We start from the raw sequence: 60,948 nt of genomic DNA, 5'->3' as shown, positions 1-60,948 counted from the left end.
TGACAAGCTTTACAGGAATGTGTAAATTTCAGTGAAATTTTTCACTGGGAAAAAAGTCAAAACAATTTTAACTTTCTCATTTAGTTTCAATAATGTTAAAGTTTCATTTTGATAAAGTAAAAATGTTTTCTTTCAACTTTATATTTTTATGAATTTTGTTTCTACTTGTACATTAAAATATTAATTTGAACATATCTATATTATATATAATATATAGTTATTTAATATTTTTTATTCTAATCTTTTTACATTATTGAAACAGAATGTTTAGATTCCGAATAGAAATGTTTTGACTTTTCATTCTGATTTAGAAGGAAAACAAATTCTGAGATGTCAGAATTCCCTGAGGGATTCCCCCCTCCACCCCCCCCCCCCCGCTCCATTCCCTAGGGGATGTCATGAAGTCTCTGGCACTTCTCCCTTTTGTCGGGGGGGGGGGGCGTCAACAGTATCATCCAGGTGAATTCTCACTGTGGACCCTTTCTTATCCACTGTGATGTCAGAGGCAGAGAAAACCTGGCTTGGCTTTCAGAGACCAAGTGTTGTGAGAGGCATCAATGTTTCAGGAGAGACTGATAACAGAGCTGACAGGGAATAAACATGGAACCCCCATATGAGTTTATTTCTACAAGGCCTGTGAAGACAAAATGATCCCTCAAGCAAATGGGAGGTCTGCAAAGTGACAGAGCCCAAATGTCACTTCTCTGACCTGCACTGAGAGAAATTTAAATCCCACTTAGCAATACAAGAGTCAGGAAGGGGGAAAATGGCTCCAGCATGGAGCCATGAAATTGACACAAATGATAGCCCTAACTAGACCAACATAAGCCCTACTCCTCTCCTGGAGTAGTACACTGACATAATTAGGTCAACGTAAGCTGCTTTACTTTGACCTAACTCTGTAGTGTAGACTGGGGTCCTCAACTTTTTTCTTTCTGAGGCCCCCACAACATGATATAAAAACTCCATGCCCCCCCATGCCATAATAACTGGTTTTCTGCATATAAAAGCCAGGGTTGGCCACAGGGGCCCCTGCGAAGCTAAGTTGGTCAGGCTTTGGCTTCAGCCCCAGGAGACAGGGCTCAGGGCCCTGGGCTTCAGCCCCATGCCTTGGGGCTTCGGCTTTCTGCCCTGGGCCCCAGCAAGTCTAACGCTGTCCCTGCTTGGAGGACCCCCTGAAACCTGCTGGCAGCCCCCCAGGGGGCCCTGAACCCCTGGATGAGAACCACTGGTATAGACCAGGGCTCAGACTTGGAAGACCTGCATTCAGTTCCCTGCTTTGCTGCAGCCTTATGATAAATCCACTCTATAGATTAGAGAGTCTAGGCCCTTGGACAAGTAACTTGGTCTCTCTGGGCCCCAGCTCCCTCATCTGTAAAATGGGAATAATAGCACTACCCTACCTCACAGGATATGTATGTGGGGGAAGTAGGGTATTGAAGAAGGTGAGGTGATTGGATACTATGGCAACGTTACCCCATTAGACAGACAGCATTTTAAAAGACCTCCCAACAAATTCTACATGTATTTTTGTTGTTAAAAAAAAATACTTTCTTAACACCAGCGATTACTTTCAAACTTGACTTATTCCTTAGGTCTCACCAAGATCTACAAAGTAAGCCATGGTGGAACAAAATTTAGTCAGGCCTTTTGAACTTTTGCAAGGACATTTCTGATCAGAACACAAGAGAAAGAGGATTTTCCTGCCTTGTTCTCTTTTTCACATGCAGAAAGAACTCCAAATGGCTGAATAAATCTTGCTCAAACTTAAAAAAACCCAACAATCACAGCTGGGCTGAGCCCAAGCCTGGAAAAATTTATCCCCAAAGGAATCTGGTTCCGAAAGTTATAAAGTAACTGAGCAGGGAAGGGAATGATAATGGAAGTTTAATCTCAATTTGTATGTACTGACCCCACCTGCTGTAAGAGACTCCAGCTGTCAGCTTGTATTTTATCTGTGTGATATACCTCTCTCTAATCCATGGAGTATATTTATACCAAGCTGATGGCTCCCCTCCGGGGACTTACCAGCACTAATTGTCTCTTTTCCAGGCCTTGGCCCTTCTGGGCCCTGTTGATGAAAGAAGTACTTGCTCAGCCTTGACGTCCATGCAGCACAGATACAAGCTACTTAGCATTTGCTAAGTCATTTAACACCTCTTGCCTGGGGTTTTATCAACCGCTGGGCTGGCTTGCTTCAGTATCGAGGGTGGGTTTCCAAAACACAGGCAAAGCTGTCATAAACACCCAGGCAGCCTGGTTCCCTAGCAACATCAACACCAGGCTTTCAGGACCAGCTGTGGGGTTTACAACAGCAGGAGGTACTCCCTGCGGCTCTAATTGCAGCCCGGGTGTGTGTAAGAGGTATCTTAGCTCAGTTTACTCCTGCTGTAGAAAGCTGTAGGGTAGGGATCAGGTCCAGAGTGACCTAGACAAATTGGAGGATTGGGCCAAAAGAAATCTGATGAGGCTCAACAAGGATAAGCGCAGAGTCCTGCACTTAGGAAAGAAGAATCCCATGCACCATTACAAGCTGGGGACTGACTGGCTAAGCAGCAGTTCTGCAGAAAAGGATCTGGGGATTACAGTGGATGAGAAGCTGGATATGAGTCAGCAGTGTGCCCTTAGTGCCAAGAAGGCCAACAGTATATTGGGCTGTATTAGCAGGAGCATTGCCAGCAGATCAAGGGAAGTGATTATTCCCCTCTATTCAGCACTGGTGAGGTCACATCTGGAGTATGTGTCCAGTTATTGTCCCCCCCACTACAGAAGGGATGTAGGCAAATTGGAGAGAGTCCAGTGGAGGGCAACGAAAATGATCAGGGGGCTGGGGCACATGACTTACAAGGAGAGGTTGAGGGAACTGGGGTTATTTACTCTGCAGAAGAGAAGAGTGAGGGGGGATTTGATAGCAGCCTTCAACTACCTGAAGGGGGGTTCCAAAGAGGATAGAGCTCAACTGTTCTCAGTGGTGGCAGATGACAGAACAAGAAGCAATGGTCTCAAGTTGCAGTGGGGGAGGTCTAGGTTGGATATTAGGAAACACTCTTTCACTAGGAGGCTGGTGAAGCACTGGAATGGGTTACCTAGGGAGATGGTGGAATCTCCATCCATAGAGGTTTTTAAGGCCCAGCTTGACAAAGCCCTGGCTGGGATGATTGGTTGGTGTTGGTCCTGCTTTGAGCAGGGGATTAGACTAGATGACCTCCTGAGGTCTCTTCCAACCTTAATATCTATGATTCTGTGTTGAGGCAGGGATGAGTAGGGAGGATGGCCCAACAGAAAGGGTACTGCGCTAGGACTGAGGACACCTGGCTTCTGTTCCCTATGCCTGGTGTGATCTTGGGTAAATCACTTAATCTACCCTGTGCCTCAGTTCCCCATCTGTTTAATGGAGCTAATTCTTTACTACCTCACAGCATTGGTAGTGAGGAAAAACCCATTGATCAGATACCACAGCAGTGAGGGCTGTGTAAATACCTAGATAAAAATCAGGCAGGTAGATGTAAGACAAGTCAGTAGCAGGGAGGAGAAATGGGTTCAGAGTGCAGCAGGCATGATCAGTTCTAAAATCCTGCCTTACATATGCCCCACGGCCTTTGAGAGGAATCACATGTACTTGCCTGTGTGTCACAGGCCCTGCACTACTAACAGTGGTTCACAAGTGGTTCCTGGTCAAGGCCACCTTTGAGTTATTTGTATTACTATAGTGCCTTAGCACCCCCAATCCTGGACCACGACCCCTCTGTGCTAAGCAGTGTACAAACAGAATTGAAAGACAGACTGCCCCTTGCCTACACTAGCTGCGAAGTTTCCAGTGGCTGTTGCATGTACCATGATGAGCCATGCCAAGTCAAGGTGGCCACAGCTTTGTTGCAATGGCCATTTCCCTTTGAGCTGCGGGTGCTCCGAGCAGAGTGAGGTCAAAGTGCAGCCGTCCTTCCCCTCCAACATCAGCACTGACCAGGTGCAAATTAACACAATACTGACACCTAAATAGCATGCCCAGAGCGGCCTTCAAAGCATCAGCCACTGGCAAAGACAAGACAGAGGGGCGATGAAAGATGCCTGCTTAGCACAGCGGGGGCCTGGGTTCCCCATCCCCACTAGGTGCATCTGAGGCAGTAGGCGGCTTCTCAGCACCCAGCCAACGTGCCTCAAGCCTGTATTGGGGGTGCACTGGGGTGGGGGTCTATGTGAGGGGCAAACCGGCCCTGTGGTTCATTCAAGTCACACTGATCCCATCAGCGAGGAAGCCAGTGATTAGGGCAGCTTGTGTGACAGAGGCATTCATATACTGACTGAGACCACATCCTGCACAGACTCATAGAGGGCACCAGCCTGCTGCCAGGGGGAAGGTTGAGACACAGGCCCACAAGGCAGGAGAGCTGGCTTCTACTCCCTTGGAGACCTTAGGGCACGTCTCTTCCACTCTTTGCCTCACTTTCCCCACTACAGCGCAAGTGTAGCACATTATCTGCCACAGGGAGAGGGGGAGATGCTTCCCAGGCAGGGTTCTAAGTACAAGGTGTCATTAGCAGCTAGCACAGGATTGGCACTGCATAGCTAATTCACTAATTACTGACTCGGTTCTGGTTCTGGGGAGGTAGGCCCCTACCTTTGAGGGCTAGCAAATCCTCTTGCTTCTAACTTGTCTCCCTCCCACGCTGCTGGTTGAAGACTGACCAGCGCAGACTGCACAAGGCAGCCACGAAGGAATGTGCAGCTAGGCTGGTTCCAGCTGGAATTGTCTCAGCAGCTGCCAACCACCCTGGAAGTATTTGGACTGCTGAACTCAGAGCCTGGATTTGCCCAGCAAACACACCTTGGGAAGCTGCCCTTCCCATTTATAACCTAAACGAGCCTGGACAGGGGCTAAATGGGAGGCAAGACTCTCCCAGCTCCTCTGCTAGCTCCCCCAACTCATTTTCCTCCTACTAGCACAGCACTGGATTATCCCTGAGCAGATCCATAGCTCCAGCTGTATGATGGCAGGCAGCAGCCAGGCATAGCTCCCCACACAGGGCCCAGGAAAGGCTAGTCTCACTGTCTTCTTTTGCTGTCTGACGTCACCCCAGATACTCTCCTACCTACTTCACTGCAGCTCCCACAGTGGGAACAGCCTCCCATAGATACTCCTTCGCTGTGGATTTTGGACCGATCTTGTCCTGTTTGCTGCTTTGTGTCACATCAAGACAAGCTCTTCAGAGACAGAAAGCTTGCTTATGTGTGTGTGTTTGGAAAACATCAAGTTTGGGGCCAGGGTTCATCCCCAACTCTGCCTGATGCCCAGTCTTTGGCTATGACTGCACTACCCAGCTTTTAGCGACATGCCTGTGTCACCACCGCTGTGCTGCTAAAGGTCAAGCAGCGTAGCCCTGTTTGTCAGCTCACCTGCTGACAAAAAACTTCTACCCCCAACAAGCAGTGTTTGACAGCGCTCCCCTGCCAACAACGCTCTGTTCACATTGAAAGAACAAGGAGGACTTGTGGCACCTTAGAGACGAACAAATTTATTTGAGCATAAGCTTTCGTGAGCTACAGCTCACTTCATCGGATGAAGCTTTAGCCCACAAAAGCTTATGCTCAAATAAATTTGTTCATGTCTGAGGTGCCACAAGGACTCCTCGTTCTTTCTGCTGATACAGACTAACACGGCTACCACTCTGATCTCTCTTCACACTGGCACTTGTTGTGGCAAAACTTTTGTCTTTTGGAGGGTGGGTGGGGGGGAAAAGGGTTAACACCACTGAAAGACAAAAGTTTTGTCATTCAATTGCCAGTGTAGACATTAAGCATTCCAGTGCCCCAGGGTGGACTATCACAGCATAGCCAATGAGTTATGCCAGTGCCCTCTGGCTAGGCATTTTGAATACACCCTCTCTACAGCTAACTTGATTCAAGCTTTGAGTGTCCCCAAGGCTATAGCCCTGGGCTTATGCTGTCAGACAGTCCCTGTGGGCCATGCAGATGGATTCCATTTCAGTTCATAGCAGAGTGGCTGCTTCTTTGAAGCAGGTTAAGAGGCTGAGTTGCCTTTCCCCAACATTTAGGTGCTGCGAAGACCCCAGAGACAGAGGGAGCCTCATGACACAGAACATAGCCCAGGGAGTTCTGCACTGAACCCAGTAGCTTATGGTAGAACTGGAGCACCTGAGCTAGAGCACCTGCAATTCCTAGCATCCCTGCTTTGTATTCCATTCTTGCCAGGGGTGTTTTAGGCAAAGGCCTCTCTGCACCAGTTATGGAGACCCTTCCCTAGACCGAGGTATTTCACTAGGTTTCCACAGACTGGCACCTACTGGCATCAGGAGCATGCACAGATTCAGAGCAGCATCACCCTCGCCCCGCCATTCTCACTGTGGATCCTTTCTTATCCACTATGTCGTCAGAGGAAGAGAAAACCCAGCTTGGCTTTCAGAGCCCAAGTGTTGTGAGGGGCCAGAGTCTGGGAATGCCCTTCCTTCCCTAATGGGCACTTCTTAGCAAGAACGATGAACAACTTTAATCTTTGTTTATGCTGATTGTTCTGGACTGCGGGGTGGGGGGAGGTGCCTGGGACTGAAGGGATTGCTGTGTCCAAGTGCCATTACAAGGAGTCAGCCTGAAGAAAGACTAGAGCTGGAATTTGGCCAGGACACAAGGATTAGACACCCCGATTCTAGTGGGAAAGTAGCCTGGGAACTTGACCAGAGATGGTCAGAACCTCAGATGTTATTTCCTGAAGCTCACCAGCACCTCCCACCACTCTGAGAAGAGAGCACGCCCCCTATTGAGTCACCCATCCCAAGTCCTGCAGCACCTAAAAGCTCCCCCAGGGCCAAGGCCTCGCCCTCCTTATCTTACCAAGGTCTACCCAGAGCACAGCCCTAGGCAGCATGGCTGCAGGTACAAGTATCAGCTAGCAGGTGGGTGCACACTAGGGTGACCAGATATCCCGATTTTATAGGGACAGTCCCGATTTTTGGGTCTCTCTCTTATATAGGCTCCTATTACCCCCCACCCCCATCCCGATTTTTCACACTTGCTGTCTGGTCACCTTAGTGCACATACATAGAGGAAGCGGCCTAAGTGGCTCCCTGTATGCCAAGAACACACCAAGAAGCTACATTCTGTATTTCAATACAGTATTTATTCACCTTCCCTCAGTCAGGGCTGGGCCAGACAGATTTGGTTAGGAGGCAGGGATACCCCCACCTGCATTAGGACATTCACAACCGCTCACAATAGACTAGACACAGGAGGAACACACAGCAGGAAGCTGGCTCCATCACATGGCGAAGAGGATGAGGAAAGCCACCATCAGGCAGAAGAGCCCCATTGCCTCGGAGAGTGCAAAGCCCAGGATGGCGTAGGAGAACAGCTGCTGTTTCAGGGAAGGGTTTCTGTGAGGGGAGGAAGAAAGCACCAGTCAGTGAAGCATGTGGGAGCATAGTGAGCATCCCCCATGCTGCAGGGCTGGGCACAGCAGCCCAAGAGTCAGATACACCAATGTGCACGGAGGGAGAGCAGGATGTCTCTTGGCATCAGCCAGAGGGGGCTGCTCAACAGTAAGGTAAAGCATTGCCAGCTCCTAATGGCCCATGAGGTACTTTGCTCTTGATCAACCCCCTCTGGCTGATCCCCAGGGCAGTCTCTGAAGGGAGCCAAGCACAGCTCCTCCTGGCCAGAGGGAGAAATCACTACAATGCAGAGTCATGGGGAGAGAACAGTCTGGGAGCACTAAGGCTAGTGCAGTCCCAGCCTCTCCCACCAGGGGGCAGTGTAATGATGGCTGGCTACAGAGGAGCTCCCAGATGGTTGAATCCTAGATTCACTCCAGATGGGTCTTTACATTCAAGAGACCCAAATTCAAGTATTTGACAGACATGTGATGGTCTGAAAGAAGCCTGACTTGCTGCCTACACCTGTCCCCTGCTCTCTCAGTGCTGGGCAACAGCACTGGGATTAGCACATAGTGCTGACAAAAATCCCAGTGTTATGGGTTTAGGGTGATGAGCTAGACAGTGATGAGCTGCCAAAATCTTAACAACCGGTTCCCTCCTCACCCCACGAGAGGGTCATGGCCCGCCCCCTGGGACCCCTGCCCCATCCACTCCCCTCCCCTCCCCCCTGACTGCCCCGAGGACCGGACAGGAGAGTCTCGTGGGTCCCCGTAGTGGGTCCCACCCCGCCCCACCCCTAAGAGCCAGAGGGACCTGCCGGGGGGCAAAGTGGGGAGTCTCCATAGTGCTTACTTAGGGCGGCTCCCAGGAAGCATCCGGCAGGTCCCTCTGGCTCCTAGGGGCGGGGTAGCATAGCTGGGCGGGGTGGGGAGGGGGGAGAAGCGGCCGCTCCCCACACTGATCACATCAAAAGTGGCGCCTTAGCCACTGACTCTGTGGGTGCTCCAGGGCTGGGGCCCCACAGGGAGAATTTGGTGGGTGTCCCACCGGCAGGTCCCCCCGCCCCCCAGTTCACCTCACCTCCACTCCACCTCCTCCCTGCTCTGCTTCTCGTCCCCCCACCCCCTACTTCCTGCAAATCAGCTGTTCGTGTGGGAAGCGGGTGGGGGGGGCTGAGAAGCAAGCAGTGGCTTCGCGCTCAGGCTCAGGGAGTAAGAGGCAGAAGCGAGCTGGGGGTGCAAGAAGGGCCGCCTGCGCCGCAGCAGGTAACCCGGGGGTGGGGCGCGCACAGGGCAACTGCTCCCTGCCCCAGGTCACTCCGCCTCCCTGGGCCTGAGGGCGAAGCTGCTGCCTGCTTCTCAGCCCTCCCAGGCTTCCCACGTGAACAGCTGATTGCGGGAAGCTGGGGGATGCGGGGGTGGGAGGAGCGTGGTGGTGCCTTCAGGGGAGGAGGTGGAGGTGGAACAGAGGGGAGCTGGGGCCAGGCAGGGAGCTGCCACCAAATTTTCCCCGTGGGTGCTCCAGCCCCGAGCACCCATGGAGTCGGTGCCTAAGGCGCCACTTTTGGCCGGTTGTTAAATTTAGAAGCCCTTTTAGAACCGGTTGTCCTGCGCAACTGGTTCCAGCGAACCGGCTCCAGCTCACCACTGGTAATGGTAAGAAACCAAAACCCACCCTGACCACTAGAGAGAGCTCCACAGCAGGAGGAAGTGGGAAAATCCCACTTTGTTTCAGAGCCACCAACAGGCTCCTTGGGACAGCCCGTGTTGCGGAGGAGAGGATGTGAACTCGGCACCAGGCTGACTGCTCTGGAGACTCCACAGTAGAGGCATAGCAGGGGACAGTGCCAGGGCAAGCTTTCCCAGTGTCCCCTACAGCATGCCCCACCCTGCCCAACAATGACCCCTCTTAGTGGAAGTTTGGCCTCCACGGCCCATTCAAAAGCATCCACTAGAGCTGGCCGGGAGGGGGCATTCCCACCCATAAAGGATGAAACTGAAACCCACCAGATTCATTTGACCCACAGATTTCAGGATGGATCTGAATCTGTGCCCTAGACAGGAAGGGCTTGATACTCAGTAAGAGTACTCAGCAGTCCTGCTCCTACCCCAAATCTCCTGCTTATATAAAGGAGTGGTCAGACCAATTTAGAAATGCTCCTCATGGACAGTTGATGGTCCCTTCCACTGACAGTGCCAAGAGCATTGGCCAAGATTGAGAGCAAAGGCCCAGGGGATTGTAACAGACTAGGCACTGTATCCAGGTTCAGCGGAATCAATCACTATTCCTTTTAAAGAGGGCTATCACATAAGGAGCTGCCATCTTAACAGGCTGAGGCTGCACAGAAGAGCTTAAAGAATCCAAGTCCCACATGGATGCACAGGAAGAGCAGGAGACTGGGTTCACTCTTATCAGCCTTTCCCTTACAACCGCTCTGAAGGGTCTTGCTTTCACTTGCACACCCGCTCAGGGGCTCATACTGGGAAGTCCTAGCCAGATGTCAATTATTTTTTGTCACGGTCCAAATTTCTTGGTCAAGATATAACCAAGGACCAGACTCCAGAGAGAGAAAAAAAATAGATCAATAACTAATAAATAAATAAAAAGATTTCGGGAGTCCATTTCAAAAGGATCTGGTTGTCCAGATTTGGCCCGTGGTCTGCTTGATACCCCATCCCAGGCCCTGCCTGCGCCAGCTGTAAGCAAGCCAGGGGACATGGTTAAAGCAGGGGAAGAGCTAACTGATACAGACTAATTCCTTACCTGGCATAGCCAATAATGAGGCTGCCAAATACAGTTCCAATGCCAGCACCAGAGCCGGCTACCCCAACTGTGGCAGCACCGGCACCGATGAACTTCGCCGCAGTGTCAATGTCCCGGGAGATGGAGCTGGTGTGGAACTCCCGGCGCAAGGCTTGGAGGAGGGCATTCTGGGGCACTGGGGTGGAGCCGAGCTAGGATAAGTTGAAGAGATGAGAGTGAAATTCAGCTGGAGATGGAGCTCTAGAAGTGTTTTTTGCCAGCTCTCTACCAGGGCATTGCCATGGAAACATCTGCACTGAGCAGACTAAGGACCACAAGAACCCAAGTTTCTCACATGGTTTGGAGAGCTGACTTCATGGGCCTCTAGAGGGGTGAGGTTGTGAGTTAGGCTAAAGAGAGGGGCATACTTAGTGCACTGAGCCACAGAACTGGGAGCCACTTAAGCTCAGCTCTCCTTGTAACCTCAGGAAATTTCTTCACTTTGGTGCCTCAGTTTCCCCATATGGAGGGGCAATTCTGATCTCCCTGGGGTTTTAGTAAGAGAAGGTCCTGTGACTTGCTAGGCCTGGAAATGAATGCCTTAAAACTACTGGCGAGCTGGATTTCCAGCATTATAAAGCACTGGCCTAGAAGCATTCCTGAGATATTGGGTTTACAGCCATCTAGTGCTCCTGCTGCGTCTCCCCCCGGCCCCTTTCTATGGGATCCTTCAAGTGAAAGGCACTAAAGTGCTTTACACATTTTAATTCTAATACATGATCCTTCTATGAAGTTCCACCTACCACTGAACTGCAGCCATGGCTGGGGTAGAATTTGGCAGCTGTTTAGCAGTGTAGAACACTTCTGGTCAGGAAGTGACTTCTCAGTTGAGCCCAGGTGAGCAATTTGTGGGCGCAGACTAATTACAAGTTGAGAGCTGGCCGGGACTCCAGGGCTAACCTCCTTGCATGTGCCAGAGGACTTTTAAATGACCACAAGTGGTCCCGTTCTCAGTATTCTGCCTAATACAGCTTGTAGCAGCACAGCGCACTCTAGCCCCATGCTGGGGGATTGGTTCAGAGTTGACTTGCAAGGAAGAGCACCTCCTACTGAATCACCAATCCCTTTCCAGGGGGAGAGCTTGCAGCACGGTTAACATGCTTTCTTCCGTTGCCCAGATTTTCCTTTTGCTTTACGATTCTTCCCTGAGCGATTAAGCCCAGAAGCCCGACAGAGCAAGCCAGCCCAGCTGAGTCTCCTCACCCAGCAGGGATTTCCACCCCGCAGCTTTGCTCTAGTCAAAGAAGCTATGGAGTGGAATATTTGTTCTGCACGCCCCCTGCTGGACCCAATGGTTAAGTCAATTCAAGCTCCGACGATCCTCTCCATTTTCATGGTCCAAGCTCAGCGTTTTACCTCATCTGTCCTGGTCTCCGGCCTGCTCAGCAGGGAGGCAGAGACTGGTCTGCACAGCAGCCTCGAGCTGTTCCTCACCTGCAGACAGATAAAGTAATCATTCAGACGGAGCCGCTCTGCCCAGAGAGGCAATGCAATACAATCCCTACCAGATACCCAGCGCCAGCTTCCTGCAAACCTGTCAGCTGAGTTATGCGGAGACTGAGAGGTCACTGGAAAGGAACTGGAGCAATAACACAGAAGGGAGGAGAAGGGAGGAGAAGGGAACTGAACCAGGAGACACAGGGGACAGTCACTTACCTGGGGCAGACAAGCACCATCCAAGAACCAGCCCTCTCTCACTGAGGCCTTGTCTACACTACAGTTAAAAGTTGATCTAAGCTACACAACTTGAGTTACGTGAATAGCATAACTCAAGTTGACGTAGCTTAGATCTACTTACCGTGGGGACCACGGCACGCGATATCGAGGAGAGACGCCCTCCCGTTGACTCCCTTTACTCTTCTCGATCCGGTGGAGTACAGGAGTTGACGGGAGAACAATCTGCGGTTGATTTAGTGGGTCTTCACTAGATCTGCTAAACTGACCACCAATACATCGATCGTTGCGCAATCCCCCGGTAAGTGCAGACAAGCCACGAGACGCTACACAATTCGATGGAAAATGGAGAGTGCTTCCTGTTTACCAGGGGATCACCTTATTGCTGGCACTTGCCACCCCAGGCTAGCACAGAGTTAGCAGGAAGCACCTCCAGTTAATCAGTGATTCCCTCCTCACCTATGAGCTGATGAAACAGGAGGCTGGGGTGGCTGTATTTGTTGTAGCCATCTGGACCGAACTCAGATCAGAGGAGGGATTCACTTAGTGTCCGGCTACTGAAGCTGGCGTGAAGGATGTAGCCAAGCAGGGCCCATCTACAGTAGGACACTGTGGTAGGGGAGCAGATCTCCACAACATAGCTCTGCAGGTCAGTGTACACAAGCGTGTCTGAGATGTGCCCCAGCCTTGGGTGGAGCAGAGCTCGAGGCATGGTTAAGGATCCCTTGACACTGAAGCATGTTGTGGGAATAACCAAGTCCTGACATGCGGGCCCTGAGGGCAGGCAGACTGACACCAGGGCAGCATTACTGAGAGCCAGCAGCAAGTTACAAGTCTAATGGGTTGGCAGCCCCAACGTTGCAGCAGGCAGCTTAGCTCAGCTCAGAAGGAAGTTTTATTACACCTCCAGAGACAGGAAATGCCACCCAGCTAATTAGTAGCTAATAGGAAAAGGTTACAATTATCTGGCCTGTCGAGGGCAAGTTACCACTAAACTATGGTGCCGAGGGATTCATTGGTAACTGGCTAAGAGCCCCAACCATTTTGCATAAGATGTAGACAGCAGCTACGGTCATCTTTGATACTGAAGTGTGGTCTGTGGCAACTACAGTTCCCAGCATCAGTAATACCCGCAGTCCTCACCTCCATATTGATAATGAGGCTGGCCATGCAGCATATTGACCATGGTTTAGCTACCCTTACTTTAAGCAGATACAGACTGACGTGAAATCTACTTTTTTCCCCCCCCCAATGTACTCCCCTAGAGGCAGAATGTCCGAGAACAAGACTGGGAGTCAGGGCTCCTGGGTTCTATTCCTAGCTTTGCCGCTCACTTCATGGGACACTACAGTGTCGAGGACTGACTGCCTGGACCCGTGCTTCTTACTGCAAAAAGACCCCTCCACCTCAAGATGACTTCACTTCGACTACTGATCAGCCTGTCCCTCCTTCTGGGGTTTTGTCTTTCCTCCTTTTGGACAGCAGGGGAAAAAACAAGGTGAAGTGCTAGTAACCTCTCCCTTATCCACTGACAGAGCTAACCTGTATTGCACCGCTAGAGAACCTGACCTGGAAAAAGGTTCCCCAGAAGCAGACAGCTTCGGACTTTGAGGGAGCCACGCACATTCACCCCACCATGAACCGGGTGAATCAGAAGCAGACAACATCTGTGCTTAAGACAAATGGACTGCTACCCCTTTTGGCGACCTGAAGCTCCGGCTGCAGCTAAAAAACCCTTGATTTGGTGGTGTCCTCTCAGGGAAAGATGGCCCCATTCTTTAAGCTGGGTTCTTGTGTTTTTAATCTGTTTAGTATTTGTTATCTTTCTTTTCTGGTGGTACGGGGAGTTGAGACTATAGAATCACACCGTTCTAACACATTTATACGTCTTGCCCATGAAATGAAATATCGTATGCCAGCCCTACAAAACACTTCATGCTGGGTGTGCTCATTAATACCAGCAGATAGCCACAAAGGTCTTCCCATGGTTCCTATTCCCCTTAGTGCAATGAATATGACCTGGACCCCATCCTGGAAGGATTCTACAGGCAATTCAAATATTACCTGGGCTGATACCGGCATCTCTGAAAGCAGGTATCTAATAGTTTGGAAACGAGTTGGTCAATGGTGCCTCTTAAGAGAAGGGAAAATAGCTTTGGGTAATAGTGAATACACAGCCTACTTTAACGGCACTCATTTTGAGAGTAAAAGAGGTCCTAATCTCTCTTTCCCCCAGATGGGGCAACCTCTTGCACCTCCGCGTGGTATAGATTTGGGGGTAACAAGTGCAGTCTGCATGGGGAAGAACATTTTTTGTATAAAGTTGATTGACCATTACATTATAAATTGCACGCTTGGGTATAACCTGCCAACTCATACTATGTGTTTATGTTCCTCTAATGCCTCCGTGGCTAAATTCTCCCTCCCATCTTGGACCGGATGGTACCAACGTATTAATAATACCTGGTCCAAAGTCACTCCTACCCTTTTTGGAGTATACTGGGTGTGTGGTAACAAGGCATACCTAGCCCTCCCTCCTTCATGGAGTGGATCCTGCTACTTGGCTTGATTAGAACCACCTGTAGTATATCGCACACGTCTCCCTAAAGGGAAAAATCAAGAATGTAAGAGGGGCTGAGGAAGATGCAAATGACTTTTGCCCCCTTACTTGGCATGCCCTAAATGATTGGACGGGTGCTTGTGCAGGATTTGTCTTTGCCTGTGGAGGTGCCACCAGGTGTATTGGGGAAGGAGTCATGAGACTTCAGGGAGTGTTGGAGATAATGGCAAATACTACTGCTGATGCCTTGGTAGATTTGGCAACTGAACAAAAAAAAAACTAAGGCAGACGGTTCTCCAAAACCGCTTGGCATTAGATATTTTGCTGGCCTCTCAGGGAGGAACATGTGCGTTAATTGGGCAAGAATGCTGTGTATATGTTCTGGACGTTTATAACGCCACCTGGGAAAGAGCAAATCACCTTATGCAAGTTGCAAAAGACCATGGAGGAGAGCGAGTCAACTCATGGTGAAGCAATTTGTTCAATTGGGTTCCAGATATAGGTGGCTGGTTACATAATGTGCTTCGCAGTGCCATTGTAACTGTTTGTGGCCTAATAATTTTGTATGTTATGTTAAGATGTGGCTGTTGGATGGGTATCAAGCTGTCCCCTACCAACCAGTGAATATTTTTAAGTCACTGCACACAGAGACCAGTATGTCCCAAGAGTTCCCCTATGGCACTCTAGGGACAAAGGGGGGACTGTTAGGTGAGAAAAATTAAATATGAAGCAGTTATGCCAACCAAACCAAAGTCAGGCCAATAAAGGTTGCTGGGAAAGTCCCTGAACGAGATAAATAGAATAAAAGAATACTTGTTTAAGTTGTAGGGAGTAAGAAAAAAAGGGGAGTCCTGCATTCCTGCATTTTTGTACCAAATGTGCTGGGAACAGTCCTTGAGATACAGAGGCACTGTTTTCCACTCCCTGCTCTTGTGTTATGTCTGTTTTAACTCCTCGTCTCCTGGTTGACACCCATACCGATAAGAAAGTTAGTGAAGCACTACGATTTGCTAAAAGTTATCTACAATAAGAGGGGTAGATGTGCATGCATATAGAGAAAGAGGATTTTAACTAATATGGGGGGGATGGGCTGCTTTATGAATGAATCTGTGACGCGACAGAACTGTCTATAAAAACCCTATGAGTTTTACTTAGAGGCCGGCTGGTTCTCTTTGGAGACGGGCTGCTCTCTATTGTTGTGTGCACTCTTCAGTAAAGAGCTTTGTGTTCGGACGTTGCTGGTGTTGCCTGTATCTCTCCGGTCAGAGAACGAACCGTGCCATCTGGGGTTCGTGTCCTCGACAACAGGCACCTGGGTCTCAGTTTCCTTGTCTAGACAATGGAGATACCTATGTGGCAGGGGGTTAAGTGCTGTGATGATTAGCTAATATGTTGAAAACAAAGCGTTACAGAAATGCCTAGTATTAGAATGGATAAAAACAATGGGATTTTCCACTACTCACTAGGGCAGGAGCAGAGACGAATTTTGCACAGGCATACATGTTCGGGGACAGCAGGAGGGTCACAAAACTGGAAGAGAAACCAAACCACCACCACATTAGGAATCCACATCACCCTGCAATTTATATCATTCACTGCAATAGAAACATGCTGCAAAGGGGAGTGGGGGACTCCCAGTGAACGTGCCAAAAGTTCAAAATAATATTACCAAGGTGATAATATTGACCACGACAGGTAACTGGGATCATCATAAGAGGTGACAACAGGTGGGAGAAGGGGGTATGACCATTAACTGCACAATATCAAACGCACCAGAAAAGTGCAATGCTAATCCCATGGGAACCCACAAGGGGCTGAACAGTGCAGGCCAGTGACGAAGACCCTGGAATGGAAGCAGAGCACAAAATCTTTAAGTATTTAGAATGTAAGATCCTTTGGACAGGGATCAACTGTTTGTACAGTGCCTAGCACCACGGTGTCCTGGTCCATGACTGAGGCTGTTAAGAGCTACCACAAAATAAATAAGGTAGGCAGCTCAGCTACCAGAGACCAATACCCACAGCTTGGCTGAGCTTTAAAGCACTGGCACCATACTAGAATAGAAAGACTCACAGATACGATGGGAAAAACCCATCAGGATCCTGTATGATCTGGGACTCCGGACATCTGGGTTCTACTTCCCACTCCTGCTCACTCAATCATATGGAAATCACTCTCTCTCAGTTTTCCCATATGGGGATATAATTTACCTACTCTGTGTAGAGTGCAAAACTCAAGTCATTTGCTTTTGTAAAGAGCTTTGGAGTTTCTCAGGAGACAACAAAGCATCTTCATGTCTCATCCCCTAATCCAGAACCATCCTCGGGTTCTGGGACTCCTTCCAAGCCCCCAGTAGCAGAGCCCCCTTCATCCAGGACTTGTGTGGCTGAGTCAAACAATTCCCCAGGAGCACTTGCATTAAGTTTCCCTCAGGCTTCTAACACTCACGATCAAATAAGTTAGAGATGGGAATGGCCCATTAACTCCTGCACAAGTGGTCAGTGACTCTCAGATCCCCGAAGTCATTTTCAACGTACATGAATACTCTGCGTGTCCCAAGCACTTTTCATCCAAGGATCCTCAAGCTTGTGATAAGCATTAAGGAGAAACAGAGTGGTCTAGTGGGTAGTGCACTAGACTAGGAACCCAGAGACCTGAGTTCTACTCCCAGTTCTGCTACCGATCTGATAGGCAACTCTGGGCAAGGCACTGTCCCTCTCATACTGTGTGTTTAGACTGTAAGCTTTTCAGGACAGGGGCTGTCTCTTCAGCACCCAGGACAATTGGGGCCTCTATTGTAACAAAAATGGCTTTGTGGGCCCCCTGCAATAAAGATCAGTACCACCTCTAGTCTACAGATCGAGACCAGACCCCACCAACGGATAGGGGTGTGGGGGGCTGAATAATTAAAGCGAACTGGTAGGAGTTTGTCATTTACTTCTCAGCAGTGGCTTCCCCTCTTGGGCACATCCAGCAGGAGGCAGGGAAGAACAGGAGCCCTGGCGATCCCAAACCTAGCCCAACATACAGCCACCTAGTACCCCTCCTCCAGGCCAGGCAGCTACCTCCCTCCCCCACAGCCCAACCCCCCACCCCAGTCAAACAGGGATCCCAACTCCAGCTCCCCCCCACCCCAAGCCTTCTCCACTCTTCCCCCCAGCCCCTCCCCTTCCCCCCAGTCCCTTCCCCCACACCCCTACCTTCTCCCTCCCCGCCACTTTCAACCCCAGCCCCTCCCCTTCCCCCACACCTCCAGCCTTCCCCTACCACTTTCACCCCCAGCCCCTCCCCCCACACCCGCAGCCTTCTCCCCCCTTCGCCCCCGGCCCCTCCCCTCCAGCCTTCACCCCCAAGCCCCTCCCCCCACACCCGTAGCCTTCTCCCCCTACGCCGTCACCCCCAGCCCCTCCACTCTCCCAGCACCAGGGGCCTCGCCAGGCCAGGCCAGGCCAGGCCGCCCGGGCCGGGGCCGGGTCCTCCTTACCCGGTGCTCGAGGAGGAAGGGCAAAGAGAGAAGGGTCTCTGCGCATGCGCGGGACCACAACGCGGCCCAGAAAGTGACGTCCGCGGCAGGCGGGAACTCGGCGGCGAACGAGGGGTATTAGAGGGAGCGGGGAGCGCCCAGAGCGTCCGCCCGGCAGGAAGGTCCCAGGAACAGCTCGCGCTGTGTGCCACAGCGCCACCTGCTGACCGGGAGGCGGTACTACTGGAGGGCGCCGCGCCAGCAGCAGGCCATGGAGCGGTACTACAGAGGGGTCGGCGCAGCGTCACCTGTTGGCCGAGGCTCAGAAGTACGGGGTGCAGCGCCCCCTACTGACCTGGGGGGGATACTGCAGGTGAGTGCAGCATCCCCTACAGAGCTAGGGCAGTACTGCAGGTGCCTCCTGCTGATCCAGGGGCAATACAGCAGGTCACACTGTAGCACTGCCCTCTGGCCCAGGGACCGTATTGCATGGGGGAGTACAATGCCATCTGCTGGATCAGGCACCATCTGCATAATGCCATCTGCCCAACAGGAGCAGAGCTAAAGCTTGGTAAGCGGTGCCCAGGTAGGGGGTATTTTCTTCTGGGGATTATCTAGCTTTCCATACAATACCGGCCTCGGGATGAAACCTGGTGCACCCAAAGGGAAAAGAAAAATCAGAGTAAAAAGCGTAAAATCACCCTCCAGAATCTGAGTCCAGGATCAAGTCCTCCCAGCAGGGCAGGGTTATGCGTGTCCATGCAGAAAGGGCTGAGCACATCAGGGCAACAGAGATACCCCGGCTCCTTGTGCCCCCCTTCCAGGCCTGCTGCTTGGGTTGAGATGGCATCTTTATAGAGACAAGGTGGGTGAAGTAATACAAGCTTTCGAGCTACCCACCCTGCATATATGGAGTCTTTATGGCAGAAACCTCCATTATCTGTAACCGACCATCCCTGCATGTGCTCCAGTTCTCCCCCTAGTGCTCTGAACTGCATACTGCAAACTCCATTAACTGACATCAAAACTGGTGGGGTGGGGGGTGGGGTGTTAAAGTTAGACCCCTAAATTCCTATTTAGGCCCCTAAATGTCCTGGCAGGTGCAGGGTGGCCACAGCTTTCACTGATTCCTGCAAATCAAGCCACGCATTTGCAAGTATTAGTAAAAATTCAGGGCCCAGAGTCAGGGTCACTGCAGATAGAGGCTGGTGTTGCAGCTGAGAGGCCTGGTAATGACCCTGGCCCAGCTTGCATTCCTGAGTCCCATGGTGGCTCCATCCCTCTTGAAATCCAACCTTCTTTTTCCAGTTAGCCACTGTCCTTGCTAATCATATCTGCTGCTCTGGGATATAACTGCTAGTGGCAGTATGGTCTGGTGACTAGGGCACTGTGGTGGGAGTTGGGACACCTGGCTCTGCCCCTGAGTTGCTGGATCAGTCACTGCCCCATCCTGTGCCTCAGTTTCCTCTCCCACCCTTTGTCTGCCTTGTAAGGTCTTTGGTAGAGGGATTGTGTCTGTGCAGAACCTAACACAATGGGACTCAGTCTCAGCTGGGACCTCCAAGTTCTACCACAATACAGATAATAATAGCTGCTAATAAAAGTTCCTCAGGACCTTGTGGTTGTCCCTAGCATTTAAATACTGCACAGAGACACATTCATGAAACCAAAGGCCCACCAAAGTGGTTCCTGACTCTGGATAGTTGAAAATCCCAGTGGAAATCGGTGCTTTTACATGTTTTTCTGATGGAGGAAGGGGCCTGAGCGGGTTTTGCCCAAAGTGAGCAGGGAGGCAGCTTCTTGACTTCAACTGTAGCAATTCAGGTCTCAGCCTCTCTGGAAGACCCTGTGGCAACAGGACAGCCTGTGAGTTTATGACTTTGTGAGAGGCTGGAATTAGGGCCCTGGGGAAGGGAAGGCCCTGCCAAGAGTGTGGAACAGTCTTTAGCTTTATTAGCAGCCTGTTTAACTCAGATGCCTAAAGAGTACTCTGGGGAAAGAGGGTCTTTGCTAAAATTTCACACCACCCCCCACACACTCCCACCCCTTCAACTAAAGCTGGGGCTCACTAATCACCAGGGAGCCCCCTAAATCCATGGGGATTTCCCCTGGGATACTGCTGTTTTGAGGAAGTAGCTTCTGTTTCAGCAATCATGAAACAGACAAACCAAAACCAAGAAACGTTGTTACGGGCATTTTGTCCAGCTCCAGGGTTCAGGCGTTTAGATTCCTTCTGGGTCTTTGGTCAACAGAAGGAAGCATATTCTCTCTCTCTGTCTCTCTCTCTCTCTCTCTCACACACACACATGAACAATCCTTCCACACTCACTTCCTGGCATGAGAGCTGAATGATCTGCCTCCCCCTGCCCAGCCACACTGTGTTGGGGAGCAGTTGGCCCTGCTTGAGATACAGGACTGCAGTCTCCAGGCCCACCAAGCTGGCCCCCTTCTCCACCAGCAGGTGGGCTCCCTCCCACCCCCACCAGCTGTCTACAGGCCTCAAGGGCAGCCCTGCCTGGAACATCTCCTGCGGTGGCTATGGCAGGCTCTGCTTGGGGGCTGCCTGTCTGGACCACGGCTGCTGGTTCCTCAGCCCCAGCCAGCTTTGGCACCTTCCAGCACTGATCTCCGGGGCTCCCAGCTGAGTCCCTTGGTGGGTCAGCCGGGGTCACTCCAGCAGTAATGGAGCCCATTGCAAGTGCAGCTCCCACCAGCTCCACTAGGGGGCACCCTTTCATCTCCCCAGGCTGGGGCGCTGCACAGAGACCCCCAGTTGAATGGGGGGTGGGGGAATGAGTGTATCTGCGTCCCCTTGAGAACAATGGAGAATTCCCCCCCTGCACCTCTTTGGGAACCATGGGAGTGCTGGACACTGAGCACTTGGGAAGCTCTGTCCCTCGGTGACCGGCCACAGGACACATGGTAGGGTGACGAGAGAGCAAGTGTGAAAAATCGGGATGGGGTGGGGGTAATAGGTGCCTAATTAAGAAAATCCCCAAATATCAGGACCATCCCTATAAAATCAGGACATCTGGTCACCCTAACACATGGGGAGTTGGGGGCTGAGAGGGTGATGGAACCCAGGTGTCCTGCACCCCAGCCCAGTCTCTTTGCTACAAGCCTTCCCTCCCTCTCTTTATATTTGCGTTTTCCATTCCCCTCCTCCCAGCCAGGGTCAGGGTGGGGCAGCCAGCAGTCCAAGCCGCACCCACATGCCCACCAAGCTGATTCTCTGCCCCCACATCTCCCCATCAGCTGCCAGGGCACCTGCTCTAGCCATTAACCCAGCAGGGGTGGCCTGATGGGCACCTTGTGGGGCAGAGTGGGGTGGCATGAGGCCTAATCAGAAGCAGGTGAACCCCCCTCCCCCTCACTGCCCACTGGTGCCCCAGAGCACCAGCCCACCCCCATCAAACACTTGCCCCAGCCCCGTCTCCCGAAGCAGATGCTCCAGTGGGCTCTCCCTGCCCCCACCCTGATACTCATGAGCATGGGGTGCACGGGTGGGGAGATCAAACTCTCCCTATCCAGTCCCAACACAGGACAAACCCATGGCAGGTTGGTTGGCCTTGGCTGGTGAATTATGGGCCACCCCCAGCAGTGGCTGGCCTTGCCTATACCTAGACTCCTACAGGCGGGGAAGGTGGGAGCAGGAGGGGGACATGGCCCCCGGGACAACGAGAGGCAGGAATAGAAAAAAGCAAGAGCAAAAATGCAAAGCCCCCATAAAGCAGGGCTGGGCTGTAAATCAGGGGGACTGGCAGCCCTCGCTGGGGTTGTTTGTCCTGCCTGCTTCGGCCCCGGTGCTCTGCGGGAGCCGGCCCAGGGAGCGGGGCTGGGGATCCTGCAGAAATCCTATATTTAATCGGATTTGGGAGAAGGGGCTGATAAATCAAGGGGGCAGCTTTACGGTCTCAGAGGAAACAAACCTCTCCAGTAGGCACACCCAGGTGGGCGATAAAACCTCTCCTCCAGGCCCTGGGAGCAATTTCCCGGGACCCGAAGCAGCGGCATTGCAGGAATGTAATTTAGCACAGAGCCGATCCTGAGTTTAATTATCACTGCGGTGGAATTTCAATGCGGCCGATTCATCTTGCGACCCGCAGGAGAGGGATTTATATCGAATGTTATTTCATACCAATCCCGAATCTGCATTTTTATGTCGCTGCTTCCCTCCTGCACCGCGGCGAATCGGGAGGAAGGAGGCCGGGGGGGCAAGGCGGCTCCACTGCAGGGAGGGAGTGTGTGTGGGGGATCAGGCCCCTTTCCGTCTGCCATCAGGACACCCCAATTCCTGGGCAACCTCAGCTTTGCTGCTGGTTCCATTAGCTCAAGTTGAGGGGGGCTGGGATTGAGGGTGCAGTGGGGGTGGGGGCTTGGGTCTATAGGGCCAGCCTAGTGTGAAGGAAGCAATGCACAACCGTGGATGGGCCCCGGGTGTAATGGGTCTGATTGCCCCATAGCCCTTTCACGCTAGCTTGGGTCAGGCCAGGTGCCATCAGCAGGTGTCTGCTCCTTCCCTTCTTGGAGATGCCTCATAGTGCAGGGGCTGTCCCGGGGTGGGTCTCAGGCGGGTGGGGTGGGGTGAGACAGGACAGGAGGGGGCATGGCCAGGGCAGAGCTATGCTCTGGCTATTCTGTGGCCCAGAGGAGTCATTGCAACAAGGGTACAAGCTCGTGATACCCCTGTCTGCTGTACCCTGCATGGGGGGGCTGAATTGCTCCCAGCTGCCTGCCCTTGGCTCCTGCCCCAGGGCAGGGATGAATTGGGCTCAACATTGGGATCGGGACCCGAATTGTCTCCGAAGCCTGTGTGACTTCCCATGCACCATGCACCACGCATGCCAGCAGGAATGGGGCAGTGCACTCTTCCAAATGGTGACCTCTGTGTGGGGTCACGCAGGCAGGGGTGGGGTCAAGCAGGCAGGGGTGGGGTCATGCCGGTACTCCAAGGCTTGGTGTAAACTGGGGCTTGGCTCTGGGGAGAAGTTCAGCTGGGGCATTGGGGTCAGGGGGTGAGGGGCTGGCAATAGGACACAGAACCTTTGACCTCAAGGGTGCTGGCCCAGGTCATTGATAGGAGACTGCTTTGGGGGGCCAGACTCCTTTCCCACAAAGGAGCAGGAGAGGCATTGGGAAAATGGGATTCTCTGCCACAGACACACTGGGTGACCCTGTGCCAATCGCTGAGTCTACCCTGGGTTCTGGGCACAGGCTGGGAGGGAAGGAGCACTGCGGGCGGTGGTGGTTTCGAGGCCCGCCAGCGTGGGACTGACACACACAACATTTCAACACTCACACACACATAGCCTCCCAGTCCCGTGGCTCTCGAGAGGCTAGGGCTGAAAGCCAGATTCAATATCAAGTTGTCTTTGCTTAGCTGGAGGTTTTGGAGCGATGTAACTGACACACCTGCTCCTTGGGCCAGGAGGAAGCCATTAACTCATGTTTACTGTAGAGGGGGGAGACCCAAGATGCAGTTAAAACATGTCAGCCCTAGCGGGGTTGAGCTCCACGGGATAATTGGTTCCTAGCAGTGAAGGGAAGAGACGGGGCTGGGTTTTAGCAGGGGCTGGGAGCACTGGTGCTTAGAGGTAGGAATGGAGCCCCAAGGATCAAGCCAAGAAAAATAATCCTTTAATCTATTGATTGATCAATATATGCACCTCTATCTATTGACTGCTGATCCCCCACCCCTGCCATCTCGCAGTCTCCCACAAGCACAAATGAGAGTTCAGGAGCCTCCCGTGGGCTAGGCCCACTGCAATTAGCTCCAGTCCAGGTGCTGAGTGTAGCAGGTAGTTGGGATCCCGGGCTGGTACAGCCATCTCTGGCACCCGTCAGGGAGAAGCTCTGCTGCTAGTTACAGCATGTTCATTGCTTGTGAGTGATGGGGTTCACCCTAACGATCGTTCCTAATTAGCCTCAATAGATAAACAATCGCTGCTCCCCACCCTGGGTGGGATCTCTGTCAAAGGAGGAGAGGTGAACAGCAGAGGTCGAGGAGGGAGATGGAAGGGACTGAGAGGCGCTACCTGTATCCTAGAGGAGTGGGAGGGAGTGCTGTGGAGTCGCTGGAGCGGGGGGGAAGGCTGGGAATCAGGACTTCTGGGTTCTATCCCTGGCTCCCAGAGGGGAATGGGATCTAGTGGTGAGAGCAGGGGTCGTTGGGAGGGTCAGGTCTCCCAAGTCCTATTCCTAGCTCTGTGTGCAACTTTGGGTGAAGTCACTTCCCCCCTCTGTGCCTCAGTTTCCCCCTCTGCCCAGTGAGGATTGTAGCTCCTGGGCAAAGTGCATGTGTGGGGCTGGGAGCAGTTAGTTAAGGAGCATAAGGCAAATATCCCATCGTTGAATAGTGTACATGGCCCAGCAGCCACCTGCCAGTTGGATGAGGGTGTTGGCATGGGAGGAGCCAGCTCCAGGGGCCAAACAGGGCACTGCTCACGTGGGAAAGGAATGAGCCATGAGCATGGGCAGAACAGCTGGCCCAAACGTTCCAGGCCCACGCACATGTGCTCAGCTTCGTATCTGTAGGACCTACACTAAGAGATGTTTTTGTTTTCATTTCCCATTAACCAGAATCAGAGAGAGGTTTGGGGTCTGGGGGTGGGATGGGGGGGAGAGAAGGATATTGGGAGATGGGGTGGGGGAGATTGGTCAGGCCAGGCTGGGACTTGTGGAGGCAACAGACACTTGGTTAGGGCCCTATCCTGTGAGGTGTTGAGCACCTGCCGCTCCCGTTGGCTTGAGTGGGAGCTGAGGGCTCTTGGTGCCTGGCCGAATCAGGCTCCTGCTGCTGCTCAAAGTGGTGGGGCGAGCAGAGGGGAGATGATGGAGCTGCCTGGAGCTTCCCCATAGCTTTGCTGATACCCCACAATCCTGACCCCAACCCCCCTCTAATCCCAGCCCTGGGCTCCCCCCAACAGCTCTGCTGATACCCCGCAATCCCGACCCTCAGCAGGTCGGGGGACAATTGTCCCGGGGCCCTGTGATTGGAGGGGGGGAACATCTGTAACAGTTGTGTAAATAAAGTGAAATGGGGAGAGGGGCCAGTGATGTATGGGGGGGCAGATTTCTCTTGATGGGCTTGGCAGCAGAGGTGGAAATGGGGTGGAGCTTGGGGGCGGGTGTGGGGAGCGGTGCAGGGTGGGCCCTAGGCATACAGAAGCCTGTCACCACGGCGACCTGGTCCGTGTGTGATGCAGGGACCCCTGTCCCCATGCTGCATTAGTGTATCACCAGCCCCAGCCCCGGTCATGGCTGTTGCTTTGCCCCGTGGGCCCCAGCTATTGGCTTAGACCCCTGGGTTTGGGGGGCTCCCGTTGTCAGGCTGGATGTGGGGGGTGCGCTGGGATTCTGGCCTGGCCCGTGACCGGTGATCGCCATTCCCAGCCGGTGCTGTGCCACCAAGGACCCACTCCCTGAGGCATTGGCATTTCCCTGGGCCCGTATTCCTGGGCCTCCTCCAATGGCCATTGGCTGCGCCAGGGAGGCTCGGAATTGGGGGCTGGGGTGGGGGGGGGACAGAGCCATAAATCCAGCCAGGGCCTAATCGCTGCCATAAATAACCACCTGAAACAGCCATTAAGGGGGTCGGAGGTCGGGTTGGCATGACAACTGCTGGCTGGCGAGTCCGGGGCGGAGGAAAGTGGGGCGGAACCGCCAGGGCTTGTTAAAAGATAGGATGGGGGAGGCAGGGGGGTGGGGTGTGTCTGATGAATTTCCGGCTGCTGGCGCAGGGAGGATGCAGCCTGAGGGGTGTGCCCAGCACCCTCACCCGGCAGAAATACGAGCTGCCCAGGCTCCCAGCCTTTCTTCTCTGCCCCTGGACCAGCGCTGCCTAATGGAGCTGTCAGGCCCAGAGTGCTGGTGACACAGGGCTGGCTCCTGGATTAGTGTCTGCTCAGCGCTAAGCTCTGAAGTTAGGGCCCCCCCCGGCTGCCGGGCTTTGCCAGGCTCTGGGATGGAAGGGATGCGTGGGGGCAGCATACACATGTGTGTGTGGGCCTAGAGGGTTAGCCACGTAGCGCGTGCACAAGTGTGTGACCATAGTGTGTCTGCAAGGCTTGTGTACAATGCATGTGTGTGTGCATCGTGCGGGCATGCTCAGTGGGTGTGTGCGCGCGTGTGGAAGCGTGAGTGTGCACAGTGTGTGCAATGCACGTTTGCGAATGCGCAATGCATGTGCATGTGTGCACACGTGTGTATATTGCAAGCATGCACAGTGTGTGCCATGCACATGCGTGCAATATGTGTGTGCAGTAGCAGGATTTGTGCACTCAGGGCAAGCTACAGCAGCTCTCAGGGCTGCTCCAACTTCTACCTTGCTGCAGCGACCCCTGCAGGGGCTCAGAATAGCTAGAGCGCAGCCCCCACCCGCCCGCTGATCACTCTGATCAGAAAACGGGTGAGAGAGGGTCTCTTGGCTGAAGAAGCACCTAGCCTGATTTCTTCCACCGCTGACTTCAGCTGGGTGCAGCCACCCGTACTCAGCCAGGGCCCAACCCCACCCTGGGTGCCAGGGAACGCAGGCCGGGCAGGAGGAAATGCTCCAGCTGCATCCAGAAATATTTCCAGCTTGAAACCAGAGTGAAGGGAGATTTTAGTAAAGAAAAAACAGCGGGGCGGGGCGGGGGAGGCAGGGAATGGGATCTGCAGGGGGATGGGATCGGGGGAGGGGAACGGGATCTGGGTTGGGAATGGAATTTGGAATCGATTATTCTAAAGGTTCCCCCGCCTTGGATCCCAGCCTTTCCCCAGCACAGAGCCGCCCACCCCATCCGCCCGGGCTCCCGAATGGTGGCCACTCAGGAGTTGCTCAGACACGGGTAGCACAGTGGAGCGAGACTGAGCGCCTGCCGGGCATTCGGGGCAATGGGTTAGCATGTGCGGGTCAGGGCGGGGAGGGGCGGGGGGTGCGTGAGCTCCTTAGAAGGGCCCCGCTGATAAACAGAGCAGTGAGTGATACCTTGTAAAGTGGGGGGTGGGGTGGAAGAGGGGCTTGGAGCAGGACAGGCTGGGGGGTTGGGGTCCCTGGCGGAGCTGCGGGTTGTCTGGTGGGAGCCGGATTGTGCGAGCCAGAGTGGCCAGGAATGGCAATGCACCCTAACACAGCGAGGGCAGGGAAGGGCTGGGTCCGGCCACATGTTCTCTCCCCTGCCCCATAAGCAAAGGGGAAAGACTCCTCCCCCAGCAAAGCCAGTAGGTGGTTGTTTGGATACAACAGGCCCCGCCCAGGAGACCTCCTTTTGTGCTTTCCTGCAACTTCCCTTTACCCTATCTGGGGATTGGCTGCCCATCCCTCAGCCCTGAATGATCTCCCCGCATGTGATCCTGGAGCTAAGGACTCCACTGTGATCTATGGGCTAGGCTCAGCTGGCCTTCATTCAGGCCTCCCCAGCTCTTGAGTGCTTGTCTTTGCCACCTTGGTGTTCTTTTAAGCATCTCTCAGTGTAACTGTAATTTCCTAGACATTTGTGAAAGAGAACACTAAAATTATTGGCCTGCGTGGAGCCATACTGACCCCCTGGCTGGAGCCCCAAACCATCCGGTCTGCTTGAGCTGAAGGAGCGTAACAGATAGAGGTAGTAGGTTGTTAACCTCTTTGCACCTTGCTGCTAGACGGCAGAGGCATGCCGGAAATCAGGAAAGGTGGCTCTGAACTAGAGCAGGCTGTATGAACGGTGCGGCCAGGAACATAGCTTTGCCACAATCGCTCTGAAAATCAGTGTGGGTACGTAGATGAAGGTTAGGGCTGCTAGATCTATGACCTGGCTTCTGTTTCAAGCTCTGACCCTGGGCATCCTCTCCTTTACCCCATCTCTGTGATGTAGGGAATTAGGCTTGCTTGCCTCCTGGGAGGTGAGGGGGAAGGTTTGGTGCAATAATAAGTGCTGTTTGCCATGACCCAGTCTTGTGGGGAGCTCTGTAGGGGGCCTGTTCAGGGAATTTAGCAGCAGGCTTTTAATGCGCATGTACAAATGGTGACGTTCAAAGCCTCATAGCTTGGGCAAACCAGGGTGGATTTTCACAGGGACAAAAAAAGGCACTTGACCCCAGAGCTAGCCCCTGGCCAGATTTCCACTCTTTGCTCCAACGTTGGCCAAACTGCCTATTTTTCCATAATCTCGTTCTCAACAACAGCTGAACTGTTTTGGCCAAAACTTTCCCCAAACATTCAGCCTGAGGCTGAGAGCATGCGTGGGAAATTTCAGCTGGAATGGATAACATTCTGACAAGGTTATAATAAGCAGTGGAAGACAGGGGCTTAGAATGCAAAGTGTCAGGCGACCTTCTGTTGCTTATAACTTTGCCAGGCTTTAACCCAAGCACGTTCCCAGCTTCCGGTGCCACTTCCCACGCTGCTGACAATATAGGGAATGACTTATCATGGATCAGCAGCAGTAACATCTGATTTCTGGATCTGGGGCAAAGGAGCAGCTCAATCTGCGGCTCCCGGAGCCCAGGAATACAGTATATTTCCTCCTTTGGTTTAATTACAGCACTTCCCTGCACTGTGCAAAACCCAGGGCTCTGTTTTATGGATTGAATCCAAGTATGCATGAAAAGTGTAATTGAATGAAGCCGGTAGGGGGTCCGCCTAAGTGCCTAGTGTCTACACTTGCTACAATGGCCCTCTGTGCCCATGGATAGCGCTGGGTTTTGCACGCCGCTGGGCTGAGAAGCAGCCGCTGTTTAAAGGTCCCATCGAGACACGGCCCTGTCTATACTAGAGGCAAAGGGATTGTGATGCAATGGATGAATGCCAGAGCGTGCAGCCCTTGCTGTGAACACACTGCACTCCGGGGCCCTTGGCGAGCATTGGCTGGAGCGCCTGCCTCCAGGGATCTGGATGAATCGCTGCTGCTAGCAGGGGGTTTTGACACTTCCATGGTTCGCCTGACTCTGTCCCACAATGCACTGCTCTGCATTTGGAAACTACCCAAAAGCCCCTGCTTGTGGGGCACTGTGGGACAGGTGCTCCAGGAGTCCCAGAATGCTCTGCAGGGTGAGTGTGATGATGGCAAAGTGGGTCTGTTGGAACCAGCATGGTTGCATGGGACCCATAAGTCTCATGGCAGTAATGCCCAGGCCCTAGACTCCTCCGGTTGCCTTGCTTCCCCAACCCGGTATGCCAGTGTGCCAGCTCCACCCACTGTGTGCCCACCCCATGGAAGAAGGAGATGGCTTGGCAGATACTTTTGTGTCTGTTAAACCCCCAAGCCAATGGCTTTGTCAGGCACCTGGTGCACTGTGCTTGTGGGGCATTGACCCGGAAAGGGGCAGAACTGCTTTGCATGCCTGGGTGGATTCATCGCCTCCTGCTCCCATCCTCCAGTCTCGCCAGCTGGTAGAGATGGGACCAAATTGCAAAGTCCAGATCCAGGAAAAAAAACCTAAACCAAACCGAAGGGGTCTGGGTCTCGGTTTGGCAGGTCGGGAACAACCCCAAAGTTCTGACCTCGGTCCAAACTGCTCCAGAAGCTGGGAGCTGGGCCTATTTTTCCACCCAGCCACCCGCAGCCCAGGAATGACAGGACGCAGGTGTGATCAAAATTCAGCTGTCTGTTGGAGGCTGCTAGACAGGGCCAGACCCTGCGCTACCCTTGTCTAGCCCCCAGACTAATTCACACAGCCACCACTTGAGGCCTCCCTAAATCCCGGTTCGGATCCTGGAACCAGGGAAGGGACTGCCCTCCACCCCCATCCCCCTCTCTATCTATCTGTCTCCCATAATCTCTTGACATCTTTTCAAATCCAATTACTAGATTAATTGACTCGCAAAGAGAAGCGGGATGCAAAGGAGCCACCCAGATTTATTCCCTAGTAGCCTGTCGAGAGCCAGCTCCGAAACATGCCTTTTGCCAGAGAGATTTACTGTTTCCCTAATACAGCGACGGTTCAGATCTGTGATTCATAATGTTTTTCTCCAATGCTCATAATTTAATTCCTTCTTTTTCCCCCCCTTTATCAGTGGAAACAGAAACTAGCCCCTCATCATCTTCCGTTACAAATATTAAAGCCGGAGCCGAGGGGTGACTGATTGGTGCCTCCTTGGGAAATGTTTCCTTTAAATCATCAGGAAATTAACATAACAATAAGCAGCTCGCTTGCATTAAAATTTAAATGCCTGCATATTGTTTTGAAACGCTCCAGCGCTGCACGTGAACGGCGCCCGCAACCAACATACGCTCCAGCTCTCTCTGAGCCCATAACTCAGCCTTCGCAGGCTGTGCGGAGCCTGGAGGTCTGTCAGCCAGCTGTGGCGTGGTGCTCTTGGAAGGTTGGTTGGTCCTCTAGCTTGGAGCCTGCCACAGTGTTACTGGGGATAGGACGAGGGGAGACGGTTGCCGAGCTGGGGTTCAGCTGGTCTGTGTGGTGACTGTGTTGGCAGAGTGCTGTAGGGGGTAGGGGGTGGGACTCAGGAGATGTGGGTTCCACTCCTGGCTCTGCCCATGTCATCTTCCCCTTCTCTGTGCATCTCCCAGGCACTGGCTATTTGGACAGTGAGCTCTTTGGGGCAGGGTTTGCCTCTCGCCCTGTGTCCGTGCTGTGCCTGCCTGCAACGGGGCCCTGACGGCAGCTGGGGTCTCGGGGGTATCTTGGCTCTGCAAAGAAAACCTGTGGCACTCTGTCTCAGAGCCTGGGGCAACTGACTTGGGCTGGGGGGCTAGAAATAGCCAAGCGGCTGCCTGGGCTCAGGGTGGCGCCTGGCCTTTGAAACCCTCCTGCTTTTCTGTGTTTCCGAGCCTGAACGTCTACACTACTATTTACAGCTCCACGAGCCTGAGCCAACTGGCCTGGGCTCTGAGACTTGGGGCTGTGACAGGTCTTTTCTTCCGGTACCCTCGGTCATGCTAATACATAATGTCCAGTTGCACCTTTCTCCCAAGGCTCTGTGTGTGCACATTGAGCTCCCCTGTGCGGGAAGGGAAGGAGATAAACGTTACACTTTCCTGACCACTGAAAAGCAGCTCCCTCTGGGGTGGGACACAGCCGCTGTTTAACATCAGCATTACCCAGCGCTTTCAGAAAGGACGTGAATAACCATTCGAATAAGATTCATGGGCCGGCACCATGTACGTGCACATGAAAAAACCCACTACAGTGTCTGACTTGATTACGCAAGACACCCAGGGCTGGGGTAGCAGGAGGGGCTGTGGCTAGGGAATGAGAGGCGTTGGCAGAGCTGTGGTGGGAGGAGCCCTCAGCTAATAGGATGCAGCTGCCCAGGATCCGGGGGGGGGGGGTGAGGGGCAGGCACAGAGAAAGGAATTTGACCCCAGTTGACATATGTTCCTACAAGCCCCTTGGAGAAGCAGCCCAGATGCAGGGTGAGGACGTACCCCAGCATAGGGGCGCCAGACTGGGTCAGACCAGGAGTCCCTCTATCTAGCACAGGCATGTATCTGGGCCTCATTACCGTAGTATCCTCACCGCATTTACCCTCACAGCCCCCCTGAAAGGCTTATCTCCATTGCACAGATTGGACAGCTGAGGCCCAGCTAGACCACGTGACTTGCCCACGGTCACACAGGGAGCCTGTGGCATAGAAGCAAATTGAACTGGGGTGTCCTGAGACCTAGGCTAGAGTCTTGTCTAGGGGGCAACCCGTCCTCTGTTTCTGGCGAGTACCGGCAGCGTCACAGGATGATGGAAGGCTCGCCCCAGCGGACAATGATGGAACAAGCTTCCCTGGGGGAAGTTCCTCCCAACCCCCATCCATTAGAGGTTGGCTCCTGCCCTCCTGCTGGAGAGTTTTAATCCCTTCGAAGCTCACAGGTGTGACCCTGGATGCTCTTATTTCTCATAGACATCTCTGATACTCCTCTGACCCTGGCAGGCTCTTGGCCCGGTGAGATCTTGTGGCTGTGAGTTCCACAGGCTGACTTTGCAGTGTGTAAATATCAATGGTGCACGTGGCTTGACAGCAAGTTATTGCTGCCTTAATAGTGCTGCAAAGGTGGGCTGGGCAGATTTCAATTTTATTTTGTTCTAGTTTCACCATATACTATCAATGTTTATTTTTAAGCATTTTTTATTTCTTATCAATTTAAATTTTCACAGTTGCAGGAAATTATGAGGGGGGGTTAGACAATGGGGAGGGAGGTAGACAACAATTATTGAATGACAGTAGACGCTGAGATTCAAAAGGCTAAAGCTTTATAACCATTAAAACGCAAATTGTCAACATCACATGTCAAAATATACCGAGTAAATACCCTTAAATCAAACTCGACTGTGTTCTCAGGCAGCATTTGTCTTACTTTGCCTAGCTGTACGGTTTGATGATTACTGATGGAAATGGGTTTTGTCGGTTTGTGTGTGTCTGGCAAAATCGACGTTGACGGCCATTTACTGATAAGAATCTAAACTTTCCAAGTTTGTTCTTAGGGGACTGAAGACTCGAATTTCCACTGAGGGGGTGCCAGACCGGAGCTGTGCCACAGGGCAAGGTGGGTGTGTGGGTGGCGGTGTCAGAAACTGGAGGGGGGTGCCTGAAAGAGAAAGAGAACCTGTGCGCTAGGATTGCTTCCTGGGCTGCAGGCCGGACATCCCACACTAGACAAAGCCAAATCACTCCCAGGTATCCACCCAAAGGTGGGATCAGTGGGGCTAGAAACCCAGGAACTTCTGTGCCAGCGTCTCCCACTGGGGAGGAAGCAGGGGTTCTGTGAGCTGGTAGCACATACCCTTATATGTGGCTGCTAGAGGGAGCCAGGACACGCTTAGGGTGAATCAAGTCCATGTACCCCGGGCGGGGCTGGCAGGTTCCCCCTGGATGATTTCCTGGGACAGATTCACTGGCCTTTCAAGGTTGTCACCAAATCCAGTGTGGAAATGAAGAACTCCCTGGCATCTCAGTTTGTTAAATGCTGACCCCAGAGCTGGTGGCAAAGAGACCCCGGTGTCCCTGAAGCCTCACAGACTCAGCTGCCTCACCAATGCTGGGGGAAGCTGGGAAATTGGGCAGCTAGGGAGAGGTAGCTGGGATTAGCTGGGAGCTGTCTTCTTACTATGTGTTTACACAGGGCCTGTCAGAAGGCATGGTCCAGCAGATCGGGTGCTGTACTAATACCCACAAGATGCAGATTCAAGTCCTTGCTTAGCCACTGACCTTGGGGGAAGTCACTTAAGCTGTCCTTTGCCTCAGTTTCCTCATCTGTAAAATGGGATTGATCCTTTCCTACCTGCTGGTGGTGTCTGGAGGCTAAAATCCAGCATGACAGTAAGGTGGTGAGAGAGCAGGGCCACACCGATGGTTTTGTCACCCCTGAGTGTTAAAAAAAAATCACAAGATCCAGATAGAACATCATGGGATTGTTGGAAGGGGTCTGTTTTATTTGCCTTCTCCTTTTTTACCCGTTGGGATCACATCTGCAGGCTTTTCTCTGCAACCACCCAGGATAAAAATGTGCCTCTTCTTTAAAAATGAAAGCTGAGATTCTCACATGACTCCAGGAGCTAGGAATTTAAGAAAAACACCAAATACTGGGAGATTTTCAGTGAATTCATGTGAGTTGGCAACACTGTTTAAGTACCTAGGTCATAATGATACCTGGTTCCTATTAGTGCTTTTTAGCTGTAGATGTCAAAACACTTTAGAAAGGCGCTCAAGATCATTATCCTCATTTTACAGCTGGGGAAACCGAGGCACAGGGAAATGACTTGCCCAAGTGACTGAGCTGGGAACAGAATCCAGAGTCCCAGTTCTAGCCACTGGACCACGCTGCCTGCTGGTCAAGCTTTTGGGAAAATAAGAGGAGTTTTTTTAATGGAAAATTTCGGCTTCTCATTGGAAAACTGAAATTTTTGTTTCCTGACCAAAAGAACCCACCAAAAATATCTGAGGAGAAAGCAGATGCTTTCTGTGAAAATTTTTGTTTAATTTAAAAGCCCCAATTTTCCTTAGAAAAAGTGTTTTGACGGAATTTTTTTGACTAGCTTGTGTAGTAGACGGATCTTGGTATAACAGGATTGTCTCTGCTAAGGTGCGGGGGAAGGATAGCCCAGTGGTTACCGCGCTAGCCTGGGACTTGGGAGAGCTGGGTCTAATTTTCTTCTCTGCCACAGGCTACCTGGGTGAATTGCTTAGTCAGTCTGCACCCCAGCCCCCCGATCTTTACAACTGGGACTGTACCGGGGGTGCTCTGGGTCCAGCAGCCCCTTTAGAGTCACCCAGCCTGGGGCTGTGCGGGGGAGCCAGGCGCATTGTGGACTCCTAGGAGTTGTGGACCCCCATGGGGCTGGCTGTGCAGGGGGCGGCTGGCTGCATAGGGCAGACTTGGCACTGCTGTGACTTCACAGCCTCTCCGTTCTGCTCCAGCAGAACCCGCCATTCCCCTGAGAGCAGCAGTGGCCCCAGCCACACCCATTCAGCCACGCTTCTCCCCGGCAGCCTGCATGTGCCCTCTGGGAGAAGGATTCTCTGGGACCCTTTGTCGTTGCCCCTATCCTGGCCCTTGGCACCTCTGTAAAGTACTCGCTAAGGCCCCCCGTGATTCAGCAAGGTGGATGTCTCGCTTGCAGCAAGGCTCACGTCTCCTGTGCGGAACTGGGCTGGGCTTAGGGGAGCATGTGCTGCCCTCTGCTGGAGGAAACACCAGGTCTAAGTGGGTGAGTGTGTGTGTGGTCATGTCGCCCTCTAGTGGTGGCAGCCTGCAGGGCATTAAAAACCCTACTGATGGCAAATCAAAGGGCGTGGAGGCTGGTGCATCTGGAACAGAAGGTCCGTGGTGATGACTGGGGCCGAATATGGCAAGTGGATGCTTATGGGGTCCTGTGGACTCCCCTGTGGCTGCTTTGTTCCCTGCTGCAATGGGTGCATCCCAGCACCTGGCCTGTCCGAGGTGCCTTCTACCCGTCAGAACTGCCCCATTTAAGCAGGTGTTACCCAGCTCAGTGCTACAGCAGGACTCCGGCCTACAGACCTCTCTGCAGGTCCCCAGTTCCTGCAGGCTGTTCCTGCTGCACGGCTGCTTTCAACTGCAAGCCCAAGGTATGTGAATTGCTACCCCCACCCTGCAGCCCCTGGCGAGATCAGACAGTCAGAGAGCGCGTTGCCAGAGCAACCAGCCTCCTACATTTCCATCCTGCGGGTTGCAATTGTCGGGGCTAAGGAAAGGGTCAGGACTCCTGGGTTCTCTCCCCTGCCCTTCCACCGACTCGCTGTACGACCTTGGGCAGGCTGCTTAGGAGCTTTGTGTTTTGTGCCCCAGAATACGAGACTGTGGTGAAGAGGCGGTGGGTGGGTGTGTTTGTGTGCCGTGCTCTGCCTCAGTTTCCCTGCTCATAGGCTACATCACAGGCAAGCCAAATTCATTAATGCCCACAAAGCATCTGGCGCGCCAGCGACCAAGTTGGCCCAGTGGACTTCAAATCGAACCCTCCATCACCAGCCACCCCGCCGTCCTCCTCCAAAAGCTACCGACGCCGGGGGGTTGCAATCCTCCTGCCTCACCGCCCTCCCCCAGCCCCGCACTCATCCTCCCCACCCCCACCGGCCTTATTCCGCAGCCCCAACTCGACTGCGCAAACTATCCAGACTTAAAGCCAATCAATTTCCAACGAGTAGCAGAGTTTGACGGGAAATTCATTCCAACCGGGGGCCTTGATTTATCTTTCAAATATACGGACAAGCGAGAGCATGATGGAGCCCATTAAAATGTTGGAAGATTGTTTTTATGATTGAAGTCTGTATTCCACCCGCCATAAAGAAAGGGAGCGCGGAGTCATTAGCATTTCCATGATGTTATATTTCTGCCTGTCTCGGGCCCATAACTCATCTTTACGGCCTGTCCCATTGCTAGCTCTTTGATACAATGAGTATAGAGTTAAGCAAAACTACACCAGAAAGGAGATTCCAGAGAGTCACTGCCCTTCACGCAGGGTTCTCCTCCTCTCCTGGAGACATTTTTCAGGACGCTGAAGGAGCCCATATGTGAGAAGTCATTCTTTCTCCCTTCCTATTTTTCATTTCTTTCCCTGCGCCCCCCCCCTTCTCTGCCGTCCTCTCTGCTGCTCACCCACCCGGCTAAATGAAACTTAACTCGCCGGTTCGCCCCCCTCTCTCCAAATCGCCCGCCCTTTGCTGCTGCTTTTCAGGGTCTCTGGATTATTACTGCCACTGCACAGAGAAAAGTTTTTGTGTGTGTGTTTTTTTTAATGCAATGACCTTCTTTTCTCCCCTTCCTCCGAGCCAGGGGGAAAATACACAGCAGGGAAAGCAACATGCAGGCGGCTCCGGCTCGAAGTCCCTGTGGCGGGTGGAAGGAAAGTCCAACCCTTCCCATCCCCCCTGTGGGGCATGCCAGGGTTAATAGTTTCGGGTGGGTTTGTCACAGCGGGAGTGTCGCCTGCTGGCGAGGACAGGAGCCAGAGAGGCAGGACGCCTGGGTTCTGCTCCTGGTTCTACCCCTGATTCACTGTGTGACCTTGGGCCAGATACTTGCTGTGCCTCAGTTTCACCTCCTGCAAGATGGTCTTAATGGTGTCAATCTCACAAGGTGCTGGAGAGTCTCAGGCGTGAGGGCTCATTACTCGAGCCAGCAAATGGGTCCTGGCAGTGATTTACTTGACGCCATCCCACAAAACGCTCGCACTCTGTGTGGATGTGTCTAGGTGTGTGTAATGTCCTGTGCATGGGGGAGGTGTGTGCGTCTGGGGAGTGTGTGCACCTGTGGGGTGTGCGTGTGTGTTGGGGTGTGTATGGGGGGTGGGGAGAGTGTGTGTGTGTTTGTGTGTGTGTGTGTGTGGAGTTGTGCAGTGTGTGTGATATATGTGTATGTGGTTTATGTGATGTGTGTATATTGGTAGCCGTGTGGTGTGTATACCAATAAGAAAGGGGGATGTATACCAGTATGTGTGTGTGGCGTGTATACTGCTACATGTGTGTGTGTAGTGGTGGGAAAGTAGTGTGTATACCAGTATGTATGTATAGGTGTGTGTGTGTGTGTGTTGTGTGCGCCCTTGTACGTTGTGTCGTGTGCGGTGAGTGGATGTTGTGTGCAGTGTGTGTGTGTGTGTGGTATGCTGTGTGTGTGTATGTGCTGTGCAGTGGGTGGGTGTGTTGTGTGTTGTGCGGTGGGTGAGTGTGTTGTGTGCCGTGTGTTTGTGTTGTGCTGTGCGGTGTGTGTGTGTGTTTGTGTTGTGTGGTGGGTGAGTGTGTTGTATGCAGTGTGTGTGTATGTGTTGTGCTGTGCGGGGTGTGTGTGTGTGTTGTGTTGTGTGCTGTGCAGTGGGTGGGTGTGTTGTGTGTTGTGTGTGTTGTGCGGTGGGTGTGTTGTGTGCAGTGTCTTTGCTGTGTGAAGAGTGTGTGTGTTGTGAGCAATGTATGGCTGCTGTGTGCAGTGTGTGTGTGTGTTGTGTGCAATGTGTCTGTGTGTTGTGTGGAGGGTGGGTGTGTTGTGTGCAGTGTGTGCGTTCCATCCCTGCCTCGATCCAGCCTTTCCAGGGCCTTAAAACCAGCGAGCAGCTCAGGGACGCGAAGAGCAAGTCAAAAGCGCCCGGACTTTTCTGGCCGGCGCGCGCATGATGAATGTTAAACAGCTCCCCGGAGCCGGCTCTGCCGGCTGGCACCTTCGCCCGCGGCCATGGCCACTTCGGGGCTGGACAGGCGGTATTGGCAGCATGTTGTCTGGCTCTTTGGCACGTGACCATGCCCCTCTGTGTGTGTGTGTGTGGGAGTGCTATGCCCAGACCTCTGTGTGTGTTGTGTACGTGTGCGTCTGTGCTTTGCCCACGCCTCTGTGTGTGCATCCATGTACACACCTTCCCCCGCATCTTTCGCTCTCCCTGTCTCCTGCCTCTTTGAACGATCCCCGGCTTTATGGCGCCCCGTCTCCCCCGGCCCTCCCTGCGCTGCTTTCCCGCCGTGGTGACAAGGCAGCCGTCCTTTAGACGGACACAGCTGATAACGCCACCGGCCACGGGCACGCGGGGTCTGCCTTCTGGCAGCGGGGACGGAGCAATGGCAGGCTGCTGGGCCCCAGGTGGAGGGGAAAGCTGAGATGGGCCTGGGGCGGGGGGGGGAGGGAGGGGGAGGGTTACGATTCCTCCCCTGGGAGAGGTTTAATGCTAGGTGCTAAAATAGATAAGTTGCCGTTGGAAGGCATTTGTTTTACACATAAATTAGCCGCAGCATTAGATAAACCCACTGCAGCTGGGCTGGGGGGATGGGGGACCTCTGCCGAAGGGCGAAGCAAAGCGAAAACACAAAGGAATGTGCAGCCAGGGCTTGAAGAGAAGAGCAGGTAGCTGGTCCACAAAGGCCAGGTTGCTGAACTTAAGGGGCCGAACAGGTAGGGGAGGAGAGGGGGGCCACTCAGGGCAGCTAGCCCCTGCCACCCGCATGCACATGGGCCTCAGCCAGAAATGGGGCACGGTGTTAAGCAAGCCCTGTGCTAGGCTGGCCTTGCGGGCATCGCTGGAATAGGGTGGGTGGTGAGGGAACCAGCTTGGGACGCTGGAGACCTGGGTTGGAGGCCCGGCTGTGCTGCAGGCAGCATTGCCTAGTGGCTTGAGCCCTGGCCTGGGGACTCAGCCCACCTGGATTCTATTTCCAGTGCTGTTGCGTGACCTTGGGCCTCAGTTTCCCCATCTGTAAAATGGGGACAGTGGTGCTGAAGTGCTTTGAGATCCGCTGGTGATAAGAGCTAGGGGGCATATTACCGGCGTGTGACCTTGGGCAAGTCACTGAGGCCCACAACTTCAAAGCTATGGAGGCACCTAATTCCCCCTGGCTGGTGGGGGTCATGGTGTGTTAGGCACGGGGAAGTCCTGGCCACCTTGCCCCTGGCCTCATCTCAGTTCCCCAGTGGGGATAACAGCACTGTCCTCCCTCCCGGGGTGGCTGTGAGGGCAAATACATTTGAGATGCTCAGAAACAATGGTAGTGGGAGCTAGCTAAGTGCCTAAGAGAGAGGGAAACTGAGGCACAGGGAGAGGGGAATGACGACCAAGCAATGAGCCGGGCGGGCGATGGAACCCAGGAGTCCAGCCTTGCTGTAACTGAGCTGACTGGTTCCCCTGCTATAGCTGACCTAATGGATGTTGGTTGTTATCAGGGATGGATTTGGCACTTGAGGGCAGGGAATGGACGTATTGGGAGGGAGGGATGGGTGTGTATAACTTAACACACTTTTTATCATTTTCCTCCTACCACTGTCATGGAGATCACACACACACACACACACACTCACCAGTGTCCTTGGCTCGAATAATGAGTTTCATCATGAGTCTCGTGATATTTGGGGCTGTGCTCAAATCCCCAGCTTCTGGAGTCATGTGAGAAGCTCCCCATGTGCTTAACGCCCCAGCCCTACACCAAACATCCCGTAGGCTTTACTGTTGTGGGGAAAAGCTGGAAAATCCCATTCGAGGGTTTCACTTGATAGAGTCTGAAGTCAGAAGGGACATCAGAGTCTGACCTCCTGTACGGCACACCCAGTTACCCCTGTATTGAGCCCAGTAACGTTAGTTAGACCAAAGCATTTCAGTCTCCTGGAGACTACAGTGGTGTGTGCTGCAGATACGGATAAAGAGCAGGAGAGACCGAGGTGCCACCGGTGCCCGAGGGAGGCCTCCGCAATGGCAGGGAATTGATCTGCCTGGGTGATCCCAGATGCTGATCTGTGCCCCATACGGCAGGGGAAGGTGAAAACCCCCAAGGGCCCAGCCAATCTGGCCTGGGAGACAATTCCTTCCTGACCCCAATCTCCTGATCAGGTTGACCCTGAGCGTGACCCTCAAGGCTCAGGGAGCCAGAAGGGCAATGCAAAGAACCTGGCATTTATTATTGTTAAAAAGTGCCTGGTTTTTAAAGATCTCACGATTCCGGGGACCTGGCTCATGAGTCTGAGCATCTGGAGTTGGCGATAGGATGAAGATGGCTGGATTAGACGCCGGCCAGGGGTCCCCTGACACCACTCCATGATTGCTATGGGGGGAGGAGTTCATCTGCACCCCATTTCTGGAGTCCTCCAAGCATCTGTTACAAAAGACACTAGCACAAGGCAAAGGTCCCATGCTGGGGGGAATTCATCCTGGTGGTCTCATGGGTACCTGCGATGGAAACGTTCAGGCCCCTGGCACACAAAGGCACCCAGAAACAGGGGCCACTTTGGACAACTTAAGGCTGACATTTTTCTAGCCATTATGACTGAAAACCCTGCCTCATCCCCCTACCTGGACCTTCGGAGCATGTGGCAGCTAAGCCCTGCTGAGTCTAAAGATGGACAGGCCTGGACTGTCCCTTTCATCTCCGTGGGGTGTTGACTCTGGAGCCTAATGGTGACAGTTTAAATGTCACCGTTGCTGACTATTTCACAGGCAATAATTTTGGCAAAAATATCCAGCCACCCTAGGATGGTGGGTAGAGCCTGGGGACTGTGGGTGGAGCTTCAGGAAAGTCCCCAGGCCATGTGGAGCTGTGCAGAGAACCTTTCCGTTAGGCACCAGACCTGCTCCATTGTTGGGGGCGTTTCCAGTGTGAACGGGGACAGCCAGGGGATGGTGGGGGCAGGGAGTGTGTTTGGGGGCAGGGTAAGATAGGGGAGGGGGTGTATTGGAGGAAGAGGGGTAGGGGCGCTGTGGGAGTCGGGGGAGGACGGGGGTAAGGGCCCCTGCTGGGGGCAGGCATGTGTTAGGATGGGGGTAGTCCTGGCTGAGTCCCCTGGCTCCATGTGGGCAGGGCATGAACAGATTTTGCGACAGGCCCATGGAAAGCCAGACAGCTTTCTGTAGCAGCCCCCCCCTCCGCCACAGCTGGGAAACCCCAGTGCAACCGGGCGCCTTCCACTCCAGGGGGACATTCCAGCCCACCCACCTCTGAGCTGCAGACGTTCCCAGCACGGTTGCCACGGGCCGCCTGGCGCGTTACTGCAGGAATCCCTCTAATGACTTTCCCTTCTGCTCCCCCAGGAGCTCTGGCGGACACAGGGAACAGGGCGGGAGACTGTGGGGCACCGGCTGGGATGGGGGGCCAGGCCTGTCGGCCAGGGGGTGGGATCGGGGCCTGGACGGGTGGGACAGGAGCAGGAATGGGGCTTGGGGGTGGAGATGGAGACCTGGTTGGGAGGGCCAGGGTCGGGGGCTGGAGATGGGGGCATCTGGGGCAGGGGCAGGGTGGCTCCACTCTGTGTGGGAAGAACACAAAGGAATAGAAAAAAAGACACAATGCTGATTAATCTGCCCACCACTGGACGCTTTATTCGGTGGGGTGGGGGTGTCAAGGGACTGGCTTGGGAGAGGGACAACTTTGATCGAGTGATGCTGCTGAACTGAACCGCCCAGCAGACACTCCCCTCCCACCCCCGCAACTCTGCCCCCCCCCCACCCACCAATGCTCAAATGCCCCACTGGCAGCTGCTCCGTGGCCTGAGCCAAAGCCCACTGAAACCCCGGGGAGTCTTTCTGTTCACTGCCACGAGCCTTAGGCGAGGGAGCTCTGGGCTTTGGTTGCATGAGGCCCAGCCCCAGCCAGTGCATTGGTCCCCGGGTCACTTGTGCAGCTGGGGTTGGCCGAGCTGGTGCCTCCATCCTCCTGAGACACAGACTGATCCTCCCAGGCCCTGGGGAGACAAGGCAGGGGGCTCCCCTTTGGACAGATGGGGAGAGCGAATGGAGTCAGTGGCAGAGCCAGGGACAAAAGCATTAGCTGCAGAGCTGGAAACAGGAAACCCAGGAGTTTTGATTTCCAGTCCTGCCCCGCACCTTGAATCGCACTCCTTGTGAGAGCCAGGACTTGAACCCAGGAGCCCTGGCTTATAAGTCCCTGCTGTATCCACTAGACCCCACTCCCCTCCCAGAGCTGGAAATAGAACTCAGGAGTCCTGACTCGCAGTCCCTTGCTCTAACCACTAGGTCCCACTCCCGTCCCAGAGCTGGAAACAGAACCCAGGAGTCCTGGCTCTCTATTACCTGCTCTACCCACTAGACTCACGACAGGGACAGGAGGGGTTCTCCCATCGGCGTAAGGACCCCCCCTCCCCAAGAGGCAACGGAATAATTCTTCCGTCAGCCCAGCACCGTCGACACTGGCTAGCAGGTAGATTTCTCACACCCCTGAGAGACGTAGCGATGCCGAGCCCTACGTGCTACCGGAATCTCAGTCATCATGATGATGTTCTGCAGAGTTCCCGATACACTTTCCCCCACTGGGAGAGTCGAGGGATCTATCCCAGAACCCCGGCTCTCTGGGCTGGGGTCCTGTTCCTGTGCCTTATGGGCAGCAAACCACATAAATACACCAGAGTGGGTGCTGGGATTTTAAAGGGAATTTGCTGCAGCTGCGTTCGGGCCGCCATTTGCCTGGAGCCTAGCAGGTGGAGCGTCGGACTGGGACTCAGACTGCCCTGCTTGGTGCCTCAGTTTCCCCAGCTGATACCGACCTCCTTTGTAAAGAGCTTTGAGAGCTACTGATGAGAAACGCTGGGGGTCACTATCACGAGTGCAGAGGATATTGACCTTTCCCATACCACAAACTCCCTCCTTACGCAGACCCCTCCCGCATTTAGTGCACCCCACCCACCCTCCGGACCTGACACATCTCATGCTCCAGCCAGTGAATCTGCTGGCAGGGGCTTCAAGGATCACATCTGCTATTTCTGCGAGTGAGACTCCAGCATGTTTGTTTCACCCCAGCAGTGGGAAGGCGCCATAAAGGGGCATAGACGAGAAACTCCCCCTCAACGCAGAGGGCGTCCTGGCTGATGTTGAACTGGTGTATGTGGAGTGAGGAGGAGATGGCTGGAGTGCACTGCATTATGGGTATTCTCTGGCTCTCATGCAGAGCAGCGTGTAAGGTAGAGAGGCCCTCAGGCTGCTCTAATTTACACCCAGGGGGCTGGGCCCTGCAAGGCCCAGAATAAAGTGTGGGGGGAGCTAAAGCAGAACCACTCCAACCCTGCCCCCACAGTGAAGGAGTGGGATGACTGAGGGATGGCTAATCGTGAAACTGTTCAGTTAGGGGGTAGAAATAACATGTGATCCATACGGCAAATCCAATACCATGTGAAAGTTTCTCATTTGGGGGTGGGTAACTGGAGAGCAAAAGCAAATCAGAAATAAATCCGGGTTGCCCTGTGGGGAGCGGGGAAGGGAAAAGGAAGGAATTCTTGGAGCTAACAGTGTGCCCAGCTCTGGGGAGGGGCAGGGCCAGGATTCCAGGAGGGAACGAAGCGCCCAGCTCTGGGGAGCGGCAGGGCCAGGATTCCTGCACCGAACGATGTGCCCAGTTCTGGGGAGGGGCAGGGCCGGGATTCCAGGAGGGAACAAAGCGCCCAGCTCTGGGGAGCGGCAGGGCCAGGATTCCCAGAGGGAATGATGTGCCCAGTTCTGGGGAGGGGCAGGGCCGGGATTCCAGGAGGGAACAAAGCGCCCAGCTCTGGGGAGGGGCAGGGCCGGGATTCCCAGAAGGAATGATGTGCTCAGTTCTGGGGAGGGGCAGGGCCAGGATTCCCAGAGGGAACGATGTGCCCAGTTCTGGGGAGGGGCAGGGCCGGGATTCCAGGAGGGAACAAAGCGCCCAGTTCTGGGGAGGGGCAGGCCAGGATTCCCGGAGGGAACGAAGCGCCCAGTTCTGGGGAGGGGCAGGGCCGGGATTCCCAGAAGGAATGATGTGCTCAGTTCTGGGGAGGGGCAGGGCCGGGATTCCTGCAGCGAACCATGCGTCCAGCTCTGGGGTGTGGGCTCGGTCCTGTCCCCCCGTAACGGAGCTGTGCCAAGGCCAGCATTGCATCCTCCCCCTTTACCAGCATCAGGGGCTGCAGCTCCTCCAGCTCCAAGCGCAGCGGGAGGAGAGACAACCTGAAAGGATTCTTTATAGCCTAGTGAGCCGAGGAAAATGCACCCGAGGGGGCCGGGCCATTGGCCTCAAGGACGCCGCGAAGGGCGAGCCGGAGATGGGGGAGAGCCCCGCGCCTGCCTGGGAGCCCGTTACATGCCACAGAACTGAATAAACGGCAAGGAGGGCTCAGGGGTGGGCCCCAAGGAGGGGACATGAATCCGAGGGGGTGGGGGCCACGCTTCCATGGAGGGGGTGTGGGATGGGGGGCAGGGTCCAAGAAGGGGGGTCAGGTATCCGTGCCACACCCCATGCCACTGCCCAGGCTGGCAGAGATGTGCCAGGCTCCACATGCCCAGCTCCAGAGGGCAGGTGAGCCTCTGACATCCCCCCCCAGCTGCCCAGGGCCCACCCTAAAAGGCCCAGTGGCTCCCCTAAGGCCCAGAGCGGGATGGATGCAGCCCCTTGCTCCCAGATGCTGGTCAGAGTGTGTGTGTGTGGGGGGGGAAATGGGCAGGCTCATGGAAACAGAGGGAGATGCTGGAGGGACCCAGGAGTCCTGCATCTACAATGGGGAAGAATTGAGCCCCCCCGCCCCTCATATTCCTGACCCCGCAGGCTGTAGTTAGCCTGGCATCAGGTCCAGCTCCTGTGGCCTGAGTGAGATTTGGGGAGAAGTGATGTGTGCTTTGGGGGGTGGTGCGGGGAAGGCCTGCATGGACTGTGTAAGATTGTCACTGGATTCGCTGCACCCCAGCCTCCCTGGATCCACAGCACCCCCCCAAACACAGCTCCCCTGGATCCACAGCCCCCCTCCTCCATGGAATCACATCTCCTCCTGCCCTGGAATCCCCCGTGGCCCTGGAACTACAGCCTGTGCCCCCAAAACTCCCCCAGAATCCCTCCCATGCCCTGGGCATCACCCTCCCCCCGCCCTGGAACCCCAGCTGCCCCCTTTAGAAGTATAGCCCCCCTCCCTGGCTGCCCCAATAGCCCCTCTGTCCAACTGCCCTTGATTCCCCCCACCCACCCTACGTGCTGTTCCTTAATCCCCTGGTCAGGCCTTTCCTTATTGCACGGATTAGCGGAGGCCCAGGGCTGGGCCCCCCATGGAATGAGGGGCTCCGTCACCCTGGGAAGGGAATTTCCTCCCAGCTGTTCCAGGCCACTGTAATTAGCGCTTTGTTTCCTGCATCTCCACTGGGGCAGGGGTGGGTGCTGGGAGCCCTGCACTATATCACAGGAAACACTGAGTGTAAATACCACTGGGGTGGGCCTGGGCCTGGCGTGGGGCTGCCTGGGGGCTGGACCGGGAGTAGGGGAGTCTTCTGGGAGGAATGTGGAGGCTCGTGGGAGTCCTGGGGCCTGGCAGGGCTGGATTGTCTGTCTGTCCTGGAGCAGGCTGAGTGAGCGACCCTCTGCAATGCTGCCTGGCGGCGCGGGGGGGAAGGTATTGATCTGGGGCCTGTGTGCCCAGGAGGGAGCCCGATAGCACTGTCTGGGGTGGGGGTGGCGGTTTGTGGACCCCTCCGGGGTCACACAGGCTTGGGATGACTTTGGGGGTGGATTTGAATCCTGTCCCGTCACTCATTCGGCTGCCCCCGTGGTGGGGCGTGTAACCCCCTCTGGCCCCGGGTCCAGAGGCAGGGCCAGCCAGCGGCACGCCTGTGTCTGATCTTTCTGAGAATCAGCTTCTCCTGGGACAGGGATGTGCGTGTGTGTGTGTGCACAGACTGGAGCGTGGCAGCGAAGGGGTTAAAAGCAGCCTGTCTGTGGATGGGTGAGGGGGTGACATGGGTGGGTCCAGGATCCTGCCCCTTGCTGTATAGCTGCCCCTGCTATGCCATGTCCCCTACACATCTGTATCAAGCCCTCTCCTGGAGCTAGCGGGATCGAGTGGGTGGTGTGGGAGCTGGGTGAGGCTAGGATGGGGTGCAGGGGAGGTGGGGGGTGGGAGGAGGATTAGGGGGCATTGGCTGTGTTGGGGTGCAGCGTGACCTATCCCAGCTGACAGGAGCCAGGGAGGGAGGGGCAGCCTGTGCCCAGCCCTCAGGGTGCTGCTCCCTTCCTGCAGCGGGTGCGGTGTGGGGTGCCAGGCCTGGTGGCTGGGGTGCTACTGGCTGCATCTTGTTCTCTGGGAGAATCCAGAGCTGGGGCAAACCCGGGCGGGGGGATCTGGTGGCAGGTGGGCCTGTTTGGCGCTCCTTCCCCTCTGCCAGGAGACTGTCTGGGTTCTTCATGCCAGGGACCCTCGCTGCCCTCGCTCGGGCTGGGGGGGTGGGGGTGGGGCCAGAGACGGGTGCTGCTCTAGGCTCCTTTCCGGCAGGGAGCTGAACATTTCCTGCATCTCGCCCGGATTTACAGCGAACCCGGCCCTGGCGCAATAAAAGGAAATGATTCTTCTAGCCACTAATTTCTGTGTAATGAGATCTCTGCTGGCACTGAAACCAGGGAGGGCTGGGACGGATGAGGCCTGGCAGCCAGTGACACGGGACGCTCCTGACGGCTGGGTAAAGACGCTGTAACTCTCCACTGTACACAGAGAGAGAGAGAGAGAGCAAATCTAGGGACACATGTCTCAGGATCACATGGGTGGGATCTTCCCGGGGCCAGGCTGCTGCGTGAATGTCTGCGGGAGGCTGTGATGCTCAGCAGCCCCCTGGCTCTTGTCCCTGATGTTGGAAATTCTGTTGCATCCTACCCCCTCCCACCCATCCCCTGCCCTGTTATGGGACCCATATCAGGCAGGCATGTGCCTGGGTGCCCCTCGTAAACCCGGCACTTGCCAGGTCCAGCCCAGCCCGTAGAGCTGCCGTCACTGGCTAGCGGCGCTGCCAGCTGCCATCTGACGTCCAGGCCCCACGCTGCCCTCTGAGCTGGACTAACCAGCAGGACAATTAGCGGGAGCACGTCTCAGCCTCCTCCCCCTTGCCCCTGCAGAGCCACCGGAGTTTGCTGAGCAGAGAGAGGCCTCCTGCCTGTTGTTGGGGTTCCTGGCATAAGTGCCTGCCCGCCTGTCATACTTGTCTCCTGTCTTTAAAATGGATACAAATAAGAAGATAGCAGCCTGGTCCATGAGATTGCTGAGAGAGAGGGCTAGATAGATACAGATGGGTGTGCATGGGGATAGATGGGTGTGTGTGGGGATCTATAGGTGGGTGTGCAAGGTGATAGATAGATGGGAGCTAGATGGATGTGCATGGGGATAGATAGATGGGTGTGCAAGGGGATCAATAGATGGGTGTGCAAGGGGACAGATAGATGGGTGTGCACAGGGATAGCTAGATGGGTGTGCATGGGGATAGATAGATGGGTGTGCATGGGGATCGATAGATGGGTGTGCAAGGGGACAGATAGATGGGTGTGCACAGGGATAGCTAGATGGGTGTGCATGGGGAGGTGTGCATGGGGATAGATAGCTAGATGGGTGTGCATGGGGAAGTGTGCATGGGGATAGATGGGTGTGCATGGGGATAGCTAGCTAGATGGGTGTGCATGGGGAGGTGTGCATGGGGACAGATGGGTAGATGGGGGTACATGGGGACAGACTGACAGAGGTGTGTGTAGATAGAATATGGGCCTCTCGAGGTGCCCAGAATACCCATGAGCTGGAATCTCCCCTCCCATGGGGTGACAACACTGCCAGGCTGCCCTGATTGGCTTCCCCAGCAGCATCGTGGCGCTGACTCCAGGGTGGGAGTCTGGTCCCTTTATTGGATCAAAAACTTTCTGGTTCTGGGGGGGAGTTCATCCCAACTGCTCCGTTCTGATCTCCAGGAACATTGCAAGGAAGGCTCCGGCCCTGCGATTGGGCCCCAGCCATCCTTGTTTCCCTTTGGTCGAGGGAGTCAGTTGGCCTTGGGGTTTTTTTTTTTTGCTTAAAGCTATTTACAGATCCTTATGGCTGTTTGAATGGCAGCAGCACCTAGAGGCGTCAGCTGAGATCAGGAACCTTGTCCTGCCAGGTGCTTCACAGACACAGAGTGAGAAATTGCCTCTGCCCCAAGGAGCTCACAGGCTAAATAGACAAAGGGTGGGAGGGGAAACTGAGGCACGGAGCAGGGAAGGGACTTGCTCACTGTCAATGGCAGAGCTGGCAATAGAACCCAGGTGTCCTGAGTCCTTTAGCCATCATGCCACACTGCCACCCATATCTGTAGCCTTGGTGAAGGGCGCTGGCAGTGAAATGGGTCACCCAAGGAAGTTGGGGTGAAACTGAGACTAGAACCCCAGAGTCCTGGCTCCCTGTGCCGAATCCTAGCCTTTGCACCACACTTCCTCTCCGCTGGGACCTGGACACACCATCCAGTTTGGGGTGTGGGTGTCAGAGACTGTATTGTCCCCCGTGCAGGGACTCCAAAAATCATCCTGATTCAAGAGGGGACCCCAGGAATCCCATTCAATCCACAGCCCCTTTTCTCCTCCCGCTCCGGTGGATGTACGGAGGGCAGAGAGTGCGCAGGAGGCTGGCAGAATGGCCTCTCGCTTTTTTTATGGTCTCCTTCATAAAAAAGGCCATCAACTCAAACCAAGAAAATATACATACTGTAACGTAGGCATAAAAACAGGGAGAAAAATTACACAGCTGCCAGGGGTTTTATGTTGCTGGGGAGAGAGCTTCTTCAGGCAGGGGGAATTGGCTGGCACAGGAGTAATGACGGGAATTCGTCTCTGTAAGATCCTCTCCTGAGCTGACTGGACGCTCTTGGTCCCCAAAGCACTACGACCACTGGGATGACCCCACCCCAGGGGGTCTCAGATACTCTAGTCCAGGCCTAGGGTGGGTTTGTCTTCTGCTGCCCAGTACTTTGGCCTCACTCCCACCGTTCTTACAGCCCAGGGAAGCTCAAAGCACTTCACGACAGAGGTCAGAATCATTCTCTCCATTTTGCATATGGGGAAACCGAGGCACAGAGCAGGGAAGTGACTTGTTCAAGGTCACCCAGCAGGTCAGTGGCAGGATTTGAACCCAGGTCTCCCGAGATTCCATTCCTAAAAGGGCCCTTGAGCCCTCTACTGGGGATGGACGACTCCAGTTGCTGATAGCAGCATGCGAATGTGGGACACCAATGCAGGACAGGTCTCTATAGTGGTAGGTGACCTCCCACCAGGCAGCAGGGAATAGGTAGATGGCAAGGCAAGACCATGGGGTGCGGGAGCCCTAAGGGAATTGTGGGAAGGCATCAAAGGAGTAGCAGCCCTCAGCTGTTATGTCGCGGCGGTAGCTCATCTCCACACTACAGTGAGGTTGTGTTAGTAACACTGATCATTCCCAGCTCTTTCATCAGTTGACCTCAAAGCGCTTTACAAAGCAGGTCGGTATCATTATCCCTGTTTTACAAATGGGGAAACTGAGGCACAGGGTGGGGGAGTGACTTGCCCAAGGTCACCCAGCAGGCCCGTGGCAGATCGCAGGTCTCCAGACTCCCACTCCTGTGCACGACCCACTAGGCTACACCATAATCACAGCTGATGAGGGACTATCCCTTGTGTTCTGCCCTATACCCCCAGTCATGCCAGATGATTTGTGTCTCCAGCACACACGATCTGAGCATGCGGCCGGGGGGCAAGTTAACGGGTAATAATGCATGTTCACTCGTTAGTGCAGACCAGCCCTTAGGAAATGCTGCTCAGTATCTCGCCCAGGCTTCCCCACTTCTCAATTTTGCCCCACTGCCCCTTGCAGATCCCCTCCCTCTGCGGTGTTTACACCATTCCCACCCTCACCAACAGGTATCTGGCCCCTCTACTTATCATCTGGTGTGGGGCGGGGAACAGCAGAACAGCACGTGGGATTCTTGCCTGCCCACTGCCAAGCGTTGTGTCGTTTGCCCTTGGCACAACAAATGTAATATGAAGGAAGTGCCTTGGCATGATGGAGTCCAAATAACCAGGTTGACTTACTATACAGGACAGGCCTATGTTGCTCTAGAGGCTTCTAAAAACACAGTGAGGGCCCCAAGAGGGCTCACAAAGTGTTTAAAGGAGACCTGCCCTATTCCTTGCTCAGATCTCCCACAGCAAGCAAGCAGGGCTGGGGGAGTAGGTGTGACCCTGTGTCTTAGGTGTCCCCCACTATGCCCCATCTGCAGGCGATAGGGGCCTATTACACTTACTGCTCTGGAGGGCTGGCTTTTTAGCTTGCGCTATACCCGCTTGTGCTGTTAGCTCTGGGGGGGGGGCTGGTTCGATCCCTGCTGCTGGCTGGAATGGCGGCTGTGGCATAAGCCAGCTCTTAAAGGGAAGGTAGCTGGGTCAGAACCGAGCCCTTCTGGGGGTTTGGATCAGAACTGGAGCTGGGCTGAGCCTGGGCTGACAGAGCTGGGTGGGATGGCTCGGAGGTCAGCTGGGCTTCCCAGCTGTTGGTGAACCAGGTTATGGGTGGGTGCTAAAGGCTCTCCCAGGGATTTAGTGCAGAGAGCAGAGGACTAGACTGGGCCTCAGGAGACTGGGTTCAACTCCTAGCTGGCCATGAGCTTTCTGTGTGACCTTGGGCCAGGCACCTAGTCTCTCTGAGCCTCAGTTTCCCCTGCTGTACACTGGGGATAATAGTGCAGCCTGGGGTTAAATCCCGTGGGAGGGGCTCCCATTCCCTGGCAAGGGGCAGGGCATGGGAGCACCTTGGCTCAGCAGCTAGGGGCTGCTGAATTGGAGCTCAGCAGCGGGTGCGGTGCAAGCGGCAAAGCAGCATGTGTTGTTACAGAGTCCAAAGTGCTTGAAAGATCAGCCCTGGACGGGAGCAGTCACTGCTGGACATCACCCTGCCCGAGCAAGGAGGGGTAGGCAACCCTCCAGAGGAGAAGGAGGAAGGGCTCAGGCAGAGATCTGGGGAAGCTGCCCTGGGTGCCAGGTGCTGCAGAGGGGAAGGCTCTTACGCCTGCTGTGGGAGATGGTGCGACAGGATGGTGGGGGTTGAGCGGGGCAAGATAATTTCCATGTGCTGGCTTGAGGGAGGTGTAATTTTTAGCTGCTCCCTCATAGGTGGCAATATGGCCTAGTGGATCAGTCACTGGCGTGGGACTCAGGACACCCAGCTCTGCCACCAACCTGCTGGTTGACCTGGGGCAAGTTACGTCTCCTCCCTGGGCCTCCCTTTCCCCCGACACCCTTTGTCCATTCAGCCCATGAGCTCTTTGGGGCGGGGGCCAGTTCTCCAGGCGTGTGTGTGCAGCTCCTGGCACAGTGGGGGCTCAGCCTCATTTGGAGCTGCCAGGGTTGTCAGGGTGGCGGGATCTGAGGCTGGTGTGTTCCTGAGGGGGTCCTGCCCGAGTCGGGGGCCGAAGGAGCTGGCTCCTAGCCCTGACCTCCACCTGACATTGGCCGCGCTGGGCGGCCGGAGTGGTCGGCGTGGCGAGGTCCAGCCGGCAGTGGCAGAGCCGGCGCCGTGCTTTGCTCAGCAAGTTGCGGGAAGCAGAACTTAGCCGGCAGGTTTGGACTGAGCCGGCTCCGGGGCAGAGCACGAGGGGCCCCAAGTGGCTGGCTTCCTCCGAGCTGAAAAGGAGCCCCGGGGACGAGGGAAAAGAATGTTGTGAGCGCCAGGGCCTTTGGGCTCAGGTGCCCCTGGGTCACATATGGGCCATTTTAGCTCCAGGACCCCGGGCTGCACCTCTCCTTGGCATCTGCCCTTACCAAGGGGCACTGCCTTGCCCAGAAACCCTCTCCTGCGGATAGAGCCTGGGAGGGCTGTTCTGCTGCCCTGGGGCCTCCTTGCACGGCTGCCACTGCCCTACTGGCTTTTATTTGGCTGGTACCCATGTCCAGGGGTGTGTGTGTGTGTGGGGGGTGTCTCAGGACCCCCCCACCCCTCCCAAGTGCCCAGTCCCCTCCCCATGCCTCCCGCAGGAGCACAGCAATTCCTCCCCCGTGCACCCCACCTGGATCGCCCCCCCCCAAAAAACCTTCCCTCCACTCTGGCACACTGTAGCCCCGTTGTCTGGGGGTGGGGTTCCCAGCCCGCCCCCCACCTTCCCGAACTTTCCAGGCCCGGATTAGCTTTCGCGCTCCCGGCCTGCGGGACATTCTTTACATTCATTCCCAGTCTTTAAACAATTAGGCGAGGGGCTGAGGGTCCTTTATAATTTATGGGCCTGGTGATAGTGGAAGGAGCTGCTGAGGGGGCAGTTAAGAGTGCGGGGAGGTGCTCCCAGGCCTGCCTAATGCAGCCCAGGTTGCAAATGCCTCTTAGAAAGGAAAAGGCTTAAGGAGTTTGCTGGGCTTGGGGAGGGGGCTGGACCCTCCCGGCTGATGGTCCCTCCATCCCCCCGCCTCCGTGAGGGGTTGGGGTTCTCATGCTGCAGGAAGAGACTGGGTGGGAGGCTTTCTCTGTGTGCGTCTGGTGAGATGCGGTGTGGGTGGCGGGTGGGTACAGGGTGTGTGTGTGTGGCAGGTGGGTGGTCTCTGGGGCCAGCCATCAGAGGCGAGGTGTAAATGAGTGCACCGGGAGGGTGTGTTAGCCTGTGGGGAGGAGGTGTGTGTTCTGCCTGGGTGAGCATGTGTGTTCTGACTGGGTGAGGGTGTGTGTGTTGTGTGTTAGTGTGGGGGGAAAGAGGGTGTGTGTTCTGACTGGGTGAGGGTGTGTGTGTTGTGTGTTAGTGTGGGGGGTAAGAGGGTGTGTGTGTATGTTCTGACTGGTGAGGGTGTGTGTGTTGTGTGTTAGCGTGGGGGGTAAGAGGGTGTGTGTGTGTGTTCTAACTGGGTGTGTGTGTTGTGTGTTAGTGTGGGGGGGAAAGAGGGTGTGTGTTCTGACTGCGTGAGGGTGTGTGTGTTGTGTGTTAGCGTGGGGGGTAAGAGGGGGTGTGTGTGTGTGTTCTAACTGGGTGTGTGTGTTGTGTGTTAGTGTGGGGGGAAAGAGGGTGTGTGTGTTGTGTGTTAGTGTGGGGGGTAAGAGGGGGGGTGTGTGTGTTCTAACTGGGTGTGTGTGTTGTGTGTTAGTGTGGGGGGAAAGAGGGTGTGTGTTCTGACTGGGTGAAGGTGTGTGCGTTGTGTGTTGGTGTGCGGGGTAAGAGGGGTTGTGTGTGTTCTGACTGGGTGAGGGTGTGTTCGTTGTGTGTTAATATGTGGGGTAAGAGGGTGTGTGTGTGTGTTCTGACTGGGTGAGTGTGTGCCTTGTGTGTTGGTGTGGTGAGTAAGAGGTTGTGTGTGGGTTCTGACTGGGTGAGTGGGGGGTTAGTGTGTGGTGTGTGTATGTTCTGACTTGCCATGTATGGTGTGTTAGTGTGTGGTGTATGAGCGTCTCTGTGTGTTTTCTCTTTGTGTGAGCATGTGGGCATTGTATCAGTGTGTGGTGGATGACTGTGTGTGTATTGTGGCTGTGTGAATTTGTGTTGTGAATGTGTGTTACTGTGTGGTGCAGGAGTGTGTGTGTGTTGCGAGTGTGTGTTAGTGTGTGATGGATGCATGGGTGTGTGTTGTGGCTGTCTGGATTTGTGTGGCAAGTGTGTGCTAGTGTGTGGTGGATGAGTGGGTGTGGGTTGGTGTGGGGGCATTTCTGTGTTAATTTTAATTCCTTGGGACATTCAGTGAAGCCCCCACCCCTCGCAATAGCTGGGAAGTGGCACATTCGCCCCCTCTGCTGCGGCCCAGCTCATCCCGGCAGCAGCTCCTTAGCAATTTGCTTCTTCTCTGTCTGCTGAGGGAGCCCAGCGGGCAGCTGACCCCAGGGGCTGGGGCAGGCATGTACCCTGCTGCCTCGCTCGGGGCCTGGAGCCCAGTGAAACCCGGACTCGCCCCGGCTGGGGGGCTGAAAAGACAACCCGCCCTCCAGACCCTCCAGAGACAGGGGTCACGGGTCATGGACCCCCGGGACTGGGTGTACGGAGAGGCAGGATGCCAGGGCAGTGACAGGGATATGTGGGTGGTGTGTGTTGGGGTCCCAGACAAGCAGTGAGGGGGCACAATGCCTGGTTAGCCAGACCCCACTGCCAGCTAACAGCAGGGCACTACCCCCGGCAGTTACTGTGTCCGACCCCATCACCTGCGCTCGGACTCCCACCCCGGTGCCAACCTGTGTCTGGCAAGGTGAGCCGAGCCTCCATGGGCCGTGCTGCCCAGAGCAGGACACCACGCGCGGACTGGTTCTGCCACCAGCGGGGGTCTCTTGTATCAGCGTTGGGGGAACAAGGCCTTGGGGGATCCCTGGGTTGTTTCAGTCTCTGGTTCCCACAGGCAGGCACCGCCCCGAAGGCCCTGCCACACAAGTGGGGGGTCTTTCCAGCGTCCTTGCCCCACCTGGACAGTTCTCCAGGGATTAGGATGGGGCGGGGTTGGGATGGGCAGGCCCAGACAGCTGCAGCCTGCATGGGGCACGTTTCCCAGGGCCTGGCAGAGACAGCTGGTGGGAGCAGGCCGGGGGTGTGGCGGGGGGAGTGGTGGGGGGAGGGAGGAAGCTCATGCAGATGTGCCCTCGGCTCCTGTCACTGTGGGAATCTGGAGCAGGTGCACTGGATGCAAAGGGCAGCGTGATCACCCCCTACCCGGGAGCCAGTGCATGGGGCAGGGGCTGGGAATGCACCTGCATTGTAGGCGCTGTGCTGGGGAGAACACAACTGCTCCCCAGTGCCTGCTGAGCCACACACCACACAGACCCTCCTCCCTCTTCCTCCACACCACACAGACACCCCAACCCCCACACCATGCAGACACACCAAACTCCTCCCCCCACAGACACACACCCCACAGACACACACACCCCACGCACTCACTGCCTACAGATGCACACACACACCACACATTGTGCAGAGGCACACAATGCACACACGCCCCTCCCACAAGCACCCACTCACCACTCAGAGAGACACACCATGCAGACACATACACCACGTACACACAAACCACACTCTCTCCCCCCCCCCCCCGCATGCAGATAGACTCCCCACACACCCCAGAGACACACACCCGGTCCTCAACATGTGCAAACACAGAAACACAATGCATACACCACCCACAGATAGAAACACTCACCCCATGCAGGTACACCAGGACAGACAGACAGACATCCCCCCTCCTCCTTATAAACCAGTTCCCCATTGGTGCTCCCCCAGTGCCCTGGCAAGGCCTGGCCCACCCTTCCTGGGGTATAGCTCCCCGGGGACCTGATCCTGCTCCCACGAAGCTCGATGGCAAAGCTCCCAGCAATTTCGATGACAGCAGGACGGGGCTTCCTGGACCCTGGTCCCCAAGAGCTGCCTGGTCTTGCTGGGATCTTTCTCCCCCAGGGCTTGATCTTCACGCCCCTGGGGACAGGCGGGGTGTTAAGCTGGGCAAGGCATTAGCTCCCTTCTCCGGGAATCGCTCCCTGCTGTTTGTTTGATTCATTTCACATTTTCCGAGGGTTTTTATTAGGAAGGTTTATTGCTTTGTCGTTAGACTTTGGAGGATGTTATACAGCGAACCCCGGTGTCCTGGTGGGGGTTGGGAAAGAGGCTGGCTAAAAACACAATAATAATGCAATCAACTGGGTAGTGTGTGTAGACAGAGTGAGCAGGAGAGAGCACCACTGCTCTCAGCAGAGTGGAACTGGAACCATTCACCCAGGAGCCATAGCCCCTATACTGCTACTAGCTAAGGGAGATCCTCCATTAGTCCCAGGAGGAAGGGGAGCTGGGTTCTATCCCCACAGCTTCTGTGGAGGTCCCAGCTGTTATGGACTTGATCTGAAAGCCCCTGAACTGGGTCATTGGTTGGGCCCCACAGCGGGTTTTAGCTGGCTTGGGCTCCCACCAACAAGGCAGCCAACCAGGTGGGTTTTCTGTGCATTCTGGACGCCATCTAGGCCAGAAGCTCCTGATGCCCCTCCTGGAGCTTGGGGCTCCCTGAGCCCCCCAGTCCTCATTGCTAGCTGCCAGTTAACCTGCAGCCTCCTGTCTTTGGATGTCCCCCTGCATCCCTTCCCCATCCACTGTGGTCTATTTACAACCCTGTGGTCCTCACCCCCTGGAGGCAGCCAAACCCAGCCCTGCGCAAAGCCCCCTGCACGCCCAGCTTCCTCTGCAGGGAGATGGGCAGAGAGGGACTTGGAGAAGCTGGCAGGTTGGAGGCGGGGGGCTGCTCTGGGTGTCTGATCAGCAGCCAGCAGGGGTCTCTAGCACATCAGGAATTGTGGAGGAGAGCGGCCAAGCAAGACCACAGCAAAATTCCTCTTATTTCGCTGCTCCAGGCATGGGGGGACCCGTCCCCCCTCTCCACTCCACCTCACGCAGCTGGGTGGCTTTCCCAGGCACCAGCATCCGAGCAAGAAGCACAGCATCCCCCCTTCTATGTCCAACAGGCCCCACAAACCCCCTGTCGCCCTGAGTTAGCGCAGCCCCCCCGCCCCCTGGCCTCTGCCATGGAGTCACTAGGTCCCACGGCCTCCCCCGTGCAAATGTGCCAGGAGCCCCCCTTTCCCCCTGGGGGTCCCACCGGGGAGGGGAGGCAGTGCCAGAGGGGCCGTGGAGCCATCAGCGCCTGCATCCCTGTGGCAGCTCCGGAAGATCACGAGGGCCCATTCTCCATTGCCTAGCATGGCCGTTGACACTAGTGCAAAGCGAGCGTGAAACACGGGGCTCTGCTGGTAGAAGTGGCTGCACGAGGGACCAGACCCTGGGAAATCAGGCTTCTGTTTTCCTCCTAGCCATTGTTTCAAATGCCTGCCATGCCCCCGTCCCCCACCCAGGGATACAGCAAACTCCATGCCCACGCCCCCAGCTCCGAGATCTTAACTCTTCAGGTCCTGTCTGCTCCATTATAGGGCCTCAGGGACGCTGCCTTCAGAGAAGAACCGTGTGCCCTGCCCAAGGTGGCAGCATTTCAGTGATGGGCACAGGGAGCTTTGTCTGGGGCTAGCTTGTGAAGCACTTAGAGATAAAAGGCAAGGCTCGCGGAGGAGTTCTTCTCCAAGCCGCTCCTGTTGTTCTCCAAGAGGAAAGGCAGGTTGCCATTGTTCTTACTGTGGGGGGAAAGAGATTATCTACTGTTCTCAGTGTGGGGTTTTGCTATTCTTCTGTGGGGGGGGGGATAATCCATTGTTCTCGGGGGTCTCTATTGTTCTCAGGTGAAGGGGATCCTCCATGTTCTCAGCTGGGAGGGGGGAGATCATCTGTTGTTCTCGGGGTGGGGGTTCTCTGTCGTTATCATGGTGGAGGGGATACTCCATTGTTCTCAGCTGGGGGGAGGAGATCATCTATTGTTCTCAGTGGCAGGTTCTCTATTGTTCTTGGGGGAGGGATACTCCATTGTTCTCAGCTGGTGGGGAGAAGATCAGCTATTGTTCTCAGTGGCAGGTTTCCTATTGTTCTCGGGGGGGGGGGGAGGGGATTCTCCATTCTCAGCTGGTGGGGAGGAGATAATCTATTGTTCTTAGTCAGGGGTGGGGGTTCTCTGTTGTTCTTGGGGAGGGGGGATACTCCGTTGTTCTCAGTGGGGGTGGTGGGACCGGTTTCCTTCTGACATCTGGCCCCGCCAGCCCCGGGGAGGAACATCAGCTGCTCCAACATTCCTGGGCTTCACAGAGCCGGGACCCTGGGACATCCAGCCCAGAAGCCCCCGAGCCTGCCAAGGGGGCACTGGGGAGAACACTGCATTGGCCCTCTGACCCAGCCCAGTTGGGACGCTGGCACTCATGATCTCGATGCTGCTGGACCCGCTATGGGCTCTGGGCCCTGAGTCTGTCCCATGGGTGCACTGCAGTGTGTGTCTGGGGGGGGTGGAGGGTGTCAGTCTCATAAGGGGTCTCTAATGCAGCCCTGGGGGCACAGCCCCTGACAAATAAGGGAGCTTGGAGACCGTGGCTGCAGGGCACAGAGGGAATAGCCCTGGGTGGGCATCCCCAGGTACCTAGGGAGATAGAGGCTCAGCTCTCAAGCAAGGCTAAATGAACAGATGCAGGCCTGAGCCTGGCAGGGGGTGGGCGGAGAGCTCCCAGGGCTTCATGGCAAAACTATCAGCCCTTCCCTGTCCCCTGAGAATCATCCCCTCTTCCTAGAAGTGCTCAGCCGAGATGGTGCAGCTGCTTTTTGATGGGCACTCTGGGCGGTGGCTTGCTCCCCTCCCTCCCACAGCTCTGTGGGACAGATCTCCATGTTGGCAAGGGAGCGGGCAAAGCACTTCCCCAGGCTCTGTGCCTCAGTTTCCCCTCCCTTCCTGTATCTATTCAGACGGTGCACCCTTTGGGGCAGGGACTGTGCAGCGCCTGGCATGACGGGAGCCTCTGGGTGCTGCTGGAACATGGCAAAAGACTGGAGGGAAGAGTCATGAGCCACTTGTCTCTCGTACAGGCCTCCACAGCAGGTGCTCACATTGCAAGGCAAGCGTCCTGCGCTAGGCCTGGGTGCTCCCAATCTGGGACATGTCTAGAGAGTGAGCAGCCCATGCAGATGAGCCCTATCGTCCCCCGTGCAGGTTACTTCGGCTCCAGAGTCTATGCTTTGAGCTGGGGGGGAGCGGTGATTCCCAGTGCGAGGAGATGTCCTTGCACCAGCTCGACAAGTGCGGCAAGTGTGCTAAACATGGAGTGTAGCCCCGGCAGCAGGAGGCTAGCTGCCCCGAGTGCGGGAACATAAGGGAACTAGGTAGGAGAATGTCTCCTTGCACTCCTCCCCAGCTCCAAGTCCAAGTGCAGGCATACCCAGGGCTTGCCGTGCGAATATCACCATTATGCACGGGGAGCTGTTAGATCACAAGCCTTGGGAGCAAAGGGGTGGTGTTAACACATGGTGACTCCCTAGTCTACACAAGCTTTAACACAAGCGTTGTCGCTTTAACACCAACACACCTCTGTCCTAGGAGACATCGACATTTGAGCTCGGAGGTGTGATTCCCAGCTTGCATAGACTTCCCCACGCTAGCTCTGTGGGAGCTAGCACCTAAAAACAGCAGCGTGTCTGTGACCGTACAGACAGCTGCTCGGGCTAACCCCAGACCGGGGGATCGGTGTTTTACCCCAGGGTGGCTAGCCACGCTCAAATGTAGACACACCCCTAGTGTAGACAGAGGGAGCCTGGCCAGTTCCAATCTACAGATCTAGCTACTTTAAGCATGTCTAATGTTCCTGTCACCGCAGCGTGTGGGCACAGCCGTATCTCCAAACTGGGCTAAAGACTTGGGCCACGATTTACAGGTGCTGCCATGTGCACAAAACACACTGTCCGGGGGGGTCTGGCTTTGTGGAACATGACGAAAATCAGGGGGCTCAAACTGGGACCCCCAAAATTCCTAGCTAGTTTGGGAATCTTGGCCTTCAGATGATGCAGTTGGCTCTGCCTAGTCGACTCGGCTCCTGTCTCTGCTCTGGAGCTGAAATTTAAGCAGCCTGGGTGGTCCATGTTACCCCTATTCAGTGACTCACTTCATCATGCCATTGATCATTCCTGGAGTGTGAAGGGACACAAATCTCCCTGTAGAACCAACCGGGATGTTAGGGTAATTGCATGGAATGGCTCGTCTTTCAGCTCTTCCCTGAACAGCCAGCAAACTGTTGTCCCCCAACAGCTGCATTTTCCACACAGCAGGATGGGCTGCAGTAGCAACACAGAGAGCAGGATGTAGGGAGACAGATTATATTACAATGAGGTTTGCATGGTGGCGAATCCTGCAGGAACTGTGGTGTGGGTTGCATTGCCTTTGCAGCACAGTGCTGAACCCTGCAGGAACACACTGCATTGGCATTGCCATTGCAGCACAGTGCGGAACCCTGCAGGAACACACTGCATTGCAGTGAAGGTTGCATTGCCATTGCAGCACAGTGCAGAACCCTGCAGGAACACACTGCATTGCAGTGAAGGTTGCATTGCCATTGCAGCACAGTGCTGAGCCCTGCAGGAACACACTGCATTGCAGTGAAGGTTGCATTGCCATTGCAGCACAGTGCTGAGCCCTGCAGGAACACACTGCATTGCAGTGAAGGTTGCATTGCCATTGCAGCACAGTGCAGAACCCTGCAGGAACACACTGCATTGCAGTGAAGGTTGCATTGCCATTGCAGCACAGTGCAGAGCCCTGCAGGAACACACTGCATTGCAGTGAAGGTTGCATTGCCATTGCAGCACAGTGCTGAGCCCTGCAGGAACACACTGCATTGCAGTGAAGGTTGCATTGCCATTGCAGCACAGTGCTGAACCCTGCAGGAACACACTGCATTACTTTGCAAGTTGCATTGATTGGGAACACGGTGCAGGACACTGCAGGAACAGACTGCATTGTGGTGCAGATTGCAGTGCTACTGCAGCACACTGCAGAACCCTGCAGAAACACACTGCATTGGGGCACAGCTTCGCCATAGTGATTTTCTGCCAGGGGGGTTCCAAGTATTGAGTATTTGCAGAGGCAGCATGGCCAAACCCAAAAGTTCATCAACCGTGAGCCAGGGGCCTTGCCACAAATAATGAGATTGGCTTAAAAATCATGACATTTTAAAAAAAAAAAGCCAGGTGGAGCTGTCATCATTTGCCTTCTGCTTTTTGAGCCTTGAGGGGTCACATTTTCTCCACCAACACAAGGGCTAGAAATGTCATTTCTTTTTGGCTGGGACTCAAGCTGATCCTATGACTCCGGGAGCTGGGGATTTGTGAAAATCAACAAATGCCACGAGGACATCATGAAAGTTGCAAACACTACCACTGGAAGGTGCCCTGTGCTCAGAGTCATTGATTCCTTCGCTTGTCAAATACGAACCCTACACTCCTCTCAAACCTGTCCCCACTGGGAGGTGAGGCGGGATGATTGCTCCTGTTTGACAGAGGGGAAACTGAGGCACAAAGGGGGATGGGAGTGATCCAAAGCCCCACACAGGAAGTCACCGTGCTGTCTCCCTGTCTTAATGCTAAAATTATGGCTCGTAGTGTCTGGAGCAGTGCAAGCCTGGTACAGTCACAGACGCAGCCGCATCCCATCTCCCCTTCCCCAGTGCTCTCCAGCAGAGGGCAGCAGGCCCAGAGAACAGAGCCTGGACTGTTGGAAAACAGTCAGAGGGTGGCGAGGGCCAGTGCAGCAGGAATGGGCAGACAACGGTTTCAAAGGGAAACTTTGCCATAGCAACCACCCACCGCTCCCAGAGGGGAGGCAACTGGCAGGGTGGGGGGTTCATCCCCCAAAGCATGAAGGGGGCAGGGGGTGTGGCCTAGCGGCTAGAGTGAAACACTGGGATTAAGAAGACTAGGGTTCCCTTCCTAACTCTGCCACTGGGTGACCTTGGGCAAGTCTATGTGCCTCAGTTTCCTCTCCCACAGCCATTCAAGCTGGAAGCTCTTTGGCTCAGGGACTGTCTCTCATTTTGTGCCTGTGCAGCATCTCACACAACAGGACCCTG

At 54.7% G+C, this 60,948-nt stretch overlaps 1 protein-coding gene across 2 annotated transcripts; it reads right to left on the bottom strand.

Annotated features, from left to right (window-relative positions):
- Positions 1-7,110: 7,110 nt before the first annotated feature.
- ATP5MC2 (ATP synthase membrane subunit c locus 2) lies at positions 7,111-18,001 on the bottom strand. 2 transcript variants are annotated; one of them, XM_077838515.1, is made up of 6 exons: positions 17,906-17,966; positions 16,195-16,264; positions 15,885-15,951; positions 11,544-11,621; positions 10,149-10,339; positions 7,111-7,385 (listed from the first exon to the last, which is right to left on the bottom strand). In XM_077838515.1, exons 1-6 carry the CDS (start codon positions 17,949-17,951, stop codon positions 7,271-7,273), a joined length of 567 nt encoding a protein of 188 aa, XP_077694641.1. In that variant the 5' UTR covers positions 17,952-17,966; the 3' UTR covers positions 7,111-7,270. The 2 variants fall into 2 exon arrangements, with proteins under 2 accessions (XP_077694641.1, XP_077694642.1); XM_077838516.1 differs by lacking the exon at positions 16,195-16,264 and having other exon boundaries at positions 17,906-18,001.
- Between the last annotated feature and the right edge of the window lie 42,947 nt (positions 18,002-60,948).

This window comes from Eretmochelys imbricata, chromosome 20, assembly GCF_965152235.1.
Source record: "Eretmochelys imbricata isolate rEreImb1 chromosome 20, rEreImb1.hap1, whole genome shotgun sequence".
In the NCBI taxonomy this organism is placed as follows: Eukaryota; Metazoa; Chordata; order Testudines; family Cheloniidae; genus Eretmochelys; species Eretmochelys imbricata.
The sequence above is the reverse complement of the archived record's forward strand: the minus strand, read 5'-3'. Positions and strand labels throughout refer to the sequence as shown.

Bases quoted from the DNA above. Each gene is read 5' to 3' on its own strand.
- ATP5MC2 (XM_077838515.1), bottom strand. From the start codon at position 17,951: ATGCGCAGAGACCCTTCTCTCTTTGCCCTTCCTCCTCGAGCACCGG. The intron at 15,952-16,194 runs GTGCGTTTGATA...TTTCTCTTCCAG, and splicing joins ATTAGCATTGCACTTTTCTG to TTTTGTGACCCTCCTGCTGT. The intron at 10,340-11,543 runs GTAAAACGCTGA...AACTTATCCTAG, and splicing joins CGGAGACCAGGACAGATGAG to CTCGGCTCCACCCCAGTGCC.